Source organism: Mesocricetus auratus, unplaced genomic scaffold (genome assembly GCF_017639785.1).
Source record: "Mesocricetus auratus isolate SY011 unplaced genomic scaffold, BCM_Maur_2.0 Super-Scaffold_100081, whole genome shotgun sequence".
NCBI lineage: Eukaryota > Metazoa > Chordata > Mammalia > Rodentia > Cricetidae > Mesocricetus > Mesocricetus auratus.
In genome coordinates, this window is record NW_024429237.1 from 27,714 (window position 1) to 99,802 (window position 72,089).

Genomic DNA, 72,089 nt, shown 5'->3' on the forward strand with positions numbered 1-72,089 from the left:
GTGTAAGATAGTTAGTTATCAAGAAGTTCTGCATGTTGATTCTCACACAGTGTTGTGTCATTACTTTTCAAGGAGTTACGCATGAAGTTTCTCATAGAGTGTAATATAATTAGTTTTCTAGAACTTACGCATGTAGATTCTTACACAGTGTTGTATCATTAGCTTTCTAGAAGTTATGGTTATAGATTCTCAAACAGTTGTTGTTTCATTATGTTTCAAGAAGTAATAAGTATAGATTCTATCACAGTGTTGTATCGTTAGTTTTTAATGGGTTATGCATGTAGTTTCTCATAGAGTCTTATATTGTTAGTTTTCAATAAGTTAGGCATGTAGTTTGTCACACAGTGTTGGTATCTTTGGTTTTCAAGAAGTGAAGCGTATAGATTCTCACACATTGTTGTATCATTACTTTTCAAGGAGTTACGCAGGACGTTTCAAATTGAGTGTAATATAGTTAGTTTTCAAGAAGTTACACATGTAGATTCTGACACAGTTTTGTATAGTTAATTTTCAACAAGTTACTCTTATAAATTCTCAAACAGTGTTGTATCGTTAGTTTTCAAGAAGTTACACATATAGATTCTCTCACAGTGTTGTATCGTTAGTTTGTGAGGAGGTAGCTTGTAATTACTCATAGAGTTATATATTGTTAGTCATGTTTTTTGTCACACAATGTTGTATCATTTGTTTCCAAGGAGTTACGTGAGTAGATTCTCACACAGTGTTGTATCGCTAGTTTTTGAGGAGTTGGCATGTAGTTTCTCATAGAGTGATTGGTAGTCGTGTAGTTTGTCACACAGTGTTGTATCATTTTTTTCCAAGGAGTTACGCGTATCGATTTTCACACAATGTTGTATCGCTCCGTTTCAAGTAATTACCCATGTAGTTTCTCTTAGAGTTTTGCATCATTGTTTTACAGAAGGTACACATATAGTTTCTCACACAGTATTTTATCATTTGTTTTCAAGAAGGTTCGCATGTAGTTTCTCAAAGAGTGTTGTATAGTTGATTTTGAAGAAATGAAGTGTATAGATTCTTATACATTGTGGTATCATTATTTTTCAGTAAGTTACACATATAGATTCTCAAACACTGTTCTATCATTAATTTTCAAGAAGTTACACATGTAGACTCTCAACACTAATCCTAACCATAACCCTAACCCTAACCCTAACCCTAACCCTAATCTTAAACAATACCCTAACCCTAACCCTAACCCTAATCTTAAACAATACCCTAACCCTAACCCTAAACCTTACGCTAAATCTAACACTAACCCTAAACCTAAACCTAACCATTAGTTTTCAAGTAGTTATGCATGGAGTTTTGCAAAGAATTTTGGACAGTTAATTTTCAATAAATTATGCGTATTGGATTCTCGCACAGTGTTGTATCGTTACTTTTCAAGGAGCTACACATGAAGTTTCTCATAGAGTGTAATATAGTTAGGTTTTAAGAAGTTACACATGTTGACTCTAACAGTGCTGTATTGTTATTTTTAAAGAAGTTACGCTTATAGATTCTCAAACAGGGTTGTATCGTTTTCATGGAGCTATGCATGTAGTTTCTCATAGAATCTTATATTGTTAGTTTTAAAGAAGTTAGGCATGAAGTTTGTTACAAAGTGTTGTATTGATTGTTTTCAAGAAGTTACTTTTATAGATTCTCAGAGAGTGTTGTATCGTTAGGTTTCAGGTAAGTATGCATGTAATTTCTCTTAGATTGTGTTACGGTAGTTTTCAAGAAGTTTCGCATGTAGTTTCTCAAAAAGGGTTGTATCATTCGTTTTCAAGAAGTTAGGCATATAGATTCTCACCCAGTGATGTATTATAGGTTTCAAGTAATTACGCATGTAGTTTCTTTGAGAGTTTTGCATCACTTGTTTTCAAGATTGTACGCATACAGTTTCTCACACAGTTTTCTATCGTTTGTTTTCAAGAAGTTTACCATGTAGTTTCTTAATCTGTGTTGTATCATTGATTTTCAAGAAGTTAAGTGTATAGATACTTATACATTGTGGTATCATTAGTTTTCAGTATTCTATACATATAGATTTTAAAACAGTGTACTATTCGTTAATTTTCAAGAAGTTACACATGAAGATTCTCAACCATCACCTTAACCCAAACACTAACCCTATATAACCCTAACCCTAAACCCTAACTCTAACCCTAACCCTAACCCTAATCCTAAACCTAACCCTAATCCTAAACACAACCTTAACCCTAACCCTAACCTAACCCTAAACACAACCCTAACCCTAACCCTAAACACAACCCTAACCCTAACCCTAAACACAACCTTAACCCTAACCCTAACCTAACCCTAAACACAACCCTAACCCTAACCCTGACCCTAACCATAACCCTAACCCTAACCCTCACACTCACCCTAATCCTAACCCTAACGCTAAACCTTAGGTTTCAAGTAGTTACACATGGAGTTTCGCAAAGGGTTTTGTACAGTTAGTTTTCCATAAGGTATGCTTATAGATTCGTCTCACAGTGTTGTATAGTTAGGTTTCAAGTAATTACACATGTAGTTTCTCTTAGAGTTTTGTATCCTTCTGTTTTCAAGAAGTTACACATGTAGTTTCTCATAGAGTCTTATATTGTTTGTTTTCAAGAATTTAGGCATGTAGTTTGTCACACAGTGTTGTATCGTTGGTTTTCAAGAAATTTCGCATGTAGATTCTCACAGTGTTGTATCATTAGTTTTCAAGAAGTTTCGCTATGTAGTTGGTAACACAGAGTTGTATCGTTGGTTTTTCAAGAAGTTTCACATGTAATTTCTCACACAGTGTTGTATCGTTGTTTTCAAGAAGTTAAGTGTATAGTTTCTGCACAAAGTGTTGTATCATTACTTTTCAAGGAGGTACACATGAAGTTTCTCATAGGGTGTAAGATAGTTATCAAGATGTTACGCATGTAGATTCTTACACAGTGTTGTATCATTAGTTTTCTAGAAGTTATGGTTATAGATTCTCAAACAGTGTTGTTTCACTTAGGTTTCAACAAGTTACACGTATAGATTCTATCACAGTGTTGTATTGTTAGTTTTTAATGGGTTATGCATGCATGTAGTTTGTCACATAGTGTTGGTATCTTTGGTTTTCAAGAAGTGAAGCATATAGATTCTCACACATTGTTGTATCATTGCTTTTCAAGGAGTTACACTTAGGAAGTTTCAAATTGAGTGTAATATAGTTAGTTTTCAAGACGTTACACATGTAGATTCTGACAGTTTTGTATCGTTAATTTTCAACAAGTTACTCTATAGATTCTGAAACAGTGTTGTATCATTAGTTTGTGATGGAGGCTATGCATGTAGATTTCTCATAGAGTCTTATATTATTAGTTTTAAGAACTCAGGCATGTAGTTTGTCACACAGTGTTGTATCGATTTGTTTTCAAGAAGTTACGTGTGTAGATTCTCACACAGTGTTGTATCGTTATGCTTTTGAGGAGTTGGCATGTAGTTTCTCATAGAGTTTGATATATTGGTTTTCAGATGTTTCATGTAGTTTGTCACACAGTGTTGTATCATTTATTTCCATGAGTTACGCATATAGATTCTCACACAGTGTTGTATTGGTACATTTCAAATAATTGCCCATGTAGTTTCTCTTAGAGTTTTGTATCACTTGCATTCCAGAGATTGTACACATATAGTTTCTCACACAGTTCTGGTATCATTTGTTTTCAAGAAAGTTTGCCATGTAGTTTCTCAAATAGTATTGTATAGTTGATTTTCTAGATAGTGAAGTGTATAGATTCTTATACATTGTGGTATCATTATTTTTCAATAAGTTAAGCATATAGATTCTCAAACACTGTTCTATCATTAAATTCAAGAAGTTACACATGTAGACTCTCAACACTAACCCTAATCATAAACCTAACCCTAACCCTAAACCTTACTCTAAACCTAACACTAACCCTAACCCTAAACCTATCCGTTAGGTTTCAAGTAGTTATGCATGGAGTTTCGCAAAGAATTTTGTACAGTTAATTTTTAATAAATTATGCGTATTGGATTCTCACACAGTGTTGTATCGATACTTTTCAAGGAGCTACACATGAAGTTTCTCATAGAGTGTAACATAGTTAGGTTTCAAGAAGTTACACATGTAGAATCATACAGTGCTGTATTGTTATTTTTAAAGAAGTTACACATATAGATTCTAAAACAGTGTACTATTCGTTAATTTTTAAGAAGTTACACATGAAGATTCTCAAGTATCACCTTAATCCTAACCCTATATAACTCTAATCCTAAACCCTAAACCTAACCCTACGCATGCAGATTCTCAAAGACTGTTCTATCATTAATTTTCAAGAAGTTACACATGTACACTCTCCACACTAACCCTAACCATAACCCTAACCCTAACCCTAACCCTAATCTTAAACAATACCCTAACCCTAACCCTAACTCTAACCCTAATCTTAAACAATACCCTAACCCTAACCCTAAACCTTACACTAAACTAACCTAACCCTAACCCTAACCATTAGGTTTCAAGTAGTTATGCATGGAGTTTCGCAAAGAATTTTGTACAGTTAATTTTCAATAAATTATGTGTATTGGATTCTCACACAGTGTTGTATCGTTACTTTTCAAGGAGCTACACATGAAGTTTCTCATAGAATCTTATATTGTTAGTTTTAAAGAAGTTAGCCATGATTTGTCACAAAGTGTTGTATTGTTTTCAAGACGGTACTCTTATAGATTCTCAGAGAGTGTTGTATCGTTAGGTTTCAAGTAAGTACGCATGTAGATTTACTTAGATTATGTTATGGTAGTTTTCAAGAAGTTTCGCATTTAGTTTCTCAAAAAGGGTTGTATCATTGGTTTTCAAGAAGTTAGGCATATAGATTCTCAAACAGTGACGTATCGTTAGGTTTCAAGTAATTATGCATGTACTTTCTTTGAGAGTTTTGTATCCCTTGTTTTCAAGATTGTACGCATACAGTTTCTCACACAGTTTTGTGTTAAGGATTAGGGTTACATTTAGGATTAGGGTTAGGTTTAGGGTTAGGGTTAGAGTTAGGGTTAGGGTTAGGGTTAGTGTTAGCGTTATGGTTAGTGTTAGTGTTAGGGTTTGGGGTTAGGGTTATATAGGGTTAGGTTTCGGGTTAAGGTGATGGTTGAGAATCTTCATGTGTAACTTCTTGAAAATTAACCAATAGTACACTGGTTTAGAATCTATATGCATAAAATACTGAAAACTAAAGATACCACAATATATAAGAATCTATACACTTAACTTCTTGAAAATCAATGATACAACACAGGTTAAGAAACTACATGGTAAACGTCATGAAAACAAATGATATGTTAGGCAATTAGTGACTCACACAGTGTTGTATCATCAGTTTTAAAGAAGTTATGCATGTAGTTTCTCACACAGTTTTGTATCGTTAGTTTTCATTAAGTTAAGCACATAGATTCACATACAGTGCTGTATAGTTAGTTTTCATGAATTTAGTCACGTAGTTTCTCACACTGTGTTTTATGGTTAGTTTTGAAGTAGTTACCTATGTAGTTTCTCACACAGTGTTGTATCGTTATTTTTGAAGAATTTACGCAGTACTTTCTCACATAGTGTTGTATAGGTAGTTTTAAAAAAGTTACATATGTACTTTCTCACACACGGTTGTATGGTTAGTTTTCATGAAGTTAAGTACATATTTTCTCACACAGGGTTGTATCGTTAGTTTTCAGGAAGTTATGCAAGTAGATCCTCACACAGTGTTGTATTGTTAGTTTTAAAGAACTTACGCATGTAGCTTCTCACACAGTCTTGTATCCTAACGTTTCATGAATTTAGTCACATAGTTTCTCACAGTGTTGTATCGTTAGTTTTCAAGAAGTTAGGTAAGTAGTTTCTCATACAGTGTTGTATCGTTAGTTTTCACGAAGTTACGTATACAGTTTCTCACACAATGTTGTATCATTAGTTTAGAAGAAGTTAAACATGAAGTTTATCACACAGTGTTGTATCATTAGTTTTTAAGAAGTTATGCAAGTAGTTCCTCACACTGTGTTGTATCATTTATTTTAAAGAACTTACAAATGTAGTTTCTCACACAGTGTTCTATCATTAGTTTTCATTAGGTTAAGCATGTAGATTCTCATACAGTGTTGTATAGTTAGTTTTCATGAATTTAGTCACATAGTTGCTCAGAATGTGTTGTATCATTAGTTTGAAGAATTTACTCAAGTTTTCCTCACACAGTGTTGTATCATTAGTTTTCATGATGTTAAGCATGTACTTTCTCACACAGTATTGTATGGTTAGTTTTCTTGAATTAGGCACCTAGTTCCTCACATTGTGTGGTATAGTTAATTTTAAAGATGTTAGGTATGTAGTTTCTCACACAGTGTTGTATAGTTAGTTTTCATGAAGTTCTGCACGTAGTTTCACACACAGTGTTTTATCGTTAGATTTCAAGAAATAATGCAGGTAGATTCTCAAACAGTTTTGTATCGTTAGTTTTCATGAAGTTAAGCACGTAGATTCTCACACAATGTTGTATCGTTATTTTTGAAGAAGTTAAGCACTTAGTTTCACACACAGTGTGGTATCATTAGTTTTGAAGAAGTTAAGCACGTAGTTTCACACACAGTGTTGTATCGTAAGTTTTCATGAAGTTAAGCAGGTAGATTCTCAAACAGCTTTGTATCCTTAGTTTTCATGAAGTTAAGCACGTAGTTTCATATACCGTGTTTTATCGTTAGATTTCATGATGTTAAGCAGGTAGATTCTTAAACAGTTTGGTAAGGTTAGTTTTCATGAAGTGAAGCACGTAGTTTCTAACACAGTGTTGTATCATTACTTTTTATGAAGGTAAGCATGTAGTTTCTTACACAGTGTTGTATCAATAGTTTTCATGATGTTAAGCACTTAGTTTCTCAAACAGCGTTGTATCGTTAGTTTTCATGAAGTTAAGCACGCAAATTCTCATACAGTGTTGAATCGTTCGTTTTCATAAAGTTAAGCACATAGTTTCACAAACAGAGTTGTATCGTTATTTTTCATGAAGATGAGTATGTAGTTTCTCAAACAGTGTTGTATCAATAGTTTTCACTAAGTTAAGCATGTAGAATCTCACACATTGTAGTATCCTTAGTTTTCATGAAGTTAAGCAGGCAGATTCTCACACAGTGTTGTATCAATAGTTTTCATGAAGTTAAGTACTTAGTATCTCAATCAGTGTTGTATCTTTAGTTTTGAAGAAGATAAGCATGTAGCTTCACACACAGTGTTGTATCGTACGTTTTCATGAAGTTAAGCAGGTAGTTTCTCAAACAGCTTTGTATCCTTAGTTTTCATGAAGTTAAGCACATAGTTTTTCAATCAGTGTTGTATCGTTATTTTTATGAAGGTAAGCATGTAGATCTCGCACAGTGTTGTATCGTAAGTTTTCATGAAGTTAAGCACATATTTTCTCACACAGAGTTGTATTGTTAGATTTCAAGAAGTTAAGCATGTAGATTCTAACACAGTGTTGTATCGTTATTTTTTGTGAAGGTAAGCATGTAGTTTTTCACACAGATTTGTATCAATAGTTTTCATGAAATTAAGCACCTAGATTCTAATACAGTGTTATATCATAAGTTTTCATGATGTTAAGCACATAGTTTCACACACAGTGTTGTATCGTTACTTTTTGTGAAGGTAAGCATGTAGTTTCTCACACAGTGTTGTATCAATAGTTTTCATGAAGTTAAGTACGTAGCTTCTCATATAGTGTTATATAGTTAGATTTCATGAAGTTAAGCACATAGTTTCACACACAGTGTTGTATCGTTAGTTTTGAAGAAGTTAAGCATGTAGTTTCACACACAGTGTTGTATCTTTAGTTTTGAAGGGGTTAAACATGCAGATTCATGCACAGTGTTCTTTCGTTAGTTTTCAAGAACTAAGCACGTAGTTTCACACACAATGTTGTATCGTTAGTTTTGAAGTCGTTAAGCACGTAGTTTCCCATACTGTGTTGTATCGTTAGTTTTCATGAAGTTAAGTACGTAGTTTCTCATATAATGTTATATAGTTAGATTTTATGAAGTTAAGCACATAGTTTCACACAGTATCGTTAGTTTCCATAGAGTTAAGCATGTAGTTTCTAATACAGTGTTATATCATAATTCTCATGGAGTTAAGCACATAGTTTCACACACTGTGTTTTATCGTTAGTTTTCAAGAACTTCAGCAATTAATTTAACACACTGTGTTGTTTCGTTAGTTTTGAAGAAGTTAAGCACGGAGTTTCAAACACAGTGTTGTATTGTTAGTTTTGAAGAAGTTAAGCACTTAGTTTCACATAATGTGTTGTATCATTAGTTTCCATGAAGTTAAGCACGTATTTTCTTACACAATGTTGTATCGCTAGTTTTGAAGAAGTTAAGCACTTAGTTTCACATACTGTGTTGTATTGTTAGTTTTCATGAAGTTAAGTACGTAGTTTCTCATATAGTGTTATATAGTTAGATTTCATGAAGTTAAGCACATAATTTCACACACAGTGTTGTATAGTTAGTTTTGAAGAAGTTAAGCATGTAGATTCTAATAGTGTTATATGGTAAGTTCTCATGAAATTAAGCACATAGTTTCACACACTGTGTTTTATTGTTAGTTTTCAAGAACTTCAGCAATTAATTTCACACACTGTGTTGTTTTGTTAGTTTTGAAGAAGTTAACTAAGTAGTTTCACACACAGTGTTGTATCTTTAGTTTTGAAGAAGTTAAACACGAAGTTTCACACACAATGTTGTATTGTTAGTTTTGAAGAAGTTATGCACTTAGTTTCACATACAGTGTTGTATCGTTTTTTTCTATGAAGTTAAGCAGGTAGATTCTCAAATAGGTTTGTATCGTTAGGTTTCCTGAAGTTAAGCATTTAGCTTCACATACTGTGTTGTATCGTTAGTTTCCATGAAGTTAAGTCGGTAGATTCTCAAACAGGGGTGTGTCGTTATGTTTCATGAAGTTAAGGAAGTGGTTTCTCACACAGTGTTGTATCATTGGCTTTTAGGTAGTTACTCAACAAGATTCTCACACCGTGTTGTATTGTTAGGTTTCATGAAGTTAAGCACATAGTTTCATATACCGTGTTTTATCGTTAGATTTCATGAAGTTAAGCAGGTAGATTTTCACACAGTTTTGTATCGTTAGTTTTCATGAAGTTAAGCACGTAGATTCTAACACAGTGTTGTATCGTTACTTTTATGAAGGTAAGCATGTAGTTTCTCACACAGTGTTGTATCAATAGTTTTCATGAAGTTAAGTACGTAGTTTCTCATATAGTGTAATATAGTTAGATTTTATGAAGTTAAGCACATAGTTTCACACACAGTGTTGTATCGTTAGTTTTGAAGAAGTTAACCATGTAGTTTCACACACAGTGTTGTATCGTTAGTTTTGAAGAATTAAGCACCTAGATTCTAATACAGTGTTATATGGTAAGTTCTCATGAAGTTAAGACCATAGTATCACACACTGTGTTTTATCGTTAGTTTCCATGAAGTTAAGCACGTAGATTCTAATACAGTGTTATATCATAAGTTCTCATGAAGTTAAGCACATAGTTTCACACACTATGTTGTATTGTTAGTTTTCATGAAGTTAAGCATGTAGTTTCTCATATAATGTTATATAGTTAGATTTGATGAAGTTAAGCACATAGTTTCACACACTGTGTTGTATCGTTAATTTTCAAGAACTTTAGCAAGTAATTTAACACACTGTGTTGTATCGTTAGTTTTGAAGAAGTTAACTGAGTAGTTTCAAACACAGTGTTTTATTGTTAGTTTTGAAGAAGTTAAGCATTTAGTTTCACATACTGTGTTGTATCGTTAGTTTCCATGAAGTTAAGCAGGTAGATTCTCAAACAGGTTTGTAACATTAGGTGTCATTAAGTTAAGCAAGTAGTTTCTCACACAGTGTTGTATCATCTGTTTTCATGAAATTAAGCACGAAGTTTCATAAACCGTGTTTTATCATTAGATTTCATGAAGTTAAGCAGGTAGGTTTTCAATCAGTTTTGTATCGTTGGTTTTCATGAAGTTAAGCACGTAAATTCTAACACAATATTGTATCATTACTTTTAGTGAAGGTAAGCATGTAGTTTTTCACACAGTTTTTTATCAATAGTTTTCATGAAGATAAGCACCTAGTTTCTAATACAGTGTTATATCCTAAGTTTTCATGATGTTAAGCGCATAGTTTCACACACAGTCTTGTATTGTTAATTTTGAACAAGTTAAGCACGTAGTTTATAATACAGTGTTATATGGGATGTTCTCATGAAGTTAAGCACATAGTTTCACACACAGTGTTGTATCGTTAGTTTTGAAGAAGTTAAGCATGTAGTTTCACACACAGTGTTGTATTGTTAGTTTTGAAGATGTTAAGCACTTAGTTTCTCATACTGTGTAGTATCGTTAGTTTTCATGAAGTAAAGTACGTAGTTTCTCATATAGTGTTATGTAGTTAGATTTCATGAAGTTAAGCACATAGTTTCACACACAGTGTTGTATCGTTAGTTTTGAGGAAGTTAAGTACCTAATTTCTAATACAGTGTTATATCGTAAATTTTCATGATGTTCACTAAGCACATAGTTTGACATACAGTGTTGTATCGTTAGTTTTCATGAGTTTATGCACGTAGTTTCATATACCGTGTTTTATCGTTAGATTTCATGAAGTTAAGCAGGTAGATTTTCAAACAGTTTTGTTTTGTTTGTTTTCATGAAGTTAAACACGTAGATTCTAACACAGTGTTGTATCGTTGCTTTTTATGAAGGTAAGCATGCAGTTTCTCACACAGTATTGTATCAATAGTTTTCATGAAGTTAAGTACATAGTTTCTCATATAGTGTTATATAGTTAGATTTCATGAAGTTAAGCACATAGTTTCACACACAGTGTTGTATCGTTAATTTTGAAGAAGTTAAGCAGTTAGTTTCTAATACAGTGTTATATCGTAAGTTTTCATGAAGTTAAGCACTTAGTTTCACATACTGTGTTGCATCGTTAGTTACCATGAAGTTAAGCTTGTAGATTCTCAAACAGTTTTGTGTGGTTATGTTTCAGGTAGTTAAGCAAGTAGTTTCTCACACAGTGTTGTATCATTGGTTTTTAGGTAGTTACTCAACAAGTATCTCACACAGTGTTATATCGTTAATTTCGAAGAAGTTAAGGAAGTAGTTTCTAATACAGTGTTATATGGGATGTTCTCATGAAGTTAAGCATATAGTTTCACACACAGTGTTGTATCGTTAGTTTTGAAGAAGTTAAGCACGTAGTTTCTAATACAGTGTTATAAGGGAAGTTCTCATGAAGTTAAGCACATAGATTCACACACAGTGTAGTATTGTTAGATTTGAAGAAGTTAAGCACTAAGTTTCTAATGCAGTGTTATATGGTAAGTTCTCATTAAGTTAAGCACATGGTTTCACACACAGTGTTGTATCGTTAATTTTGAAGAAGTTAAGCACGTAGTTTTATATACTGAGGTGTATCGTTAATTTTCATGAAGTTAAGTATATAGTTTCTCATATAGTGTTATATAGTTATATTTCATGAAGTTAAGCACATACTTTCACACACAGTGTTGTATCGTTAGATTTGAAGAAGTTAAGCAGGTAGTTCCTAATAGAGTGTTATATGGGAAGTTCTCATGAAGTTAAGCACATACTTTCACACACAGTGTTGTATCGTTTGTTTTGAAGAGGTAATGCACGTAGTTTCTAATACAGTGTTATACGGGAAGTTCTCATGAAGTTAAGCACATAGATTCACACACAGTGTGGTATCGTTAGATTTGAAGAAGTTAAGCACTAAGTTTCTAATGCAGTGTTATATGGTAAGTTCTCATTAAGTTAAGCACATGGTTTCACACACAGTGTTGTATCGTTAATTTTGAAGAAGTTAAGCACGTAGTTTTATATACTGAGGTGTATCGTTAATTTTCATGAAGTTAAGTATATAGTTTCTCATATAGTGTTATATAGTTATATTTCATGAAGTTAAGCACATACTTTCACACACAGTGTTGTATCGTTAGATTTGAAGAAGTTAAGCAGGGAGTTCCTAATAGAGTGTTATATGGGAAGTTCTCATGAAGTTAAGCGCATACTTTCACACACAGTGTTGTATCGTTTGTTTTGAAGAGGTAATGCACGTAGTTTCTAATACAGTGTTATACGGGAAGTTCTCATGAAGTTAAGCACATAGATTCACACACAGTGTGGTATCGTTAGATTTGAAGAAGTTAAGCACTAAGTTTCTAATGCAGTGTTATATGGTAAGTTCTCATTAAGTTAAGCACATGGTTTCACACACAGTGTTGTATCGTTAATTTTGAAGAAGTTAAGCACGTAGTTTTATATACTGAGGTGTATCGTTAATTTTCATGAAGTTAAGTATATAGTTTCTCATATAGTGTTATATAGTTATATTTCATGAAGTTAAGCACATACTTTCACACACAGTGTTGTATCGTTAGATTTGAAGAAGTTAAGCACGTAGTTTCTAATAGAGTGTTATATGGGAAGTGCTCATGAAGTTAAGCGCATAGAATCACACACAGTGTTTTATCGTTAGTTTTGAAGAGGTAATGCACGTAGTTTCTAATAGAGTGTTATACGGGAAGTTCTCATGAAGTTAAGCACATAGTATCACACAAAGTATGGTAATGTTAGTTTCGTAGAAGTTAAGCACGTAGTTTCTAATACAGTGTTATATAGGAAGTTCTCATGAAGTTAAGCACATAGTTTCACACACATTCTTGTATCGTTAGTTTTGAAGTAGTTAAACACGTAGTTTCTAATACAGTGTTATAATGTAAGTTCTCATGAAGTTAAGCACATGGTTTCACACACAGTGTTGTATCGTTAGTTTTGAAGAAGTTAAGCATGTAGTTTCACACACAGTGTTGTATTGTTAGTTTCCATGAAGTTAAGCACGTACTTTCTCACACAAAATGTATCGTTAGTTTTGATCAAGTTAAGCACGTAGTTTTATATACTGTGTTGTATCATTAGTTAGCATGAAGTTAAGTATGTAGTTTCTCATAAAGTGTTATATAGTTAGATTTAATGAAGTTAAACACATAGTTTCACACAGTGTTGTATCCTCAGATTTGAAAAAGTTAAGCACGTAGTTTCTAATACAGTGTTATATGGGAAGTTCTCATGAAGTTAAGCACATAGTATCACACACAGTGTTGTATCGTTAGTTTTGAAGAGGTAATGCACGTACTTTCAAATACAGTGTTACATGGGAAGTTCTCATGAAGTTAACACATAGTTTCCCACACAGTGTTGTATCGTTGGTTTTGAAGAAGTTAAGCTTGTAGTTTCACATACTATGTTGTATAGTTAGTTTCCTTAAGTTAAGCACGTACTTTGTCACACAATGTTGTATTGTTAGTTTTGAAGAAGTTAAGCACGTAGTTTCTAATACAGTGTTATATGGGAAGTTCTCAAGAAGTTAAGCACATAGTTTCACACACCGTGTTGTATCGTTAGTTTTGAAGAGGTAAAGCACATAGTTTCTTATACAGTGTTATAAGGGAAGTTCTCATGAAGTTAAGCTCATAGTATAATTCAGTGTTGTATCGTTTGTGTTAAAGAGGTAATGCACATAGTTTCTAATACAGTGTTATACGGGAAGTTCTCATGAAGTTAAGCACATAGTTTCACACACAGTGTTGTATCGTTAGTTTTGATAGAAGTTAAGCACGTAGTTTCTAATACAGTGTTATATAGGTAAGTTCTCATGAAGTTAAGCACATAGTTTCACACACATTCTTGTATCGTTAGTTTTGAAGAAGTTAAGCATGTAGTTTCTAATACAGTGTTATAATGTCAGTTCTCATGAAGTTAAGCACATGGTTTCACACACAGTGTTGTATCGTTAATTTTGAAGAAGTTAAGCATGTAGTTTCACACACAGTGTTGTATTGTTAGTTTCCATGAAGTTAAGCACGTAGTTTCTCACACAATGTTGTATCGTTAGTTTTGAACAAGTTAAGCACGTAGTTTTATATATTGTGTTGTATCGTTAGTTTTCATGAAGTTAAGTATGTAGTTTCTCATATAGTATTATATAGTTAGATTTCATGAATTAAGCACATAGATTCACACACAGTGTTGTATCGTTAGTTTTGAAGAAGTTAAGCACGTAGTTTCTAATACAGTGTTATATGGGATAGTTCTCATGAAGTTAAGCACATAGTTTCACACACAGTGTGGTATCGTTAGATTTGAAGAAGTTAAGCACGTAGTTTCTAATACAGTGTTATATGGTAAGTTCTCATGAAGTTAAGCACATAGTTTCACACACAGTGTTGTATCGTTAGTTTTGAAGAAGTTAAGCACGTAGTTTTATATACTGTGTTGTATCGTTAGTTTTCATGAAGTTAAGTATGTAGTTTCTCATATAGTGTTATATAGTTAGATTTCATGAAGTTAAGCACATAGTTTCACACACAGTGTGGTATCGTTAGATTTGAAGAAGTTAAGCACGTAGTTTCTAATACAGTGTTATATGGTAAGTTCTCATGAAGTTAAGCGCATACTTTCACACACAGTGTTGTATCGTTTGTTTTGAAGAGGTAATGCACGTAGTTTCTAATACAGTGTTATATGGGAAGTTCTCATGAAGTTAAGCACATAGATTCACACACAGTGTGGTATCGTTAGATTTGAAGAAGTTAAGCACGTAAGTTTCTAATACAGTGTTATATGGTAAGTTCTCATGAAGTTAAGCACATAGTTTCACACACAGTGTTGTATCGTTAGTTTTGAAGAAGTTAAGCACGTAGTTTTATATACTGTGTTGTATCGTTAATTTTCATGAAGTTAAGTATATAGTTTCTCATATAGTGTTATATAGTTATATTTCATGAAGTTAAGCACATAGTTTCACACACAGTGTTGTATCGTTACATTTGAAGAAGTTAAGCACGTAGTTTCTAATACAGTGTTATATGGGAAGTTCTCATGAAGTTAAGCACATAGTATCACACACAGTGTTGTATCGTTAGTTTTGAAGAGGTTAATGCACGTAGTTTCTAATACAGTGTTATACTGGAAGTTCTCATGAAGTTAAGCACATAGTATCACACAAAGTATGGTAATCGTTAGTTTCGTAGAAGTTAAGCACGTAGTTTCTAATACAGTGTTATATAGGAAGTTCTCATGAAGTTAAGCACATAGTTTCACACACATTGTTGTATCGTTAGTTTTGAAGTAGTTAAACACGTAGTTTCTAATACAGTGTTATAATGTAAGTTCTCATGAAGTTAAGCACATGGTTTCACACACAGTGTTGTATCGTTAGTTTTGAAGAAGTTAAGCATGTAGTTTCTACACACAGTGTTGTATTGTTAGTTTTCATGAAGTTAAGCACGTAGTTTCTCACACAATGATGTATCGTTAGTTTTGATGAAGTTAAGCACGTAGTTTTATATACTGTGTTGTATCATTAGTTTGCATGAAGTTAAGTATGTAGTTTCTCATAAAGTGTTATATAGTTAGATTTCATGAAGTTAAGCACATAGTTTCACACAGTGTTGTATCCTCAGATTTGAAAAAGTTAAGCACGTAGTTTCTAATACAGTGTTATATGGGAAGTTCTCATGAAGTTAAGCACATAGTATCACACACAGTGTTGTATCGTTAGTTTTGAAGAGGTAATGCACGTAGTTTCAAATACAGTGTTATATGGGAAGTTCTCATGAAGTTAACACATAGTTTCACACACAGTGTTGTATCGTTGGTTTTGAAGAAGTTAAGCTTGTAGTTTCACATACTAGTGTTGTATAGTTAGTTTCCATGAAGTTAAGCACGTACTTTGTCACACAATGTTGTATTGTTAGTTTTGAAGAAGTTAAGCACGTAGTTTCTAATACAGTGTTATATGGGAAGTTCTCAAGAAGTTAAGCACATAGTTTCACACACCGTGTTGTATCGTTAGTTTTGAAGAGGTAAAGCACATAGTTTCTTATACAGTGTTATAAGGGAAGTTCTCATGAAGTTAAGCTCATAGTATAATTCAGTGTTGTATCGTTTGTGTTAAAGAGGTAATGCACGTAGTTTCTAATACAGTGTTATACGGGAAGTTCTCATGAAGTTAAGCACATTTTTTCACACACAGTGTTGTGTCGTTAGTTTTGAAGATGTTAAGCACGTAGTTTTATATACTGTGTTGTATCGTTAGTTTTCATGAAGTTAAGTATGTAGTTTGTCATATAGTGTTATATAGTTGGATTTCATGAAGTTAAGCACATAGTTTCACGCACAGAGTGGTAACGTTAGATTTGAAGAAGATAAGCACGTAGTTTCTAATACAGTGTTATCTGGGATGTTCTCATGAAGTTAAGCACATCGTTTCACACACAGTGTTGTATCGTTAGTTTTGACTAAGTTAAGAGTGTAGTTTCACACACAGTGTTGTATTGTAAGTTTCCATGAATTTAAGCACGTATATTCTCACACAATGTTGTATCGTTAGTTTTGAAGAAGTTAAGCACATAGTTTCTAATACAGTGTTATATGGGAAGTTCTCATGAAGTTAAGCACATAGTTTCACACACAGTGTTGTGTCGTTAGTTTTGAAGATGTTAAGCACGTAGTTTTATATACTGTGTTGTATCGTTAGTTTTCATGAAGTTAAGTATGTAGTTTCTCATATAGTGTTATATAGTTAGATTTCATGAAGTTAAGCACATAGTTTCACGCACAGTGGGGTATCGTTAGATTTGAAGAAGTTAAGCACGTGGTTCTAATACAATGTTATATGGTAAGTTCTCATGAAGTTAAGCACATAGTATCACACACAGTGTTGTATCGTTAGTTTTGAGATGTTAAGCACGTAGTTTTATATACTGTGTTGTATCGTTAGTTTTCCTGAAGTAAATTATGTAGTTTCTCATATAGTGTTATATAGTTAGATTTCATGAAGTTAAGCACATAGATTCACACAGAGTGTGGTATCGTTAGATTTGAAGAAGTTAAGCACGTAGTTTCTAATGCAGTGTTATATGGTAAGTTTTCATGAAGTTAAGCACATAGTATCACACACAGTGTTGGATCGTTAGTTTTGAAGAAGATAAGCACGTAGTTTCTAATACAGTGTTATCTGGTATGTTCTCATGAAGTTAAGCACATTGTTTCACACACAGTTTTGTATCGTTAGTTTTGACGAAGTTAAGCGAGTAGTATCACACACAGTGTTGTATTGTAAGTTTCCATGAAGTTAAGTACGTATATTCTCAGACAATGTTGTATCGTTAGATTTGAAGAAGTTAAGCACGTAGTTTCTAATACAATGTTAAATGGTAAGTTCTCATGAAGTTAAGCACATAGTTTCACACACAGTGTTGTATCGTTAGTTTTGAAGATGTTAAGCACGTAGTTTTATATACTGTGTTGTATCGTTAGTTTTCATGGAGTTAATTATGTAGTTTCTCATATAGTGTTATATAGTTAGATTTCATGAAGTTAAGCACATAGATTCACACAGAGTGTGGTATCGTTAGATTTGAAGAAGTTAAGCACGTAGTTTCTAATGCAGTGTTATATGGGAAGTTCTCATGAAGTTAAGCACATAGTTTCACACACAGTGTTGTATCGTTAGTTTTGAAGATGTTAAGCACGTAGTTTTATATACTGTGTTGTATCGTTAGTTTTCATGGAGTTAATTATGTAGTTTCTCATATAGTGTTATATAGTTAGATTTCATGAAGTTAAGCACATAGATTCACACACAGTGTGGTATCGTTAGATTTGAAGAAGTTAAGCACGTAGTTTCTAATACAGTGTTATATGGGAAGTTCTCATGAAGTTAAGCACATAGTATTCACACACAGTGTTGTATCGTTAGTTTTGAAGATGTTAAGCACGTAGTTTTATATACTGTGTTGTATCGTTAGTTTTGATGAAGTAAATTATGTAGTTTCTCATATAGTGTTATATAGTTAGATTTCATGAAGTTAAGCATATAGATTCACACACAGTGTTGTATCGTTAGATTTGAAGAAGTTAAGCACGTAGTTTCTAATGCAGTGTTATATGGTAAGTTTTCATGAAGTTAAGCACATAGTATCACACACAGTGTTGTATCGTTAGTTTTGAAGATGTTAAGCACGTAGTTTTATATACTGTGTTGTATCGTTAGTTTTGATGAAGTAAATTATGTAGTTTCTCATATAGTGTTATATAGTTAGATTTCATGAAGTTAAGCACATATATTCACACACAGTGTGGTATCCTTAGATTTGAAGAAGTTAAGCACGTAGTTCCTAATGCAGTGTTATATGGTAAGTTTTCATGAAGTTAAGCACATAGTATCACACACAGTGTTGTATCGTTAGTTTTGAGATGTTAAGCACGTAGTTTTATATACTGTGTTGTATCGTTAGTTTTCATGAAGTAAATTATGTAGTTTCTCATATAGTGTTATATAGTTAGATTTCATGAAGTTAAGCACATATGTTCACACACAGTGTGGTATCGTTAGATTTGAAGAAGTTAAGCACGTAGTTTCTAATACAGTGTTATATGGTAAGTTCTCATGAAGTTAAGCACATAGTTTCACACACAGTGTTGTATCGTTAGTTTTGAAGATGTTAAGCACGTAGTTTTATATACTGTGTTGTATCGTTAGTTTTCATGGAGTTAATTATGTAGTTTCTCATATAGTGTTATATAGTTAGATTTCATGAAGTTAAGCACATAGATTCACACACAGTGTGGTATCCTTAGATTTGAAGAAGTTAAGCACGTAGTTCCTAATGCAGTGTTATATGGTAAGTTTTCATGAAGTTAAGCACATAGTATCACACACAGTGTTGGATCGTTAGTTTTGAAGAAGATAAGCACGTAGTTTCTAATACAGTGTTATCTGGGATGTTCTCATGAAGTTAAGCACATATGATTCACACACAGTGTTGTGAAACTACGTGTAGCTTTAAACGTATACGATTACAACACTGTGTGTGAATCATATGTGCTTAACTTCATGAGAACATCCCAGATAACACTGTATTAGAAACTACGTGCTTATCTTCTTCAAAACTAACGATCCAACACTGTGTGTGATACTATGTGCTTAACTTCATGAAAACTTACCATATAACACTGCATTAGGAACTACGTGCTTAACTTCTTCAAATCTAAGGATACCACACTGTGTGTGAATCTATGTGCTTAACTTCATGAAATCTAACTATATAACACTATATGAGAAACTACATAATTAACTCCATGAAAACTAACGATACAACACAGTATATAAAACTACGTGCTTAACATCTTCAAAACTAACGATACAACACTGTGTGTGAAACTATGTGCTTAACTTCATGAGAACTTACCATATAACATTGTATTAGAAACTACGTGCTTAACTTCTTCAAATCTAACGATACCACACTGTGTGTGAAACTATGTGCTTAACTTCATGAAATCTAACTATATAACACTATATGAGAAACTACATAATTTACTTCATGAAAACTAACGATACAACACAGTATATAAAACTACGTGCTTAACATCTCAAAACTAACGATACAACACTGTGTGTGATACTATGTGCTTAACTTCATGAAAACTTACCATATAACACTGCATTAGGAACTACGTGCTTAACTTCTTCAAATCTAAGGATACCACACTGTGTGTGAATATATGTGCTTAACTTCATGAAATCTAACTATATAACACTATATGAGAAACTACATAATTTACTTCATCAAAACTAACGATACAACACAGTATATAAAACTACGTGCTTAACATCTTCAAAACTAACGATACAACACTGTGTGTGATACTATGTGCTTAACTTCATGAAAACTTACCATATAACACTGCATTAGAAACTACGTGCTTAACTTCTTCAAATCTAACGATACCACACTCTGTGTGAATCTATGTGCTTAACTTCATGAAATCTAACTATATAACACTATATGAGAAACTACATAATTTACTTCATCAAAACTAACGATACAACACAGTATATAAAACTACGTGCTTAACATCTTCAAAACTAACGATACAACACTGTGTGTGAATCTATGTGCTTAACTTCATGAGAACTTACCATATAACACTGTATTAGAAACTACGTGCTTAACTTCTTCAAATCTAACGATACCACACTGTGTGTGAATCTATGTGCTTAACTTCATGAAATCTAACTATATAACACTATATGAGAAACTACATAATTAACTCCATGAAAACTAACGATACAACACAGTATATAAAACTACGTGCTTAACATCTTCAAAACTAACGATACAACACTGTGTGTGAAACTATGTGCTTAACTTCATGAGAACTTCCCATATAACACTGTATTAGAAACTACGTGCTTAACTTCTTCAAATCTAACGATACCACACTCTGTGTGAATCTATGTGCTTAACTTCATGAAATCTAACTATATAACACTATATGAGAAACTACATAATTAACTCCATGAAAACTAACGATACAACACAGTATATAAAACTACGTGCTTAACATCTTCAAAACTAACGATACAACACTGTGTGTGAAACTATGTGCTTAACTTCATGAGAACTTACCATATAACACTGTATTAGAAACTACGTGCTTAACTTCTTCAAATCTAACGATACAACATTGTGTGAGAATATACGTGCTTAACTTCATGGAAACTTACAATACAACACTGTGTGTGAAACTACACGCTTAACTTCGTCAAAACTAACGATACAACACTGTGTGTGAAACAATGTGCTTAACTTCATGAGAACATACCAGATAACACTGTATTAGAAACTACGTGCTTATCTTCTTCAAAACTAACGATCCAACACTGTGTGTGATACTATGTGCTTAACTTCATGAAAACTTACCATATAACACTGCATTAGAAACTACGTGCTTAACTTCTTCAAATCTAACGATACCACACTCTGTGTGAATCTATGTGCTTAACTTCATGAAATCTAACTATATAACACTATATGAGAAACTACATAATTTACTTCAGGAAAACTAACGATACAACACAGTATATAAAACTACGTGCTTAACATCTCAAAACTAACGATACAACACTGTGTGTGATACTATGTGCTTAACTTCATGAGAACTTACCATATAACATTGTATTAGAAACCACGTGCTTAACTTCTTCAAATCTAACGATACCACACTGTGTGTGAAACTATGTGCTTAACTTCATGAAATCTAACTATATAACACTATATGAGAAACTACATACTTAACTTCATGAAAACTAACGATACAACACAGTATATAAAACTACGTGCTTAACATCTTCAAAACTAACGATACAACACTGTGTGTGAAACTATGTGCTTAACTTCATGAGAACTTCCCATATAACACTGTATTAGAAACTATGTGCTTAACTTCTTCAAAACTAACGATACAACATTGTGTGAGAATATACGTGCTTAAATTCATGGAAACTTACAATACAACACTGTGTGTGAAACTACACTCTTAACTTAGTCAAAACTAACGATACAACACTGTGTGTGAAACGATGTGCTTAACTTCATGAGAACATCCCAGATAACACTGTATTAGAAACTACGTGCTTATCTTCTTCAAATCTAACGTTACCACTCTGTGCGTGAAACTATGTGCTTAACTTCATGAAATCCAACTATATAACACTATATGACAAACTACATACTTAACTTCATGAAAACTAACGATACAACACAGTATATAAAACTACGTGCTTAACATCTTCAAAACTAACGACACAACACTGTGTGTGAAAATATGTGCTTAACTTCATGAGAACTTCCCATATAACACTGTATTAGAAACTACGTGCATTAACTTCTTTAACACAAACGATACAACACTGAATGTATACTATGAGCTTAACTTCATGAGAACTTACCATATAACACTGTATAAGAAACTATGTGCTTTACCTCTTCAAAACTAACGATACAACACTGTGTGTGAAACTATGTGCTTAACTTCATGAGAACTTCCCATATAACACTGTATTAGAAACTACGTGCTTAACTTCTTCAAAACTAACAATACAACATTGTGTGACAAAGTACGTGCTTAACTTCATGGAAACTAACTATACAACATAGTATGTGAAACTACAAGCTTAACTTCTTCAAAACTAACGATACAACACTGTGTGGGAAACTATGTGCTTAACTTCATGAGAACTTCCCATATAACACTGTATTTGAAACTACGTGCATTACCTCTTCAAAACTAACGATACAACACTGTGTGTGATACTATGTGCTTAACTTCATGAGAACTTACCATATAACACTGTATTAGAAACTACGTGCTTAACTTTTTCAAATCTAACGATACAACACTGTGTGAAACTATGTGCTTAACTTCATGAAATCTAACTATATAACACTTTATGAGAAACTACATACTTAACTTCATGCAAACTAACGATACAACACAGTATATAAAACTACGTGCTTAACTTCATCAAAACTAACGATACAACATTGTGTGAGAAACTATGTGCTTAACTTCATGAAAACTAACAATACAACACTGTATGTAGAAACTACATGCTTAACTTCTTCAAAACTAACGATACAACACTGTGTGTGAAACCATGTGCTTAACTTCATGAGAACTTACATTATAACACTGTATTAGAAACTACGTGCTTAACTACTTCAAAACTAACGATACAACACTGTGTGTGAAACTATGTGCTTAACTTCATGAGAACTTCCTATATAACACTGTATTAGAAACTACGTGCTTAACTTCTTCAAAACTAACGATTACCATACTTTGTGTGATACTATGTGCTTAACTTCATGAGAACTTACCATATAACACTCTATTAGAAACTACGTGCATTAACCTCTTCAAAACTAACGATACAACACTGTGTGTGATTCTATGTGCTTAACTTCATGAGAACTTCCCATATAACACTGCTATTAGAAACTACGTGCTTAACTTCTTCAAATCTAACGATACAACACTGTGTGTGAAAGTATGTGCTTAACTTCATGAAATATAACTATATAACACTATATGAGAAACTATATACTTAACTTCATGAAAATTAACGATACACCACAGTATATAAAACTACGTGCTTAACATCTTCAAAACTAACGATACAACACTGTGTGTGAAACTATGTGCTTAACTTCATGAGAACTTACCATATAACACTGTATTAGAAACTTACGTGCTTAACTTCTTCAAATCTAACGATACCACACTGTGTGTGAATCTATGTGCTTAACTTCATGAGAACTTCCCGTATAACACTGTATTAGAAACTACGTGCATTACCTCTTCAAAACAAACGATACAACACTGTGTGTGAAAGTATGTGCTTAACTTCATGAGAACTTACCATATAACACTGCTATTAGAAACTACGTGCTTAACTTCTTCAAATCTAACGATACCACACTGTGTGTGAAAGTATGTGCTTAACTTCATGAAATCTAACTAAATAACACTATATGAGAAACTACATACTTAACTTCATGAAAACTAACGATACAACACAGTATATAAAACTACGTGCTTAACTTCTTCAAAACTAACGATACAACACTGTGTGTGAAACTATGTGCTTAACTTCATGAGAACTTACCATATAACACTGTATTAGAAACTACGTGCTTAACTTCTTCAAATCTAACGATACCACACTGTGTGTGAATCTATGTGCTTAACTTCATGAGAACCTCCCATATAACACTGTATTAGAAACTACGTGCTTAACTTCTTCAAAACTAACGATACAACACTGTGTGTGAAACTATGTGCTTAACTTCATGAAATCTAACTATATAACACTATATGAGAAACTACATACTTAACTTCATGAAAACTAACGATACAACACAGTATATAAAACTACGTGCTTAACTTCTTCAAAACTAACGATACAACATTGTGTGAGAATATACGTGCTTAACTTCATGGAAACTTACAATACAACACTGTGTGTGAAACTACATGCTTAACTTCTTCAAAACTAACGATACAACACTGTGTGTGAAACCATGTGCTTAACTTCATGAGAACTATACCATATAACACTGTATTAGAAACTACATGCTTAACTTCTTCAAAACTAACGATACAACACTGTGTGTGAAACTATGTGCTTAACTTCATGAGAACTTACCTATATAACACTGTATTAGAAACTACGTGCTTAACTTCTACGAAACTAACGATACAACACTGTGTGTGAAACTATGTGCTTAACTTCATGAGAACTTCCCGTATAACACTGTATTAGAAACTACGTGCATTACCTCTTTAACACAAACGATACAACACTGAATTATACTATGAGCTTAACTTCATGAGAACTTCCCTTATAACACTGTATAAGAAACTATGTGCTTTACCTCTTCAAAACTAACGATACAACACGGTGTGTGAAACTATGTGCTTAACTTCTTGAGAACTTCCCATATAACACTGTATTAGAAACTACGTGCTTAACTTCTTCAAAACTAACAATACAACATTGTGTGACAAAGTACGTGCTTAACTTAAGGGAAACTAACTATACAACATAGTATGTGAAACTACAAGCTTAACTTCTTCAAAACCAACGATACAACACTGTGTGGGAAACTATGTGTTAACTTCATGAGAACTTCCCATGTAACACTGTATTTGAAAGTACGTGCATTACCTCTTCAAAACTAACGATACAACACTGTGTGTGATACTATGTGCTTAACTTCATGAGAACTTCCCATATAACACTGTATTAGAAACTACGTGCTTAACTTTTTCAAATCTGAGGATACAACACTGTGTGAAACTATGTGTTTAACTTCATTAAATCTAACTATATAACACTTTATGAGAAACTACATACTTAACTTCATGCTAACTAATGATACAACACAGTATATAAAACTACGTGCTTAACTTGATCAAAACTAACGATACATTTTGTGTGAGAAAGTACGTGCTTAACTTCATGGAAACTAACAATACAACACTGTGTGTGAAACTACATGCTTAACTTCTTCAAAACTAACGATACAACACTGTGTGTGAAACCATGTGCTTAACTTCATGAGAACTTACATTATAACACTGTATTAGAAACTACGTGTTTAACTACTTCAAAACTAACGATACAAGAATGTGTGTGAAACTATGTGCTTAACTTCATGAGAACTTCCTATATAACACTGTATTAGAAACTACGTGCTTAACTTCTACGAAACTAACATTACCATACTTTGTGTGATACTATGTGCTTAACTTCATGAGAACTTCCCGTATAACACTCTATTAGAAACTACGTGCATTACCTCTTCAAAACTAACGATAAAACACTGTGTGTGATTCTATGCGCTTAACTTCATGAGCACTTCCCATATAACACTCTATTAGAAACTACGTGCTTAACTTCTTCAAATCTAACGATACAACACTGTGTGTGAAAGTATGTGCTTAACTTCATGAAATATAACTATATAACACTATATGAGAAACTATATACTTAACTTCATGAAAATTAACGATACACCTCAGTATATAAAACTACGTGCTTAACTTCTTCAAAATTAACGATACAACACTGTGTGTGAAACCATGTGCTTAACTTAATGAGAACTTACCATATAACACTGCATTAGAAACTTAGTGCTTAACTTCTTCAAATCTAACGATACCACACTGTGTGTGAATCTATGTGCTTAACTTCATGAGAACTTCCCGTATAACACTGTATTAGAAACTACGTGCATTACCTCTTCAAAACAAACGATACAACACTGTGTGTGAAAGTATGCGCTTAACTTCATGAGAACTTCCCATATAACACTCTATTAGGAACTCCCTGCTTAACTTCTTCAAATCTAACGATACAACACTGTGTGTGAAAGTATGTGCTTAACTTCATGAAATATAACTATATAACACTATATGAGAAACTATATACTTAACTTCATGAAAATTAACGATACACCTCAGTATATAAAACTACGTGCTTAACTTCTTCAAAATTAACGATACAACACTGTGTGTGAAACCATGTGCTTAACTTAATGAGAACTTACCATATAACACTGCATTAGAAACTTAGTGCTTAACTTCTTCAAATCTAACGATACCACACTGTGTGTGAATCTATGTGCTTAACTTCATGAGAACTTCCCGTATAACACTGTATTAGAAACTACGTGCATTAACCTCTTCAAAACAAACGATACAACACTGTGTGTGAAAGTATGCGCTTAACTTCATGAGAACTTCCCATATAACACTCTATTAGGAACTCCCTGCTTAACTTCTTCAAATCTAACGATACAACACTGTGTGTGAAAGTATGTGCTTAACTTCATGAAATATAACTATATAACACTATATGAGAAACTATATACTTAACTTCATGAAAACTAACGATACAACCTCAGTATATAAAACTACGTGCTTAACTTCTTCAAAATTAACGATACAACACTGTGTGTGAAACCATGTGCTTAACTTAATGAGAACTTACCATATAACACTGCATTAGAAACTTAGTGCTTAACTTCTTCAAATCTAACAATACTACACTGTGTGTGAATCTATGTGCTTAACTTCATGAGAACTTCCCTTATAACACTGTATTAGAAACTACGTGCTTAACTTCTTCAAAACTAACGATACAACACTGTGTGTGAAACTATGTGCTTAACTTCATGAGAACATCCCATATAACACTGTATTAGAAACTACTTCCTTAACTTCTTCGAAATTAACGATATAACACTGTGTGAGATACTTGTTGAGTAACTACCTAAAAACCAATGATACAACACTGTGTGAGAAACTACTTGCTTAACTACCTGAAACATAACCACACAAAACTGTTTGAGAATCTACAAGCTTAACTTCATGGTAACTAACGATGCAACACAGTATGTGAAACTAAGTGCTTAACTTCATGAAAACTTACGATATAACACTGTATTAGAAACTAACTGCTTAACTTCTTCAAAATTAACGATACAACACTGTGTGTGAAACTATGTGCTTAACTTCATGAAATCTAACTATATAACACTATATGAGAAACTATGTACTTAACTTCATGAAAACTATTGATACAATACTGTGTGAGAAACTGCATGCTTACCTTCATAAAAAGCAACGATACAACACTGTGTTAGAATCTACGTGTTTAACTTCATGAAAACAAACAAAACAAAACTGTTTGAAAATCTACCTGCTTAACTTCATGAAATCTAACGATAAAACACGGTATATGAAACTACGTGCATAAACTCATGAAAACTAACGATACAACACTGTATGTCAAACTATGTGCTTAGTGAACATCATGAAAATTTACGATATAACACTGTATTAGAAATTAGGTACTTAACTTCCTCAAAACTAACGATACAACACTGTGTGTGAAACTATGTGCTTAACTTCATGAAATCTAACTACATAACACTATATGAGAAACTACGTACTTTACTTCATGAAAACTAACGATACTACACAGTATGAGAAACTAAGTGCTTAACATCTTCAAAACTAACAATACAACACTGTGTGTGAAACTACATGCTTAACTTCTTCAAAACTAACGATACAACACTGTGTGTGAAACTATGTGCTTAACTTCATGAGAACATCCCATATAACACTGTATTATAAACTACGTGCTTAACTTGTTCAAAATTAACAATACAAGACTGTGTGTGAAACTATGCGCTTAACATCATGAAAACTTAGGATATAACACTGTATTAGAAACTAGGTGCTTATCTTCATGAAAACTATTGATAAAAAACTGTGTGAAAAACTACATGCTTACCTTCACTAAAAGTAATGATACAATATTGTGTTAGAATTTACGTGCTTAACTTCATGAAAACCAACGATACAAAACTGATTGAAAACCTACCTGCTTAACTTCATGAAATCTAATGATAAAACACGGTTTATGAAACTTCGTGCTTAATTTCATGAAAACAGATGATACAACACTGTGTGAGAAACTACTTGCTTAACTTAATGACACCTAATGTTACAAACCTGTTTGAGAATCTACCTGCTTAACTTCATGGAAACTAACGATACAACACAGTATGTGAAACTAAATGCTTAACTTCTTCAAAACTAACAATAAAACACTGTGTTTGAAACTACTCAGTTAACTTCTTCAAAACTAACGATACAACACAGTGTGTTAAATTACTTGCTAAAGTTCTTGAAAATTAACGATACAACACAGTGTGTGAAACTATGTGCTTAACTTCATCAAATCTAACTATATAACATTATATGAGAAACTACATGCTTAACTTCATGAAAACTAACAATACAACATAGTGTGTGAAACTATGTGCTTAACTTCATGAGAACTTATGATATAACACTGTATTAGAATCTACGTGCTTAACTTCATGGAAACTAACGATAAAACACAGTGTGTGATACTATGGTCTTAACTTCATGAGAACTTACCATATAACACTGTATTAGAATCTAGGTGCTTAATTCTTCAAAACTAACGATACAACACTGTGTGTGAAACTACATGGTTAACTTCTTCAAAACTAACGATACAACACTGTGTGTGAAACTATGTGCTTAACTTCATAAAATCTAACTATATTACACTATATGAGAAACTACGTACTTAACTTCATGAAAACTATTGATACAACACTGTGTGAGAAACTACATGCTTACCTTCATAAAAGTAACGATACAACACTGTGTTAGAATCTACGTGCTTAACTTCATGAAAACTAACGATACAAAACTGTGTGAAAATCTACCTGCTTAACTTCATGAAATCTAACGATAAAACACGGTATATGAAACTATGTGCTTAACTTCATGAAACCTAACAATACAACACGGTGTGAGAATCTTGTTGAGTAACTACCTAAAAGCCAATGATACAACACTGTGTGAGAAACCACTTCCTTAACTTCATGAAACATAACGACACACCCCTGTTTGAGAATCTACCGACTTAACTTCATGGAAACTAACGATACAACACAGTATGTGAAGCTAAATGCTTAACTTCAGGAAACCTAACGATACAAACCTATTTGAGAATCTACCTGCTTAACTTCATAGAAAAAACGATACAACACTGTATGTGAAACTAAGTGCATAACTTCTTCAAAACTAACAATACAACATTGTGTGTGAAACTTCGTGTTTAACTTCTTCAAAACTAAAGATACAACACTGTGTGTGAAACTACTTAGTTAACTTCTTCAAAACTAACAAAACAACACAGTGTGTGAAATTAATTGCTGAAGTTCTTGAAAACTAACAATAAAACACAGTGTGTGAAACTATGTGCTTAATTTCATGAGAACTTACCATATAACACTATTAGAATCTACATGCTTAACTTCTTCAAAACTAACTATACAACACTGTGTGTGAAATTATGTGCTTAACTTCATGAAATCTAACTATATAACACTATATGAGAAACTACGTACTTAACTTCATGAAAACTAACAATACAACACAGTATGTGAAACTAAGTGCTTAACTTCTTCAAAACTAGCGATACAACATTGTGTAAGAAAATACGTGCTTAACTTCATGGAAACTAATGATACAACACATTATGTGAAACTAAGTGCTTAACTTCTTCAAAACTAACAATACAACACTGTGTTTGAAACTCCGTGCTTAACTTCTTCAAAACTAACGAAACAACACAGTGTGTTAAATTAATTGCTGAAGTTCTTGAAAACTAACGATAAAACACAGTGTGTGAAACTATGTGCTTAACTCCATGAGAATTATGATATAACACTGTATTAGAAACTACATGCTTAACTCTATGGAAACTAACGATACTGTGTGAAACTATGTGCTTAACTTCATAAAATCTAACTATATAACATTATATGAGAAACTACGTACTTAACTTCATGAAAACTAACGATACAACACAGTATGGGAAACTACGTGCTTAACGACTTCAAAACTAACGATACAACATTGTGTGTGAAACTACGTGCTTAGTTCTTGAAAACTAACGAAAGAACACTGTGCATGAATCTGCATGTTTAACCCCTTCAAAACTAAAGATACAACACTGTGTGTGAAACTACATGCTTAACTTCTTCAAAACTAACGATACAACACTGTGTGTGAAACTATGTGCTTAACTTCATGAAATCTAACTATATAACACTATATGAGAAGCTACGTACTTAACTTCATGAAAACTATTGATACAACACTGTGTGAGAAACTACATGCTTACCTTCACAAAAAGTAACGATACAACACTGTGTGTGAAACTATGTGCTTAACATCATGAAAACTTATGATATAACACTGTATTAGAATCTAGGTGCTTAATTTCATGAAAACTATTGATACAAATCTGTGTGAAAAACTACATGCTTACCTTCACAAAAAATAACGATACAACACTGTGTTAGAATCTACATGCTTAACTTCTTGAAATCTAACAATACAACTCTGTGTGAGAAAATATGTGCTTAACTTCATGAAAACTTACGATACAACACTGTGCGAGATCTACATGCTTACCTTCATAAAAATAACGATACAACACTGATTGAAAAACTATGTGCTTAACTTCATGAAAACTAAGGATACAAAGCTGTTTGAGAAACTACCTGCTTAACTTCATGAAAACGTACGATACAACACTGTGTGTGAAGCTACATGCTTATCTTCTTCAAAACTAAAGATACAACACTGATTGAGATACTAAGTACTTAACTTCATGAAAACTATTGATACAACACTGTGTGAGAATCTGCCTGCTTAACTTCATGAAAACTAAGGATACTACAATGTGTGAGATTCTACATGCTTAACTTAGTGAAAACTATTGATACAACACTGTTTGAGAAACTACATACTCATCTTCATGAAAAATAACGATACAACTCTGTTTGTGAAACTATGTGCTTAACTTTATGAAAACGAACGATTCAACACTGTATGAGAATTTGCGTGCTTAACTTCATGAAAACTAACGATACAACGCTGTTTGAGAAACTAAGTGCTTAACATCATGAAAACTATTGATACAACACTGTGTAAGAAACTACATGCTTACCTTCATAAAAAGTAATGATACAACACTGTGTTAGAAACTACGTGCTTCACTTCATGAAAACTAACCTTACCAAACTGTTTAAGAATCTACCTGCTTAACATCATGAAATCTAACGATAAAACACGGTATATGAAACTACGTGCTTAACTTCATGAAAACTAAGGATACAAAGCTGTTTGAGAATCTACCTGCTTAACTTCATGAAAACTTACGATACAACACTGTGTGTGAAACTACGTGCTTAACTTCTTCAAAACTAATGATACCACACTGTGTGTGAAACTAAGTGCTTAACTTCTTCAAAAATAACGATACAACATTGTGTGAGAATCTACGTGCTTAACTTCATGAAAACTAACGATACAAAACTGTTTGAGAATCTACCTGCATTATTTCTTGAAATCTAACGATAAAACACTGTGTGTGAAACTACGTGCAGAACTTCATGAAAACTAACTATACAACACTGTGTGAGAAACTACATACCTAACATCTTTAAAATTAACTATACCACACAATGTGAGGAACTAGGTGCCTAATTCAAGAAAACTAACCATACAATACTGTGTGAGAAAGTACATGCTTAACATCATGAAAACTAATGATACAACACTGTGTGAGGAAAACTTGAGTAAATTCTTCAAACTAATGATACAACACATTCTGAGCAACTATGTGACTAAATTCATGAAAACTAACTATACAACACTGTATGAGAATCTACATGCTTAACCTAATGAAAACTAATGATAGAACACTGTGTGAGAAACTACATTTGTAAGTTCTTTAAAATAAATGATACAACACAGTGTGAGGAACTACTTGCATAACTTCTTAAAAACTAATGATACAACACTGTGTGATAAACTTCGTGTTTAACTTCTTCTAAACTAATGATACAACATTGTGTGAGAAACTGTATACGTAACTTCGTGAAAACTAACGATACAACACTGTATGAGAAACTACTTACCTAACTTCTTGAAAACTAACGATACAACACTGTGAGAAACTATGTGACTAAATTCATGAAACGTTAGGATACAAGACTGTGTGAGAAGCTACATGCGTAAGTTCTTTAAAACTAACAATACAACACTGTGTGAGGATCTACTTGCATAACTTCCTGAAAACTAACGATACAACCCTGTGTGAGAAAATATGTACTTAACTTCATGAAAACTAACCATACAACCGTGTGTGAGAAAGTACATATGTAACTTTTTTAAAACTACCTATACAACACTATGTGAGAAAGTACTGCGTAAATTCTTCAAAAATAACGATACAACACTGTGTGAGAAACTACATAGGTAACTACTTCAAAACTAACCATAAAACACAGTGTGAGAAACTACGTGACTAAATTCATGAAAACTAACTATACAGCACTGTATGTGAATCTATGTGCTTAACTTAATGAAAACTAACGATACAAAACTGTGTGAGAAACTACATGCATAACTTCTTTAAAACTGATGATACAACACTGTGTGAGTCACTAATTGCCTAACATATCATTTGTTTTCATGACGTTTACCATGTAGTTTCTTAACCTGTGTTGTATCATTGATTTTCAAGAAGTTAAGTGTATAGATTCTTATATATTGTGGTATCTTTAGTTTTCAGTATTTTATGCATATAGATTCTAAACCAGTGTACTATTGGTTAATTTTCAAGAAGTTACACATGAAGATTCTCAACCATCACCTTAACCCGAAACCTAACCCTATATAACCCTAACCCCAAACCCTAACACTAACACTAACCATAACGCTAACACTAACCCTAACCCTAACCCTAACTCTAACCCTAACCCTAAACCTAACCCTAATCCTAAATGTAACCCTAATCCTTAACACAAAACTGTGTGAGAAACTGTATGCGTACAATCTTGAAAACAAGGGATACAAAACTCTCAAAGAAAGTACATGCATAATTACTTGAAACCTAACGATACGTCACTGTTTGAGAATCTATATGCCTAACTTCTTGAAAACCAATGATACAACCCTTTTTGAGAAACTAAATGCGAAACTTCTTGAAAACTACCATAACATAATCTAAGTAAATCTACATGCGTACTTACTTGAAACCTAACGATACAACACTCTCTGAGAATCTATAAGAGTACCGTCTTGAAAACAATACAACACTTTGTGACAAATCATGGCTAACTTCTTTAAAACTAACAATATAAGATTCTATGAGAAACTTCATGTGTAGCTCCTTGAAAAGTAACGATACAACACTGTGTGAGAATCCAATACACATAATTTATTGAAAATTAACTGTACAAAATTCTTTGCGAAACTCCATGCATAACTACTTGAAACCTAATGGTTAGGGTTAGGGTTAGGTTAGTTTAGTGTAAGGTTTAGGGTTAGGGTTAGGGTATTGTTTAAGATTAGGGTTAGAGTTAGGGTTAGGGTTAGGGTATTGTTTAAGATTAGGGTTAGGGTTAGGGTTAGGGTTATGGTTAGGGTTAGTGTGGAGAGTGTACATGTGTAACTTCTTGAAAATTAATGATAGAACAGTCTTTGAGAATCTGCATGCGTAGGGTTAGGTTTAGGGTTTAGGATTAGAGTTATATAGGGTTAGGATTAAGGTGATACTTGAGAATCTTCATGTGTAACTTCTTAAAAATTAACGAATAGTACACTGTTTTAGAATCTATATGTGTAACTTCTTTAAAAATAACAATACAGCACTGTATGATTCTACATGTGTAACTTCTTGAAACCTAACTATGTTACACTCTATGAGAAACTTCATGTGTAGCTCCTTGAAAAGTATCGATACAACACTGTGTGAGAATCCAATACGCATAATTTATTAAAAATTAACTGTACAAAATTCTTTGCGAAACTCCATGCATAACTACTTGAAACCTAACGGATAGGTTTAGGGTTAGGGTTAGTGTTAGGTTTAGAGTAAGGTTTAGGGTTAGGGTTAGGTTTATGATTAGGGTTAGTGTTGAGAGTCTACATGTGTAACTTCTTGAATTTAATGATAGAACAGTGTTTGAGAATCTATATGCTTAACTTATTGAAAAATAATGATACCACAATGTATAAGAATCTATACACTTCACTTCTAGAAAATCAACTATACAATACTATTTGAGAAACTACATGCAAACTTTCTTGAAAACAAATGATACCAAACTGTGTGAGAAACTATATGCGTAACTTCTGGAATGCAATGATACAAACTCTAAGAGAAACTACATGGGCAATTATTTGAAATGTACCAATACAACACTGGGTGAGAATCTATATGCGTAACTCCTTGGAAATAAATGATACAACACTGTGTGACAAACTACATGACTACCAATATATCACTCTATGAGAAACTACATGCCAACTCCTCAAAACATAACGATACAACAGTGTGTGAGAATCTACACACGTAACTCCTTGGAAACAAATGATACAACACTGTGTGAAAAACTACACGACTAACAATATATAACTCTATGAGAAATTACATGCTGCCTCCTCACAAACTAATGATACAACACTGTTTCAGAATCTATGAGTAACTTGTTGAAAATTAACGATACAAAACTGTCCGGATCTACAAGTGTAACGTCTTGAAAACTAACTATATTACACTCAATTTGAAACTTCCTGCGTAACTCCTTGAAAAGCAATGATACAACAATGTGTGAGAATCTATACGCTTCACTTCTTGAAAACCAAAGATACCAACACTATGTGACAAACTACATGCATAACCCATTAAAAACTAACAATACAACACTGTGATAGAATCTATACGTGTAACTTCTTGTAACCTAAGTAAAAAACACTGTTTGAGAATCTATAACCATAACTTCTAGAAAACTAATGATATAACACTGTGTAAGAATCTACATGTGTAACTTCTAGAAAACTAATTATATTACACTCTATGAGAAACTTCATGTGTAACTCCTTGAAAAGTAATGATACAACACTTTGTGAGAAACTATACACTTAACTTCTTGAAAACAACGATACAACACTGTGTGAGAAATTACATGTGAAACTTCTTAAAAACCAATGATACAACACTGTGTGACAAAATACATGCGAAACTTCTTGAAAACTAATGATACAACACTGTGAGAATCTACATGCGAAATTTCTTGAAAACCAACGATACAACACTGTGTGACAAACTACATGCCTAAATTCTTGAAAACAAACAATATAAGACTCTATGAGAAACTACATGTGTAACTTCTTGAAAACAAAGGATACAAAACTCTAAGAGAAACTACATGCGTAATTACTTGAATCCTATAGATACAACACTGGGAGAGAACCTATAAGCATACCTTATTGAAAACTAACTGTACAAAACTCTTTGCGAAACTCCATGTGTAACTACTTGAAACCTAAGGTTTAGCGTTAGGGTTAGGATTAGGGTGAGTGTGAGGGTTAGGGTTAGGGTTATGGTTAGGGTCAGGGTTAGGGTTAGGGTTGTGTTTAGGGTTAGGTTAGGGTTAGGGTTAAGGTTGTGTTTAGGGTTAGGGTTAGGGTTGTGTTTAGGGTTAGGGTTAGGGTTGTGTTTAGGGTTAGGTTAGGGTTAGGGTTAAGGTTGTGTTTAGGATTAGGGTTAGGTTTAGGATTAGGGTTAGGGTTAGGGTTAGAGTTAGGGTTTAGGGTTAGGGTTATATAGGGTTAGTGTTTGGGTTAAGGTGATGGTTGAGAATCTTCATGTGTAACTTCTTGAAAATTAACGAATAGTACACTGTTTTAAAATCTATATGTATAGAATACTGAAAACTAATGATACCACAATGTATAAGTATCTATACACTTAACTTCTTGAAAATCAATGATACAACACAGATTAAGAAACTACATGGTAAACTTCTTGAAAACAAACGATAGAAAACTGTGTGAGAAACTGTATGCGTACAATCTTGAAAACAAGTGATGCAAAACTCTCAAAGAAACTACATGCGTAATTACTTGAAACCTATAATACATCACTGGGTGAGAATCTATATGCCTAACTTCTTGAAAACGAATGATACAACCCTTTTTGAGAAACTACATGCGAAACTTCTTGAAAACTACCGTAACACAATCTAAGAGAAATTACATGCATACTTACCTGAAACCTAACGATACAACACTCTCTGAGAATCTATAAAAGTAACTTCTTGAAAACAATCAATACAACACTTTGTAACAAACTTCATGCCTAACTTCTTTAAAACTAACAATATAAGATTCTATGAGAAACTACATGCATAGCTCCATGAAAACGATACAACCCTGTTTGAGAATCTATAAGCGTAACTTCTTTAAAAATAACAATACAGCACTGTTAGAGTCAACATGTGTAACTTCTTAAAACCTAACTATATTACACTCTATGAGAAACTTCATGTGTAGCTCCTTGAAAAGTAACGATACAACACTGTGCGAGAATCCAATACGCATAATTTATTGAAAATTAACTGTCCAAAATTCTTTGCAAAACTCCATGCATAACTACTTGAAAACTAATGGTTAGGTTTAGGTTTAGGGTTAGTGTTAGATTTAGCGTAAGGTTTAGGGTTAGGGTTAGGGTATTGTTTAAGATTAGGGTTAGGGTTAGGGTTAGGGTATTGTTTAAGATTAGGGTTAGGGTTAGGGTTAGGGTTAGGGTTATGGTTAGGATTAGTGTTGAGAGTCTACATGTGTAACTTCTTGAAAATTAATGATAGAACAGTGTTTGAGAATCTATATGTGTAACTTACTGAAAAATAATGATACCACAATGTATAAGAATCTATACACTTCACTTCTTCAAAATCAACTATACAACACTCTTTGAGAAACTACATGCGAACCTTCTTGAAAACAAATGATAAAATACTGTGTGAGAAACTATATGTGTACCTTCTGTAAAACAATGATGCAAAACTCTAAGAGAAACTACATGGGTAATTACTTGAAACGGAGCGATACAACATTGTGTGAAAATCGATACGCGTAACTCCTTGGAAAAAAATGATACAACACTGTGTGACAAACTACACGACTACCAATCACTCTATGAGAAACTACATGCCAACTCCTCAAAAACTAGCGATACAACACTGTGTGAGAATCTACTCACGTAACTCCTTGGAAACAAATGATACAACATTGTGTGACAAAAAACATGACTAACAATATATAACTCTATGAGTAATTACAAGCTACCTCCTCACAAACTAACGATACAACACTGTGAGAGAATCTATATGTGTAACTTCTTGAAAACTAACGATACAACACTGTTTGAGAATTTATAAGAGTAACTTGTTGAAAATTAACTATACAAAACTGTGTCAGAATCTACATGTGTAACTTCTTGAAAACTAACTATATTACACTCAATTTGAAACGTCCTGCGTAACTCCTTGAAAAGTAATGATACAACAATGTGTGAGAATCTATACGCTTCACTTCTTGAAAACCAAAGATACCAACACTGTGTGACAAACTACATGCCTAACTTATTGAAAACTAACAATATAAGACTCTATGAGAAACTACATGCATAACCCATTAAAAACTAACGATACAACACTGTGATAGAATCTATACTTATTACTTCTTGAAACATAATGAAACAACAACTGTTTGAGAATCTATAACCATAACTTCTAGAAAGCTAATGATACAACACTGTGTAAGAATCTACATGCGTAAGTTCTAGAAAACTAATTATATTACACTCTATGAGAAACTTCATGCGTAACTCCTTGAAAAGTAATGACACAACACTGTGTGAGAATCAACATGCAGAACTTCTTGATAACTAACTATCTTACACCCTATGAGAAACTTCACGTGTAACTCCTTGAAAAGTAATGATACAAAACTTTGTGAGAAACTATACACTTAACTTCTTGAAAACAACGATACAACACTGTGAGAAATTACATGCAAAACTTCTTGAATGACCAACGATACAACACTGTGTGACAAACTACATGCGAAACTTCTTGAAAACTAATGATACAACACAGTGAGAATCTACATGCGAAATTTCTTGAAAACCAACGATACAACACTGTGTGACAAACTACATGCCTAAATTCTTGAAAAGAAACAGTATGAGAAATTACATGCGTAACTTCTTGAAAACAAAGGATACGAAACTCTAAGAGAAACTACATGTGTAATTACTTGAAACCTAACAAAACAACACTGTGAGGGAACCTATAAGCATACCTTATGGAAAACTAACTGTGCGAAACTCCATGTGTAACTCCTTGAAACCTAAGGTTAGGGTTAGGGTTAGGGTGAGTGTGAGGGTTAGGGTTAGGGTTATGCTTAGGCTTAGGGTTGTGTTTAGGGTTAGGGTTAGGATTAGGGTTATGGTTAGGGTTAGGGTTAGGGTTATGTTTAGGGTTAGGGTTATGGTTAGGTTTAATGTAAGGTTTAGGGTTAGGATTAGAGTTATGGTTATGGTTAGGGTTAGTGTTAGTGTTAGGGTTGTGTTTATCTTAGGGTTAGGGCTAGGGTTAGTGTTAGTGTTAGGGTTGTGTTTAGCGTTAGGGTTAGGGTTTGGGTTATTGTTAGGGTTAGGGTTAGGTTTAGGGTTGTGTTTAGGGTTAGGGTTAGGTTAGGGTAGGTTAGCGTTAGGTTTAGGGTAAGTGTTAGGGTTATGTTAGGGTTGTCTTTAGGTTTAGGGTTAGGATAAGAGTTAGGGTTAGGTTTGTGTTTAGGGTTAGGGTTATGGTTTGGGTTACTGTTAGGGTTAGGGTTAGGTTTGTGTTTAGGTTTAGTAGGGTTAGTGTTAGGGTTGTGTTAGGGTTAGGATTAGGGTTAGGGTTAGTGTTAGGGTTAGGATTAGGGTTAGGGTTAGGGTTAGTGTTAGGGTTAGGATTAGGGTTAGGGTTGTGTTTAGGTTCAGGTTTAGGGTAAGTGTTAGGATTAGTGTTAGGATTGTGTTTAGGGTTAGGATTAGGTTTAAGGTAGGTTAGGGTGAGGGATAGGGTTAGGATTATGGTTAGGGTTAGGGTTAGGGGTTAGGGTTAGGATTAGGGTTAGGTTTAGGGTTAGGATTAGGGTTAGGGTTTGGGTTGTGTTTAGGGTTAGAGATAGGGTTAGGGTTAGGCTTATGTGTAGGGTTAGGGTTATGTTTAGGGTTAGGGTTAGTTTATGGTTATGTTTAGGGTAAGGGTTGTGTTAAGGCTTAGGGTTATTGTTAGGTTTTATGTAAGGGTTATGGTTAGGGTTAGATTAGGGTTAGGGTTAGAGTCAGGGTTATGTTTTGGGATAGGGTTGTGTTAGGGTTAGGGTTAGTGTTAGGGTTAGGGTTGTGTTTAGGGTTAGGGTTAGTGTTAGGGTTAGGATTAGGGTTAGGTTTAGGGTTAGGATTATGGTTAGGGTTATTGTTGTGTTTATGGTTAGGGTTAGGGTTAGGGTTAGGATTTGGTGTTAGGGTTAGGGTTAGGGTCAGTGTTAGGGTTATGTTTAGGGTTAGTGTTGTGTTTATGGTTAGGGTTATTGTTAGGTTTAATGTAAGGGTTAGGGTTAGTGTTAGGGTAGTTTTAGCCTTTAGGTTAGGGTTAGGTTAGGGATAGAGTTAGGGTTGTGTTAGGGTTATGGTTAGGGTTAGGTTAGGGTTAGGGATAGGGTTTATGGTTAGTGTTGTGTTTATGGTTAGGGTTATTGTTAGGTTTAATGTAAGGGTTAGGGTTAGAGTTAGGGTAGGTTTAGCCTTTAGGTTAGGGTTAGGTTAGGGTTGGGGTTAGGGTTAGGGTTGTGTTTAGGGTTAGGGTTATGGTTAGGTTTAATGTAAGTGTTAGGGTTAGGTTTTGGGTAGGTTTAGAGTTTGGGTTAGGGTTAGGTAAGGGATACGAGTTAAGATTAGGGATAGGGTTAGGTTTAGAGTTATGGTTAGGGGTTAGAGGTTAGTGTTAGGGTAGGGTTAGGAATAGGGTTAGGTTTAGTGTTATGTATTAGGTGTTAGGATTAGGGTTAGGGTTAGGGGTAGAGTTAGGGGTAAGGTTTATGTTAGGGGTTAGGGTTAGGGTTAGGGTTAGTGTTAAGGTTAGGTTTAGGGTTAGGGTTATGTGTAGGGTTAGGGTTGTATTTAGGGTTAGGGTTAGGCTTAGGTTTAATGTAAGGGTTAGTGTAAGGGTTAGGGTTAGGAATAGGTTTAGGGTTAGGCTTTGGTGTTAGGTGCTATGATGGGGGAAGTCCTGTACATTTGTTAATAAAGCACTGCTGGCCAATAGGAATCTAGATAGGTGGGACTAGGAGTCCAGGAGGATTCTGGGAAGGAGAAACACAGAGAGTTCGAGATGTAACGCCATGGGGTAGGAGGCCCGGAAATTTCTCCAGTAAGGGACATACTTAGATTAACAATTATGGGGTAATTACTTAAGTCAGAGCTAGCCAGTAAGAAACAAGCAAGGCCAACAGCTTCATAATTAATATAGCCTATGGTGTGTTTATTTGGGGACTACAAAGTGGCAGAGCCCAGGCGACTGGCGGGTGATAAACCAAAGTGGCTAGCAAAGAAAAAGCTTCTCTTAACAGTGCTAGGATTAGGTTTAAGGTTAGGTTTAGGAAGGGGTAGGGTTAGGGTTAGGGTTTATGGTTAGGGTTAGGGTTAGGGTTAGGTTTAGGGTTATAGTTAGGGTTAGTGTTATGTTTAGGGCTAGAGATAGGGGTTAGGGTTAGGTTTAGTGTTAGTGATAGGGTTAGGGGTTTGGGGTTACTGTTATGGCTAGGGTTAGGAATAGGGTTAGGTGTTAGGGGTTAGGATTAGGGTTAGTGTTAGGGTTGTGTTTAGGGTTAGGTTTAATGTAAGTGTTAGGGTTAGGGTGAGGAATAGGGTTAGGTTTAGTGTTGGGTGTCAGTGGTTAGGATTAGGGTTACGGTGAGGGTTAGGATTAGGGGTAGGGTTAAGGATAGGGTTCGGGTTAAGGGATAGTTTTAGGGTTAGGTTTAGGGTTAGTGTTATGGTTTGGGTTAGGTTTAGGGTTAGGGTTATGTTTAGGGTTAGGGTTGTGTTTAGGGTTAGGGTTAGACTTAGGTTTAATATAAGGGTTTGGGTTAGGGGTGTCAGGGGTTAGGATTTGGGTTAGGGTTAGGGTTAGAGGTTAGCTGTTAGGGATAGCATTAAGGTTAAGGTTAGGGTTAGGGATAGTGTTTAGAGGTTAGGGTTAGGGTTGGGGTTAGAAGTTAGCGGTTAGGGATAGCTTAAGTTTAAGGTTAGGGTTAGGGATAGTGTTTAGGGGTCAGGGATACAGTTAGGTTTAGTGTTAGAGTTAGGGTTAGGCGTAGGGTATAGGGGTTAGGGTTAGGGTTAGGGTTTAGGGGATATGGTTAGTGTTAGGGTTAGGGTTAGGGTTAAGGTTAGGGGTTAGGGTTAAGGTTATGGTTAGGGTTAGGGTTTAGGGGATATGGTTAGGGTTAGGGTTAGGGTTAGGGGTTAGGGTTAAGGTTATGGTTAGGGTTAGGGTAGGTTTAGTGTTTGGGTTAGGGTTAGGGTTAGTGTTAGGCTTAGGTTTAGGGTTAGTGTTAGGTTTATGGTAACGGGATATGGGTTATGGTTAGTGCTAGGGTTAGGATTAGTGTTAGAGTTAGTGTTAGGGGTTAGAGTTAGGGTTAGAGGTAGGGGTAGGGGTAGGGTTAGGGTCAGGGATTAATGTTAGTATTAGGGTTAGGGGTTAGGGTTAGGTTTAGTGTTAGGATTATGTTTAGTGGTAGGGTTGTGTTTAGGTTTGGGGTTACAGTTAGGTTTAATGTAAGTGCTTAGGGTTAGTGTCAGGGTTAGTTTTGGCATTTGCTTTAGGGTTAGGTTTAGGGTTAGAGTAATGTTTAGGGTAAGGGTAAGGATACAACACTGTGTGAGAAACTATGTGTTTAACTTCTTCAAAACTAACGCTACAACAGTGTGTGGGAAACTATATACGTAACTTTATGAAAAGTAAAGTTACAACACTGTGTGAGAAACTACTTACCTAACATCATGAAAATTAACGATACAACACTGTGTGAGAAACTACGTTTTTAACTTCTTCAAAACTAACGATACAACACTGTGTGAGAAACTACATACCAAACTTCTTTAAAACTAACGATACCACACTGTGTGAGGAACTGCGTGCTTAACTTCAGGAAAACTAAGGATACAACACTCTGTGAGAAACTACATGTGTAAATTCTTTAGAACTAACCATACAACACTGTGTGAGAAACAACTTGCGTAACTTCTTGAAAACTAACGATACAAGACTGTGTGAGACACTTCTTGCTTAAATTCAGGAAAACTAACCATACAACACTGTGTGAAAAACTACGTGCTTACCTTCAGAAAACATAATGATCCAAACCTGTGTGAGAAACTACATAGGTAATTTCTATAAAACTAGCGATACAACACAGTGTGAGAAACTACGTGCCTATATTCATGAAAACTAACGATACAATATTGTGAGAGAAACTACGTGCTTATCTTCAAGAAAACTAACTATATAACACTGTGTAGGAAACTACTTGTGAAAACACTTCATAACTAATGATACAATACTGTGTGAGATCTACATGCGTAACTACTCCAAAACTAACAATTCAACATTGTGTGAGAAACTACATATGTAACTTCTTTAAAACTGACTACACAACACTGTGTAAGAAACTACATGCTTAACTTCATGAAAACTAACGATACAATACTGTGTGAGAATCTATGTGCTTATCTTCTAGAAAACTACCTCTACAACACGGTGTGAGAAACTACTTGCTTTAAAATTATCGATACAATACTATGTGATAATGACTAAGCATAACTACGTGAAAACAAACCATACAACACTGAATGAGAAACAACATACATAACTTCTTTAAAACTAATGGTACATGTCTGTATGAGAAACTACGTGATTAATTTCACGAAAACAAACAATACAACACTGTGTGACAAACTACATACGTAACTTCTTTAAAACTAACGATACAACAGAGTGTGAGAAACTACGTGCCTAAATTCATGAAAACTGACGATACAGAACTGTATGGGAAACTACATACGTAACTTCTTCAAAACTAACGATACAACACAGTGTGAGAAACTACATGCCTAAATTTATGAAAACTAACCATGCAACACTGTGTGAGAACCTACGTGCTGAACTTCATTAAAACTAAGGATACAACACTGTGTGAGATATACGTGCGTAACTTCCTTAAAACTAACGATAGAACACTGAATGAGATACTTCGGCTTAATTTCTATAAATCTAAGGATACAACATTGTGTGAGAAACTACATAAGTAACGTCTTTTAAACAAACGATACAACACAGTGTGAGAAATTACGTGCCTATATTCCTGAAAAATAATGGCACAACACTGTGTGAGAAACTACGTGCTTACCTTTGGAAAACCTACTGATCCAAGCCTGTGTGAGAAACTACATACGTAATTTCTATAAAACTAACGATAAAACACAGTGTGAGAAACTAGTGCCTAAATTCATGAAAACTAACGATACAAAACTGTTGGGAAACAACATAGGTAACATCTTCAAAACAAACGATACAACACTGTGTCCTTATGTACTTGTGCAACTACTTAAAACTAACGACACAACACAGTGTGAGAAACTATGTGCCTTAATTTATGACAACTAACCATGCAAGACAGTGGGAGAAATTACATGCTGAACTTCATGAAAACTAACAATACAATATTGTGAGAGAAACTACGTGCTTATCATCAAGAAAACTAACTATACAACACTGTGAGGGAAACTACTTGTGAAAACACTTCATTACTAATGATACAATACTGTGTGAGCCCTACGTGCGTAACTACTCCAAAACTAACAATACAACATTGTGTGAGAAACTACATACCTAACTTCTTTAAAACTAACGATACAACACAGTGTGAGAAACTATGTGCCTAAATTCATGAAAACTAATGATACAGAACTGTATGGGAAACTACATATGTAACTTCTTCAAAACTAACGATACAACACTGTGTGAGAAACTACATGCCTAAACTTATGAAAACTAACCATACAACACTGTGTGAGAACCTATGTGCTGAACTTCATTAAAACTAAGGATACAACATTGTGTGAGATATACGTGCGTAACTTCCTTAAAACTAACGATAGATCACGGTATGAGATACTACGTGCTTAATTTCTATAAATCTAAGGATACAACACAGTGTGAGAAACTACGTGCCTAAATTTCTGAAAAATAACGATACAACACTGTGTGAGAAACTACATGCTTACCTTCGGAAAACCTAATGATCCAAGCCTGTGTGAGAAACTACATATGTAATTTCTGTAAAACTAACGATACAACACAGTGTGAGAAACTACGTGCCTAAATTCATGAAAACTAACGATGCAAAACTGTATGGGAAACTACATACGTAACATTTTCAAAACAAACGATACAACACTGTGTATATAATTGTGTAACTACTTCAAAACTAACGATACAACACAGTGTAAGAAACTATGTGCCTAAATTTATGAAAACTAACCATGCAAGACTTTGGAGAAATTACATGCTGAACTTCATGAAAACTAACGATAAAACTCTGTGTGAGATCTACCTGAGTAACTTCTTTAAAACTGACAGCACAGGCAGAGTCCTTTTGTCCAAGATGGCGGCGCCGGGGGCGCTGCCTCCTGGGCTGCAGCCTCTGCCTCTGTGAGGGGCCTGCGGGCTGCACGCCCACCGCCAGCGCCATGAAGAGGCAGAACGAGCGAGACTCCAGCCCGAGCGGGCGTGGCTCGTCATTGTCCACAAAGCGGCCGCGGGAGCACGAACGGGAGGCAGAGGCAGGCGGGTGGCGAGCAGCGCACAAGGCCTCGGGCGGCACCAAGCACCCAGTTCCAGCGCGGACGCGTGACAAGCCCCGCGGCAGTGGCGGCGGCGGGACTCGCGAAGGTCGCGCTGCCCGGGATGCGAATCACCGGGCGAGCACCGGGCGCTCCTCGGGCGCGCCCGGAGGCGGAGGACGCACCGGCAAGGCCTCGGGGGACCCCGGTGCCGGCGGTGCGTTGCCCCGCGCATCTCCACTCCCGCCGCCCCCGCCGCCCCCCGGGGCGGAACCTGCGGGTCCCGGCTCCACGGCGGCTCCGGAATACAAGAAGCTCCTCATCAGCAGCCTGAGCCCGCGCTGCCGGCTGAGCACCTGGAGGACCGGCTCTTCCACCAGTTCAAGCGCTTCGGGGAGATCAGCCTGCGCCTCTCGCACACCCCGGAGCTGGGCCGCGTGGCCTACGTGAACTTCCGGCACCCACAGGACGCGCTCGAGGCCCGGCAGCATGCCCTGGCCGGGCAGCTGTTGCTGTACGACCGGCCGCTCAAGGTGGAGCTGGTCTACCTGCGCGGCGGCGGCGGCGGGAGCAGCAGGGTCAGTAGCAGCAGCAGCGCCGCCACCTCCACGCCGCCCCCAGGGCCTCCCACGCCCGCCGATCCGCTGGGCTACTTGCCGCCGCACGGGGGCTACCAGTACAAGCACCGCTCGCTGTCGCCTGTGGCCGCCCCGCCCCTGAGGAAGCCCCGCGCCCGGCATGCCTTCGCCCTAGACGCTGCGGCCTCCGCGGCCGTGGGACTGTCCCGGGAGCGGGCCTTGGACTACTACGGGTTGTACGAAGACCGTGGGCGCCCCTACGGCTACCCGGCTGTGTGCAAGGAGGACCTGATGCCGGAGGATGACCAGAGAGCCACTCAAAACCTCTTCATCGGGAACCTGGACCACAGTGTGTCTGAGGTGGAGCTCCGAAGGGCCTTCGAGAAGTACGGTATCATCGAGGAGGTGGTCATCAAGAGGCCTGCCCGTGGCCAGGGGGGTGCCTGTAGGGAAAAGGGACCAGTCAAAGAAACACACCCTGAGCAGAGCCAAAGAAACACACTTTGGCCCTGCAACCAGAACCAAAGAAATGTACCCTGACCCTAAAACCAGTGCCAAAGGAACACACTTTGTCCCTGGAATCAGAGTCAGTGAAAGAAATGTACCCTGGCCCTAAAATTGGAGGCAAAAGGCTAAAAAGGACCAGAGAAAGAAACACACTTTGGCCCTGAAACCAGAGCCAAATCTGACCCTAATCCTGTGTAAAAAAGTAACCAATCCCGGAGCAGAGCTCTAGCCAATCTGAGCTCAGCACTGAAATCGGACCAATCCCTACTCTGGAAAAACTTCCCCAATCCCTATATAAACCCTGTGTATGTTCAGCTTGGCTGGTCCAGCTGCCTTCCAATAAATCCCTTTGGATGAGCTTCGGGTGAAGATCTTCTTTTGTGGCGGCGACAGAGCAGAGGCGACCCTGGGCAGAGCAGAGCAGAGCAAGCAGAGGCGACCCTGGGCAGAGCAGAGCAGAGCAGAGCGAGCAGCGCTGTAACACTTGCCCGGGAAACCTTCCTTGGCAGAGCAGAGTTGTTACACTCTGCTCCCGGCTCCCTGCTCTCCGCTCTCCAGGAGCAGAGCTGAACTGTAGCAACTTCGCCCGAGAAACCTCCTGCGGAGCAAAACTGCTACACTAGGCAAACATCCCCAGCTGGAAGACCCTGTCCTGCCGGAGTGGAGCTGATAAACCGGAGAAGCCTTTCTCTGAGGCAAGGCTGTAAGCTGCCAAGCTTACTGCAACCTGTGGTGGTCCTTGGCTCCCGAGCTCCAGGATACCTTTCTACCTGAGCTGTGTAACACTCAGTATCCTTGGCTCCCGAGCTCCAGGATACCTTTCCACCTGAGCTGTGTAACACTGAGTATTCTGTGACTCCCGAGTGCCAAAATACCTGACCCACTCCTGTTCCATCCTGTCCTGACCCATCCCGACGAAACGCTTACAGTGCCTATGCTTTCCTCAAGTTTCAGAACCTGGACATGGCACACAGGGCCAAGGTGGCCATGTCCAGACGCGTGATTGGCAGAAACCCCATAAAGATAGGCTACGGCAAAGCTAACCCCACCACCTGCCTCTGGGTGGGTGGTCTGGGACCTAACACCTCTCTGGCAGCCTTGGCCAGGGAATTTGATCGCTTTGGGAGCATTCGGACCATCGATCACGTAAAGGGAGACAGCTTTGCCTACATCCAGTACGAGAGCCTGGACGCAGCCCAAGCCGCCTGTGATAAAATGAGGGGCTTTCCCTTGGGCGGTCCAGATCGCAGGCTCAGGGTGGATTTCGCCAAAGCAGAGGAGACTCGCTATCCCCAGCAGTACCAGCCCTCACCTCTCCCTGTGCATTATGAGCTGCTCGCTGACGGCTATACCCGGCATCGAAACCTGGATGCTGACCTCAGGGTGCAGGATAGGACCCCTCCACACCTTCTGTATTCGGACCGAGACCAGACCTTTTTGGAAGGGGACTGGACCAGCCTAAGTAAAAGTTCTGACCACAGAAACAGCCTGGAGGGCTATAGCCGCTCAGTGCGCAGCCGGAATGGTGAGCGCTGGGGAGGAGATGGGGACCGGAGTATAGCCAAACCCTGGGAGGAGAGACGCAAGCGCAGGAGCCTTTCCAGTGACTGAGGAAGGACAGCTCACTCCCCGTATGAGGAACGCAGCAGGACCAAGGGTGGGGGTCAGCAGTCTGAGTGAGGCTCCGACCGCACCCCTGACCGTAGTCGAAAGGAGAACCACTCCAGTGAAGGGACCAAGGAGTCAGGCAGCAACTCCCTTAGTAACAGCAGGCATGGTGTGGAGGAGAGGAGCCACCATCACCACCACCACGAGGCTCCAGACTCTTCCCATGGGAAAAAAACGAGAGAGAGTGAACGCAATCATCGGACCATTGAGGCAGAGCCCAAGACTCTTGAAGAGCCAAAACACGAGACCAAAAAGCTAAAGACTCTTTCAGAGTATGCTCAGACACTGCAGCTAGGTTGGAATGGGCTTCTAGTTTTGAAAAACAGCTGCTTTCCAACATCTATGCACATCCTAGAAGGGGACCACGGAGTTATCAGCGGTCTCCTCAAAGACCACACTTCTGGCAGCAAGCTGACCCAGCTAAAGATTGCCCAGCGCCTTCTACTGGACCAGCCCAAGCTGGATGAGGTCACCCGTCGCATTAAGCAGGGGAGCCCCAACGGCTATGCAGTGCTCCTAGCCATCCAGTCAACTCCCAGTGGGCCTGGCACTGAGGGGGTGCCCACGGTGGAGCCAGGCCTACAGAGGCGGCTTCTCAGGAACCTGGTCTCCTACTTGAAACAGAAGCAGGCTGCGGGGGTGATCAGCCTGCCCGTGGGTGGCTCGAAGGGCAGAGACAGCACGGGCATGCTCTATGCCTTCCCACCCTGCGACTTTTCACAGCAGTACCTCCAGTCAGCACTGAGGACATTGGGCAAGCTAGAGGAAGAGCACATGGTGATAGTTATAGTGAGAGACACCGCCTAGCCCACACCTGTTCTTTCCAGCTGTGTCACAGAAGCAGTTACTTTAAAAATCTGCTCCCTCCTCTACCTACCTTACGCCTTGGTTTGAATTCTCTGCTGGTTGTTCTGGTTCATTTGGTGGCATCCTGTCCACTGCTAAAACTGAGTTCTTAGGTCTGGGGCTTTTTGTTTGTTTTTAACAAGAAGAAACTCCTGTTATGTTTCCTGTGTGTGAGATACTGCCTGCTGTATTTTTCTTTTGACTAACTGAATGGAGAGTTGTCAGGAAAGCCTTTGTCAGGATGCATTAAAAAAAAACTGACAGCACAACACTGTGCGAGAAAATACGTGCTTAACTTCATGAAAAATAACGATACAATATTGTGAGAGAAACTACATGCTTATCATCAAGAAAACTAACTATACAACACTGTGTAGGAAACTACTTGTGAAAACACTTCATAACTAATGACACAATACTGTGTGAGGTCTACGTGCGTAACTACCCCAAAACTAACAATACAACATTGTGTGAGAAACTACATATGTAACTTCTTTAAAACTGAATATACAACACTGTGTAAGAAACTACATGATTAACTTCATGAAAACTAATGATACAATACTGTGTGAGAATCTACGTGCTTATCTTCAACAAAACTAACTCTACAACATGGTGTGAGAAACTACTTGCCTAACTGCTTTAAAATTATCGATACAACACTATGTGATAATGACTAAGCATAACTACGTGAAAACTGACGATACAACATTGAGTGAGATACAACATACATAACTTCTTTAACAATAATGGTACAACTCTGTATGAGACACTATGTGATTAATTTCACGAAAACAAGCAATACAAAACTGTGTGACAAACTACATATGTAACTTCTGTAAAACTAGCGATACAACACAGTGTGAGAAACTACATGCCTAAATTTATTAAAACTAACCATGCAACACTGTGTGAGAACCTACGTACTGAACTTCATTAAAATTAACGATACAACACTGTGTGAGATATAGGTGTGTAACTTCCTTAAAACTAACGATAGAACACTGTATGAGATACTTCGTGTTTAATTTCTATAAATCTAAGGATACAACACTGTGTGAGAAACTACATACATAACTTCTTGTAAACAAACGATACAACACAGGGTGAGGAACTACGTGCCTAAATTCCTGAAAAATAACGGTACTACACTGTGTGAGAAACTATGTGCTTACCTTCCGAAAAACTACTGATCCAAACCTGTGAGAGAAACTACATACGTAATTTCGATAAAACTAATGATACAATACAGTGTGAGAAACTACGTGCCTAAATTCATGAAAACTAACGATGCAAAACTGTTGGGAAACTACATACATAACATCTTCAAAACAAACGATACAACACTGTGTGAGTATGTAATTGTGTAACTACTTCGAAACTAACGATACAACACAGTGTGAGAAACTATGTACCTAAATTTATGAAAACTAACTATGCAAGACTGTGGGAGAAATTACATGATGAACTTCATGAAAACTAACGATACAACACTGTGTGAGATCTACCTGTTTAACTTGTTTAAAACTGACAGCACAACACTGTGCGAGAAAATATGTGCTTAACTTCATGAAAACTAACAATACAATATTGTGAGAGAAACTACGTGCTTATCATCAAGAAAACTAGCTATACAACACTGTGTAGGAAACTACTTGCGAAAACACTTCAAAACTAATGGTTCAACACTGTGTGAGAAACTACTTGCTTACCTTAGGAAAACATAACGATACAAACCTGTGTGAGAAACTACATATGTAATTTGTTTAAAACTAAAGACACAACACAGTGTGAGAACTATGTGCCTAAATTCATGAAAATAAACGATACAAAACTGTGTGAGAAACTACGTGCTTAACAACATGAAAACTAACGATACCAAACTGTATGGGAAACTACAAACGTAGCTTCTTCAAACAAACGATACAACACTGAGTGAGATATAAGTGCGTACCTTCCTTAAAACTAACGATAGAACACTGTATGAGATACTACGTGCTTAATTTCTATAAATCTAAGGATACAACACTGTGTGAGAAACTACGTGCTTACCTTCAGAAAACATAATGATCCAAGCCTGTGTGAGAAACTACATACGTAATTTCTATAAAACTAATAATACAACACAGTGTGAGAAACTACGTGCCTATATTCATGAAAACTAACTATATAATATTGTTAGAGAAGCTACGTGCTTATCATATAGAAAACTAACTATACAACACTGTGTAGGAAACTACTTGTGAAAACACTTCATAACTAATGACACAATACTGTGTGAGGTCTACATGCGTAACTACTCCAAAACTAACAATACAACATTGTGTGAGAAACTACATATGTAACTTCTTTAAAACTGAATATACAACACTGTGTAAGAAACTACATGCTTAACTTCATGAAAACTAACGATACAATACTGTGTGAGAATCTACGTGCTTATCTTCAACAAAACTAACTCTACAACACTGTGAGAAACTACTTGCGTAACTGCTTTAAAATTATCGATACAACACTATATGATAATGACTAAGCATAACTACGTGAAAACTGACGATACGACACTGAGTGAGATACAACATACATAACTTCTTTAAAACTAATGATACATCTCTATGAGAAACTACGTGATTAATTTCACGAAAACAAACAATAAAACACTGTGTGACAAACTACATACGTAACTTCTTTAAAACTAATGATACAACACAGTGTGGGAAACTACGTGCCTAACTTTATGAAAACTAACCATGCAACACTGTGTGAGAACCTACGTGCTGAACTTCATTAAAATTAACGATAGAACACTGTGTGAGATATAGGTGCGTAACTTCCTTAAAACTAACGATAGAACACTGTATGAGATACTTCGTGATAATTTCTATAAATCTAAGGATACAACACTGTGTGAGAAACTACATACGTAGCCTCTTGTAAACAAACGATACAACACTGTGTGAGAAACTACGTGCCTAAATTCATGAAAACTAACGATACAAAACTATTGGGAACCTCATATGTAACATCTTCAAAACAAATGATACAACACTGTGTGAGTATGTACTTGTGTAACTACTTCAAAACTAACGATACAACACAGTGTGAGAAACTATGTGCCTAAATTTATGACAACTAACCATGCAAGACAGTGGGAGAAATTACATGCTGAACTTCATGAAAACTAACAATACAATATTGTGAGAGAAACTACGTGCTTATCATCAAGAAAACTAACTATACAACACAGTGTAGGAAACTACTTTGGAAAACACTTCATTACTAATGATACAATATTGTGTGAGCTCTACGTGCATAACTACTCCAAAACTAACAATACAACATTGTGTGAGAAACTACATACCTAAACTTCTTTTAAACTAACAATACAACACAGCGTGAGAAACTACGTACCTAAATTCATGAAAACTAACGATACAGACCACTATGGGAAAATACATACGTAACTTCTTCAAACCTAACGGTACAACACTGTGTGAGAAACTACATGCCTAAATTTATGACAACTAACCAAGCAACACTGTGTGAGAATCTACGTGCTGAACTTCATTAAACTAAGGATACAACACTGTGTGTCATATACGTGCGTAACTTCCTTAAAACTAACAATAGATCACGGTATGAGAATCTTAGTGCTTAATTTCTATAAATCTAAGGATACAACACTGTGTGAGAAACTACATACGTAACTTCTTTTAAACAAACGATACAACACAGTGTGAGAAACTACGTGTCTAAATTCCTGAAAAATAATGATACAACACTGTGTGACAAACTACGTGCTTACCTTCGGAAAACCTAATGATCCAAGCCTGTGTGAGAAACTACATATGTAATTTCTGTAAAACTAACGATACAACACAGTGTGAGAAACTACGTGCCTAAATTCATGAAAACTAACGATACAAAACTGTGTGAGAAACTACGTGCTTATCATCAAGAAAACTAACTATACAACACTGTGTGAGAAACTACTTGCTTAACTTCGGAAAACCTAACGATACAAACCTGTGTGAGAAACTACATATGTAATTTCTTTAAAACTAAAGACAAAACACAGTGTAAGAAACTATGTGCCTAAATTCATGAAAACTAACGATACAACACTCTGCGAGAAACTACGTGCTTAACAACATGAAAACTAATGATACCAAACTGTATGGGAAACTACAAACGTAACTTCTTGAAAACAAATGATACAACACTGAGTTGGATATAAGTGCGTAACTTCCTTAAAACTAACAATAGAACACTGTATGAGATACTACGTGCTTAATTTCTATAAATCTAAGGATACAACACTGTGTGAGAAACTACGTGCTTACCTTCAGAAAACATAATGATTCAAGCCTGTGTGAGAAACTACATGCGTAATATCTATAAAACTAACGATACAACATAGTGTGAGAAACTACGTGCCTAAATTCATGAAAACTAACAATACAATATTGTGAGAGAAACTACGTGCTTAGCATCAAGAAAAATAACTATACAACACTGTGTAGGAACCTACTTGTGAAAACACTTCATAACTAATGATACAATACTGTGTGAGGTCTACGTGCGTAACTACTCCAAAACTTACAATACAACATTGTGTGAGAAACTACATATGTAACTTCTTTAAAACTGACTACACAACACTGTGTAACAAACTGCATGCTTAAATTCATGAAAACTAACGATACAATAATGTGTGAGAATCTACATGCTTATCTTCAACAAAACTATCTCTACAACATGGTATGAGAAACTGCTTGCGTAACTGCTTTAAAATTATCGATACAACACTCTGTGATAATGACTAAGCATAACTACGTGAAAACTAATGATACAACACTGAGTGAGAAACAACATACATAACTTCTTTAAAATTAATGATACATCTCTGTATGAGAAACTGCGTGATTAATTTCACGAAACCAAACAATACAAAACTGTGTGACAAACTACATACGTAACTTCTTTAAACCTAACGATACAACACAGTGTGAGAAACTACGTGCCTAAATTTATGAAAACTAACCATGCAACACTGTGTGAGAACCTACATGCTGAACTTCATTAAAACTAACGATACAACACTGTGTGAGATATACGTGCGTAACTTCCTTAAAACTACCGATAGAACACTGTATGAGATACTACGTGCTTAATTTCTATAAATCTAAGGATACAACACTGTGTGAGAAACTATATACCTAACTTCTTGTAAACAAACGATACAACACAGGGTGAGGAACTACGTGCCTAAATTCCTGAAAAATAACGATACAACACTGTGTGAGAAACTACATGCTTACCATCGGAAAACCTAATGATCCAAGCCTGTGTGAGAAACTATATATGTAATTTCTATAAAACTAACGATACAAAACAGTGTGAGAAACTACGTGCCTAAATTCATGAAAACTAATGATACAATACTGTATGGGAACTACATACATAACATCTTCAAAACAAACGATACAACACTGTGTGAGTATGTAATTGTGTAACTACTTCAAAACTAACGATACAACACAGTGTAAGAAACTATGTGCCTCTCCTTGCATCTGTTACCAAGCCTGAGTGTTGTTACTTATTGAAAACTAACGGTAAAACACTGTGTGAGAATCTATATGGATAAGTTATTGAAAACTAACGATAATACACTGTGTGAGAATCTACCCGTGTAACTTATTTTTTTTAAGGTATACTTCCCATAACATCTATTTTTTTTAATTTTAAATAGCTTGTTTTACATGTCAATCCCAGTTCCCTCTCCCTCCCCTCCTCCCGCACTCCCCTTCCACGCTCCCTCCCACCCTATTGCCAAATCCTTCCACATAGGGGATGTCTAGAGTCTATCATTTTACTCTTGGTAGGGTCAAGGCACTCCCCTAAGAGTCCAGGCTGAGACAGCATCTCTCTTTGTGCTATAGGCACATGAAGACAGATTGTATACCAGGGATAGACACTGATCCACAGCTCAGAGCCCCATAGGTTGTCCAGGCCTTCTCACTGACACTCACATTTGGGGGTCCAGATCAGTCCCATTCTGGCCTCCCCACTGTCGGTCTGGGGTCCAAGAGCACTCCCCTGTTCAGATCAGCTGTCTCTGCTGGTTTTGCCAGCCCATTCTTTGCCAATTTGCTCATCATTCCTCTCTCTCTGTCACTGGGTTCCTTGGGTTCAGTTCAGTGCTTAGTTGTGTGTTTGCCTCTGCTTCCATCAGTCCCAGGATGAAGGCTCCCGGATAGTTATAGACATCAAGTTCATTATCAGGAATGGGCATTCGAGGTGGTCCTTCCACTATTGCTTAGCTTGCCAATTGATGTTATACCTTTAGATCACTCGAGGTCACTCTGGTGCCTGATCTGTCTTCGATCCTATGATTCCCTCTTCCCCTATTCTACCCCCACCCCCTCAACTTCCTGTTCCCCCATGACCAACTCCCTTCCTCTTTACCCCCTCTATTCTTCCCAGGTCCCACTACCCCCCTCGCCCTGTTCCCCATCCATTCAGAGGATCTTGTCTCCATCCTCTTCTCTTGGGTACTATGCATATATGCATATCTTTTAGGTTCTTTCCTGTTTCCCAGACTCTCTATCTGTGGAAGTGCAGACTGGCACTATCCTGATCCATATCTAAAATCCATATATGAATGAGTACATACCATGTTTGTCTTTTTGCGACTGGGTTACCTCACTCAGGATGGTTTCTTCCAGTGCTATCCATTTCCCTGCGAATTTCAAGATTCCATTATTTTTTTCTGCTGAGTAATACTCCATTGTATAAATGTACTACAATTTCTCTATCCCCTCTTCATTTGAGGGGCATCTAGGTTGCTTCCAGGTTCTGGCTATTACAAATAATGCTGCTATGAACATAGTGTAGCAGATGCCCTTGTTGTATGAACTTACCTCATTTGGATATATGCCTAAGAGTGGAATTGCTGGGTCTAGTGGTAGATTAATTCCCATTTTCCTGAGGAATCTCCATACTGATTTCCAAAGTGGCTGAACCAGTTGGCACTCCCACCAGCAGTGGAGGAGTGTTCCTCTCTCTCCACATCCTCTCCAGCATAAATTGTCTTCGGTGTTTTTGATTTTAGCCATTCTGACAGGAGTAAGATGGTATCTCAGAGTTGTTTTGATTTGCATTTCCCTGATGGCTAAGGATGTTGAGCACTTTCTTAAGTGTCTCTTGGCCATTTTAGCCTCCTCTACTGATAATTCTCTATTTAGCTCTGTACCCCACCTTTTAATTGGATCCTTTGGTGTTTTGGAGACTTGTTTCTTGAGTTCTTTGTAAATTTTGGAGATTAGCCCTCTGTCAGATGTGGGGTTAGTGAATATCTTTTCCCATTCTGTGGCCTGCCTTTTTGTCTTTTTGACTGTGTCCTTTGCCTTACAGAAGCTTTTTAGTTTCAGAAGGTCCCATTTGTTAATTGTCGATCTCAGTGCCTGTGCCACTGGTGTTATGTTTAGGAAGTGGTCTCCTGTACCAACTCGTTGAAGAGTATCTCCCACTTTCTCTTCTAAAAGTTTCAGTGCCTGGATTTATGTTGAGATCTTTGATCCATTTGGACTTAAGTTTTGTACAAGGTGATAAACATGGATCTTCTGCATACCAATACCCAGTTATGCCAGCACCATTTGTTGAAGATGCTTTCTTTTTTCCATTGTACAGTTTTAGCTTCTTTGTGAAAAATCAAGTGTTCATAGGTATGTGGGTTAAAATTAGGGCTTTCAATTCGGTTCCATTGGTCTACCTGCCTATTTTTGTGCCAATACCAAGCTTTTTCCGGACAAAGCTCTATAATAGTTTGAAGTCAGGTATGGTGATGCCTCCTGAAGTTCCTTTATTGTATAGGGATGTTGTGGCTAACCTGGGCCTTTTGTTTTTCCATATAAAGTTGATTAATGTTCTTTCCAGGTCCTTGAAGAATTGTGATGGAATTTTGATAGGGATTGCATTGAATCTATAGAGTGCTTTTGGCAAGATTGCCATTTTTATGTCTTAAAAGACATATATCTTTAAAGACACAAAGTTCTTGATATACAGGTCTTTAACTTCCTTGGTTAACATTATCCCCAGATATTTGATGCTGTTTTTGGCTATTGTAAAGGGTGATGTTTCTCTGATTTCTTTCTCAGTCACTTCATCATCTGTATATAATAGGGCCACTGATTTTTTGAGTTTACCTTGCATCCTGCCACATTGCTGAAGGTGTTTATCAGCTCTAGGAGTAACCTTGCGGAGTTTTTTGGGTCACTTATGTAAACTATCATATCATCTGCAAATAGTGAAAGTTTGACTTCTTCTTTTCCTATTTGTATCCCCTTGATCTCCTTTTGTTGTCTTATTGCTGTAGCTAGAACTTCAAGTACAATATTGAAGAGATATGGATAGAGTGGACAGCCTTGTCTTGTTCCTGATTTTAGAGGAATTGCTTTGAGTTTCTGTCCATTTAGTTTGATGTTAGCTGTTGGTTTACTGTATATTGCTTTTATTATATTCAGGTACGTTCCTATTATCCCTGATCTCTCTAGGACCTTTATCATGAAGGGGTGCTGGATTTTGTCAAAGGCTTTTTCAGCATCTAGTGAGATGATCATGTGGTTTTTCTTTCGCAGATTGTTAATATGGTGGATTACATTGATAGATTTTCTAATGTTGAACCATCCCTGCATTCCCGGGATGAAGCCTACATGATCATGGTGGATGATTTTTCTGATGTGTTCTTGAATCCGGTTTGCGAGTATTTTATTGAGTATTTTTGCATCAATGTTCATGAGGGAAATTGGTCTATAGTTCTCTTTCTTAGTTGTGTCTTTGTGTGGCTTGGGTATCAAGGTAATTGGAGCCTCGTAAAAAGAGTTTGACAGTGAACCTCCTGCTTCTATTGTGTGGAATACTTTGAGGAGTATTGGAATTAGCTCTTCTTTGAATTTCTGGTAGAATTCTGCACTGAAGCCATCTGGGCCTGGGCTTTTTTGGGGGAGACTTTTGATGACTGCTTCTATTTCATTAGGGGTTATAGGTCTGTTTAGATTGTTTTTCTGTTCGTGATTTAGTTTTGGCAAGTGATATCTATGCAGGAAATTGTCCATTTCCTTTAAATTTTCAAATTTTGTGGAGTACAGATTTTCAAAGTATGCCCTGATGATTCTCTGGATTTCCTCAGAGTCTGTTATGTCCCCTTTTTCATTTCTGATTTTGTTAATTAGCATGCTCTCCCTCTGTCTTTTGGTTAGTTTGGACAGAGGTTTATCTATTTTGTTGATTTTCTCAATGAACCATCTCTTTGTTTCATTGATTCTTCTCGGTGTTTTTCTGGTTTCTACTTGATTGATTTCAGCCCTCAATTTGATTATTTCCTGGCATCTGCTCCTCCTGGTGGAGTTTGTTCTTTTTGTTCTAGAACATTCAGCTGTGCTATTAATTCTCTAGTATGACTGTTCTCCAGTTTTTTCATGTGGGCACTTAGTGCTATAAACTTTCCTCTCAGCTCTGCTTTCAAAGTGTCCCATAAGTTTGTGTATGTTGTGTCTTCATTCTCACTGAAACCGAGGAAGTCTTTAATTTCTTTTTTTATTTGTTCCTTTACCCAGGGATGGTGCAATTGTGCATTGTTCAATCTCCATGAGTTTGTAGGGTTTCTGCGATTTTGTTATTGCTGAATTCTAATGTTAATGCATGGTGGTCTGATAAGATGCAGGGGGTTATTCCAATTTTTTTGTATCTGTGGAGATTTGCTATGTTTCCTATTATGTGGTCAATTTTAGAGAAGGTTCCATGTGGTGCCGAGAAGAAGGTATATCCCTTTGTATTTGGGTGGAATGTTCTATAGATGTCTGTTAAACCCAGTTGGGTAATAACTTCTATTAGTTCTTTTGTTTCTTTGTTAAGTTTCTGTCTGGAGGTCCTGTCTAGCGGTGAGAGAGGAATGTTGAAGTCTCCCACTATTAGTGTGTGAGATTTTATGTGCATTTTGAGCTTTAGTAATGTTTCTTTCACAAATGTAGGTGCCTTTGTATTTGGGGCGTAGATGTTTAAAATTGAGACTTCGTCTTGATGTATTTTTTCCTTTGATGAATATGAAGTGTCCTTCTTCATCTCTTTTGATTGATTTTAATTTGAAGTCTAATTTGTTAGATATTAGGATTGCTACACCCGCTTGTTTCTTGGGACCGTTTGATTGGAAGATCTTTTCCCAACCCTTTACTCTGAGATAACGTCTGTCTTTGATGTTGAGATGTGTTTCTTGTATGCAGCAGAAGGAAGGGTTCTGTCTTCGTATCCATTCTGCTAGTCTGTGTCTTTTTATAGGCAAGTTGAGGCCGTTGACATTGAGGGATATTAATGACCATTGATTGGTGATCCTTGCTTGTGCTTGATTTATTGTTAGTGAAGTTATTTTGTGTAGTTTCTCCTCCCTTTTTCTTTTGGTGTTTTGTAAAGTGTGATTATATATTGCCCGTGTCTTTGTGAATGTAGTTATCTTCCTTGGCTCTAGGCTTTCCTTCTAGCATTTTCTGTAGAGCTGGATTCATGGATACATATTGTTTAAATCTGGCTTTGTCATGGAATATTTTGTTTTCTCCATCTATGGTAATTGAGAGCTTTGCTGGATATAGTAGTCTGGGCTGGCATCCTTGTTCCCTTAGCGTTTGTAGGACATCTGACCAGGATCTTCTAGCTTTCATCGTTTCCATTGAGAAGTCAGGTGTAATTCGGATAGGTCTGCCTTTGTATGTTACTTGGCCTTTTTCTTTAGCTGCTCTTAATATTTTCTCTTTACTCTGTAGGTTTGATGTTTTGATTATTATATGGCGAGGTGACTTCTTTTTCTGGTCGAGCCTATTTGGTGTTCTGTAAGATTCTTGTACTTTCATAGGCATATCTTTCTTTAGGTTAGGGAAGTTTTCTTCTATGATTTTGTTGAATATGTTTTCTGTACCTTTAAGTTGAATTTCTTCACCTTCTTCTATACCTATTATTCTCAGGTTTGGCTTCTTCACGGTGTCCCATATTTCCTGGATATTTTGTGTTAAGGATTTGTTGGTTTTGAGATTTTCTTTGGTTGACGACTCTATATCCTCTAATGAGTCTTCAACACCTGAGATTCTCTTTTCTATCTCTTGTATTCTATTGGTGATACTTGCATCTGTAGTTCCTGATCGTTTACCCAGCTTTTCTATTTCCAGCATCCCTTCATTCTGTGTTTTCTTTATCGTTTCTATTTCAGCTTTCAATCCTTCAACTGTTTGAGTTGTTTCCTTAATTTTTTTGGTTGTTTTTTCTTGGTGCTCTTTAGATTCTTTGAGAGATTTGTTTATTTCTTGAATTTCCCCCCCATTTCATGGATTTTTTGTTTGTTTTTTCTTCTATTTTTAAGGGATTTCCTCGTTTCTTCTTTGAGGGTCTCCATCATCTTCATGAAATAATTTTTAAGGTCTGTCTCCTCTTCTTCATCTATGTAGTGCTTTTCGGGTCTTGCTGGTGTTGGATCCCTGGATTCTGGTGGGGTCCTGTTGGTGTTTCTATTGCTGAGTGATCTCTTATTCTGTCTTCTTCTAATCTCTTCTTCCAGTGGGTGCTGGTGGGGTCTTTCCGTCTCCACTGGTCTCCTTCCTTCCTGTAGCTGAAGCTGGGGATGCTGACACGGAGTTTGGGTCCTAGTAGGGCTGATGTCTTTCCTGAAGCTGGACTCGCTGGGGTTGGGGTCTTGGAAGGGCTGATGTCTTTCCTGAAGCTGGACTCACTGGGGTTGGGGTCTTGGAAGGGCTGATGTCTTTCCTGTGTGGGCGGGTCTTCTGGATGCCAGCAGCAGCCCGGAAGATCAAGGGGAAGGGTGATGGGCAGGGGTTCCTGCCGGAGACCCTATCTCACCTGAAGCTGGACTCGCTGGAGTTGGGGTCTTGGAGGGGCTGATGTCTTTCCTGTGTGGGCGGGTCTTCTGGATGCTGGGAGCAGCCCGGAAGATCAAGTGGGATGGGTGATGGGCAGGGGGTCCTGCCGCAGACCCAATCTCACCTGAAGCTGGACTCGCTGGGGTTGGGGTCTTGGAGGGGCTGATGTCTTTCCTCCATACGTAACTTCTTGAAAACTAACGACATAATACTCTATGTGAAATTACATGCATATCTTCTTGAAAACTAATATCTTGACACAGTTTGAGAATCTACATGTATAAGGTATTGAAAACTAATGGTATGACACTCTGTGAGACTCTACATGGGTAACTTATTCAAAACTAACGATACAACACTGTTTGAGAAATAGCATCTTGAACACTAACGTGAAAACAGTGTTTGGGAATCTATATAAGTAACTTCTTGAACACTAATGTTAAAACACTGATTGGGAATCTGTGTGCGTAACTTCTTGAAAACAAATGATACAAGACATGGTGAGAAACTACATGCATAACTTCTTGAAATCTAACTACGCAACTCTCTATGAGAAATTCCATGAATATCTTCTTGAAAACTAACAACACAACACAGTTTGAGAATGTAAACGTGGAACTTATTGAAAACTTACAATACAACACTATGTGAGAAACGACATGTGTAACTTCTTGAAAACTAATGATACAACACTGTTTGAGAATCTATGTGTGGGAATCTATATGCTTAACTTCTTGAAAACAAATGATACAACACGTGGTGAGAAACTTCTTGAAAGCTAACGATACAATACTTCTTGTGAATCTATATGCGTAACTCATTCACAACTAACATGACAACACTGTTTAATCAACTACATTCATAACCTCTTGACACCTGACAAAGCTGCCTGTAAACCTATATGCGTAAATTTTGAAAACAAAATATACAACACTGTATGAGAAACTACATGTGTATCTTCTTGAAAATGAAATTACACTGTGTGAGAAACTACATTACATGTGCAACTTAGTGAATACCAATGATGCAACACTGTTTGAGAATGTATATGGGTAACTTATGGAAAACTACCGATACAACACTATTTGAGAATCTACATGTCTAGCTTATTTAAAACAAACAAAACATCACTGTTTGAGAAAATACATGTGTACCAACTTGAAAACTAATGATACAACACTGTTTGAGAAACTACATGCGTAACCTCTTGAAAACTAACGTTAAAACACTGTGTGGGAATCTATATGCGCAACTTCGTGAAAACAAATGATACAACACATTGTGAGAAACTACATGCGGGACTTCTTGAAAACTAAAGATACAATGCTGCTTGTCAATTGACAAGTGTAACTTATTCAAAATTAACGATACAACAATAATTGAGAAATTACATGGGTAACTTCTTGAAACCTGACGATACTAAGCTGCATGTCAACCTATATGCGTAAATATTGGAAAACCAAATATACAACACTGTATGAAAAACTACATGTGTATCTTCATGAAAACTAATGATATTGCACTGTGTGAGAAACTACATGGGAAACGTATTGAAAAATAACGATACAACACTGTTTGACAATGTACATGTGTAACATATTGAAAATAAGGAAAAAACACTATATTAGAATCTACATACGTAACTTCTTGAAAACTAACGACACAATACTCTATGTGAAATTACATGCATATCTCCTTGAAAACTAACTTCTTGACACAGTTTGAGAATCTACACGTGTAAGGTATTGAAAACTAACGGTACGACACTCTGTGAGAATCTACATGGGTAACTTATTAAAAACTAACAATACAACGCTGTTTGAGAAAATACATGCATAACGTCTTGAACACTAACGTGAAAACAGTGTTTAGGAATCTCTATGTGTAATGTCTTGAACACTAACGTTAAAACACTGATTGGAAATCTGTGTGTAACTTCTTGAAAACAAATGATACAAGACATAGTGAGAAACTACATGCATAACTTCTTGAAATCTAACTATGCAACCCTCTATGAGAAATTCCATGAATATCTTCTTGAAAATAACAATGCAACACAGTTTAAGAATCTATACGTGTAACTTATTGAAAACTAACGGTACACACAGTGTGAGAATCTACCCGTGAAACTTATTGAAAACTAACGATACCGAACTGTTAGAGAAACTACACGTGTAACTTATTGAAAACTTACGAGACAACACTATGTGAGAAACTACAACCATAACTTCTTGAAAACTAACAATGTAAGACACTATGACAAACGACGTGCATATCTTCTGGAAAACTATCGACACAACACAGTTTGAGAATCTACATGTGTAACTTAGGAAAACTAACCGTACAACACTCTGTGAGAATCTACATGGGCAACTTATTCAAAACTAACGATACAACACTGTGTGAGAAACTGTACCCAGAACATCATGAAAACTAACGATACATGTGTGTGTGAGAAACTACATGTGGAACTTATTGAAAACTATTGATACCACATTGAGTGAGAAAATATAAGTGTAACTTCTTGAAAACAAATGATACAACACTTTATGAAAACCTACATTTGTAAAACTCCTGAAATCTAACGATATAACCCTGTGAGAGTATATATACACGTACCTTCTTGGAACTAATGATACAACACTCTGTGAGAATCTGTACACATAATTTCTTGAAAACTAATGATCCAACACTGTGAAGAACTACATGCAGAAATTCTTGAAAACTAACTATACAACACTCTATGAGAGCCTACGTGTGCAACCTCTTGAAAACTAATGAAAGAAATCGGTGTGAGAAACTGCATGTGTAACTTCTTGACAAAAAACGATACCACGCTGTGTGAGAATCTATATGCATAACTTCTTGAAAACTCAGGATACAACACTATGTAAGAAACTATATGTGTAACTTCTTGAAAACAAACGATACAACACTATGTGAGAAACTATAATACTTATCTTCTTGAAAACTAACGATATAACACTGTGTGAGAAACTGCTTTGGTAACTTCTTGAAGACTAATGCTACAACACTGTGGGATAATCTACACGTGTAACATTCAGAACTATTGATACCACACTGAGTGAGAAATTATACACGGAACTTCTTGAAAACAAACGAAACAACACTGTGTGAGAAGCTACATGCGTAACTACTTGAAAACTAACTATACAACACTATATGAGAACCTACATGTGTAACTACTTGAAAAATAACTATACAACACTATATGAGAACCTACATGCCTAACTTCTTGCAAACTGATAATACAACACTGTGTGAGAAACTGTAATGCATATCTTCTTGAAAACTAACGATACAACACAGTGTGAGAATCTATAAGCGTAACTCATTGAAAACAAATGAAACAACACTGTGTGAGAAACTACATGTGTAACTTCTTTAAAACTAACTAAACAACACTATATGAGAAACTTCATGAATAACTTCTTGAAAACTAACTATACAACTCTCTTTTAGAAACTACAGGAACTCATTGAAAACTAACGATACAACTCTGTGTGAGAATCTATACGATAACTTCTTGAACACTAACAATACAACACGGTGTGAGCATCTGTACAAGTAACTTACTGAAAACTATTGATACAACACTGTGTGAGAAAATATACATGTAAATTCTTGAAAACAAACAATGCAACACTTTTTGAGAACCTATATTGGTAACTGCTTTAAAACTAACGATACAACCCTGTATGAGAATGTATATGTGTACCTTCTTGAAACTAAGGATACAACACTCTGTGAGAATCTGTACACATAATTTCTTGAAAACTAATGATCCAACACTGTGTGAGGAACTACATGCATAACTTCTTGAAAACTAACTATACAACATTCCTTGAGAACCTTCGTGGGTAACTTCTTGAAAACTAACGAAAGAAATCGGTGTGAGAATTTACATGCATAACATCTTGAAAACTAACTATACAACGCTTTGTGAGAAAGTACATTCGTAACTTCTTGAAAACAAATGATACAATACTGAGTGAAAAACTACATGCCTAACTTCTTGAAAGTTAATGATACAGCATTGTAACTTCTTGAAAACTAACATACAACACTATGTGAGAAACTACATGTGTAACTCATTGAAAACAAATGAAACAACACTGTGTGAGAAACTACATGTGTAACTTCTTTAAAACTAACTATACAACACTATATGAGAACCTACATGTGTAACATCTCGATAACTATGCAACTCTCTTTTAGAAACTACAGGTGTAACTCATTGAAAACTAACGATACAACACTGTGTGAGAAGTTATACATGTAACTTATTGAAAACTAATGATACAACACTGTGTGAGAAACTATACCCAGAACATATTGAAAACTAATGATACAACTCTGTATGAGAAACTACATGCGTAACTCATTGAAAACAAACAAAACAACACTGTGTGAGAAACTACATGCCTGTCTTCTTGTAAACTAACGATACAACACTGTGTAACTTATTGAAAACTATCGATACCACACTGTGTGTGACATTCCTTCACTATGAGAAGTAGACTGAAACAGGAAACCATACCACAAAAAGCAACAGTAGAACACAATCAGATCTCAATGGCCTGGAGTTGCTAAAATTTGACCCAGTAAATCCCCACCATCTCTTAACAACTGAGCGTGTCCTAACACCAACCACTTCTGATGAATGGGACACTGATATAATTATGGTAACACCTGATTCTACAGACATTCCTTCATTTTCTGAAGAGTCCCATGTTACATCTAACACTACTGGAGGGGCCTTAGCACCATCCACAATTAAGGAAAGTGTTCTGGCTGACACTTCCTTTATGGAGGTGGCTGGAAAACAATTTTGATATAACGCTGCTTATATTGGGCCCTTTCATTTCAATCAAGAAACAGTAAGACTATCCATTCCTGCAGAATGGAAATACACATATACTCCCTCCCAGGAGGAAAGTATCACTCATTCCCATCACACAAAATAAGGAACAGGGGAGATTGAAACAGGAAATTACAACACAAGGAAAATTCAATAGATCACAACAAGTTCAAAATAGACTAGATTGGCTAAAATGTGACACTCAAACTCCCATCACTATCTCAGGAGCAGGGGGAGGACTAATACAAACCATGTCTGAGAATGGGACACTGATATTATTATGGGGACATCTGAGTCTCCAGAAAATCCTTCATTCTCAGAAGACACCAAGGTTAATTACACTGTAGCTAGAGGAGACTTTGCAACATCCACAGTTGAGGGAAGATTTCTGTGTGATGCACCGCCAGCAGAGGGGTCTCTGCACCGAATTCCATCCCTGACACTGTAGGGCCTTTGGCATTCAATCAAATGCCCACAACACTCTCCAGACCTGCAGATTGTAAGTTCACACATATTCCCTCACCTTCTGCCTCTATCAAAGAGGGCCCCATGACATCCTCTTCCATGAAAAGAGGAATGCAACAGGTAGACACAGCACAAGGAAGCCTCAGTAGGACACACCCTGATGACAATTGCTCAGGCAGAAATCCTGTGTCCCACAAACTCCCACCTCTGCTTTAACAGCTGAGAGAGTCCCAATGTCCAATACAAAACTTGAATGCGACTTTGACATTGTTCTTGATACATCTGGGTCTCTAGACCTACAATTAATCTCAGGACATGCTCAGGTTACTTCCATCTCTACTGTCAAAACCCAAAACAGTCCACAACTCAGAGAAGTGTTCCTGATAAACCCTCAACTTCAGAGGTGTCTGTGGATGCATTTGCCCTTGCAGTCCACTCAAGAAACTGTAGCACTTTCCATTCCTGCAAACTGGACGTACACACATATGCCCTCCCCTAAAGAAGATATCTCTCAGTCTGCCTCTTATAAGTTGGGTTTCAGATGTACCAACTCTAGGAGAGAGAGATTGTAACGGAAAACAACAACACATATAAGATTCAATGCATCACATCCTGATACAATTGCTCAATGAAGAATTTCTATGACCTATAATTTTTCACATCTTCCTTAACAGATGAGGGAAGCCAAACAGCCAGTACAAAGATGAATATGATATTGCATTATTCTTGATTCATCTGGATCTCTAGATTTGGCATTTCTTTGTGAACAGACACAGATTGTTTCCATGTATAGTAGCATTGTCCAAACACAGTCCAAACCTGAGTGTTAACCTCTGCATGATCCATCCTGTTTAGAGGGTCTGGGGATCCATCTTATTCTGGCCCTAGATCTTTTCTGCCATTGCATGTCACTCAAGGGTCTATAACACTATCTGTTTCTACAGACTGGATATACACACATATGCCCTTCCCAGAGGAAGAGGTCATTCATTCTGCCTCTTACAAAGTGGATTCCAGATGGGCCTATTCTAGGAAAGGCAGATTAAAACAGTGAAAACAAACACAAGGCAGCCTCAATTATCACATGCTGGTGACACTTCCTCAGGCAAAAATCCAATTACCCACACATTCCCACTTTTGCCTTAACATTTGAGGGAGGTCCAACATCCAATAGAAAAAATCAATGGGATATTGACAATCCTCTTAGTATATCTGGGTCGGTGGACCTTCCATTAATCTCTGAACAGACACAGGATACTTACTTCTGTACTAGCAATCCCCAAATACAGTCCACAACTGAGGAGCTGCTCTGCATCATCTGTCATCATTAGAGGGGTCTATGGAACCATCTTGTTTTGGCGTTGGAACTTGTCTAACATTGCAGTTCACTCAAGGGCATATAACACTATCCATTCCTATAGATTGGACATACACATACATGCCCTCTCTGGAGGAAGACTTCACTCATTTTCCTTCTTACAAAATGGGACCCATGTGTTCCACCTCTAGGAGAACCAGACTATAACAGGAAACCACAGCACAAGGAAACATCAGGAGCTCATAAAATGATAACAATGGCCTACACTTGCAAACATCTGATTCACAAACTCTCTGCCTGCCTTAGGAGTTGAGGGTGACCTAACACCAACCACATCTGATGAATAGTACACTAATATGATTAAGGGGACAGCTGAATCTCCAGACATTCCTTCATCCTCAGAAGATGATCAGGTTACTTACAGTTCTGCTTGAGGGAACTATGCATCATCCAGATTTGAAGAAGGAGTTCAGGGTGATGCTAACAGTGCAGAGGGGGATGTGGATCAATTTTGTTCTATACCTGATATTTTACAGTCTTTGCCATTCAGTCAAGGGTCTACAACACTGTCCATTCCTGTAGATTGGAAGTTCACACATATGCCCTCTCAGGTGGAAGAGCTGACACGTTCTCCCTCTTTCAAAGATGACCCCATGCAATTATCTTCTATGAAAAGAAGAATTCAACAGACAACCAAAACACAAGGACACCTCAATTAATCATATCATGATGTCAGTTCCTCAGGGCAGAATTCCTATGACACACAACCTCCAACTTCATACTTAACAATTGATTGAGGCACGATATCCAATACAAAAGATGAAAGGGGCTTTGACATTGTTTTTGGTACATCTTTGTCTCTATACCTTCCATTACTCTCAGAACAGACACAGGTTACTTCTCTCTCTACTAACAATGTCCAAAGGGTGCTGCTCAGAATGATCTGTCATCTTCAGAGGGGTTTTTGGATCCATCTTGCTCTGTCCCTGTATCTTTTCTACCATTGCAGTTCACTCAAGCACCTATAGCACTATCCATTCCTGCAGACTGGAAACATGTGCCCTCACAAGAGGAATAGATCATGGTTTCTCCCTCTTACAAATTGAGACCCATTCCATCCACCTGCAGAAGAAGCAGATGGACACAGGAATCCATTGCCCATGCAAGCCTCAGTAGAATGCAAACAAATAACTATGGCCTCGATTTGCAAACCTGTGATCCACAAACTCACTGAGCTTCCTTAAGAGCTGAAAGATGCCTAACCACTAACACAACTGATTAATGGGACTTTGATTTTATCATGGTGATGTCTGAGTGTCTACATATTTCTTTATCCTCAGAAGATGTCCAAGTTACTTCCAGTGCTTCTGGAGGAGACTTTTAGTTATCCTCATGTGATTGGAGAAGTTCTTACTGATGCCTTCCCTGCACAGGGGACTGTGGACTGAATTTTCTTTGTCCCCGATTCTTCTCAGCCTTTGCAGTTCATTCAAGGACATATAACACTATCCATTACTGCAGACTGGACATATACACATATTCCCTCCTCAAGGAAGTGATCACTATTCTCCCTCTTTCAAAGTTGTGTGAAGCTATTCCTCCTCCAGGACAACCTGATTGTAACATGTAGCCATAGTACAAGGAAGCCTCAGTAGATTATATCCAGATCACAATGTATAGAAAAGTAAAACTATGACCCACAAACTCTCTACCCTGACTTGACAGGTGAGAGATGCTTAACATCTAACACAACTGTGTAATGGTTCTTTTGATATTACCATGGGGAAATCTGAGTTTCTAGTCATTCTTTCATCTTCAGAAGAGGCCCTGGTTACTTCCATTTCTGCATTTGCATCAACCAAAAATGAGATAGGAATTCTGGCTTACGCTTCACCTGCAGAGTGTTGCTGTGGAACAATTTTGCTCTGTTCCTGGTTCTTTGGGGCCATTACAGTTCACTCAAAAGCCAATAACACTATCCCTACCTGCAGAATGGACATTCACACATATGACTCCCCATCCTTTGTGGAAGATATTTCTTGTTCTCCATCTTACAAAATGTGACAGGTTCTTTCCTTCTCTTTAGGAACAAACTGAAAGAGGGAACCACAAAATTTTGCCTCACTATCTCATCACCAGATCACCCTATCTTAGCATGAAAACATAGGACCCACAAACTTCCAGCTATACTTTAACAGCTGAGTGAGGCATAACACTTAACACCTCTGAATAATGGGACTTTGACATTACTTTGCGTACATCTGGGTCTTTACAATTCCCTTCATTCTCAGAACAGGAAAGGGTTAATTGTAACCAAGTTTGGAGATCCTACCACAATGCATGAGTTAGAAATATGTTCATCATAATGCCTTAATTCCAGAGAGGCTGTGAACCGATTTTGCTCATTCTCTGTTTCTTTTGTGCCTTTGAAGTACACTCTAGGGCCTAAAACACTATCCATACCACTAGAGTGGACATTCTTCACATATACCTTCCCAAGTGGAAGACCTGATATTTTCTCCATCTTACAAAAGAGGCCTCTAGCATTACATCTCTATGAAGAACAGATTGAAACAGGCAACCACAGAGCTAGGAAGCCTCAGTCCCTCACCCCCAGATGACAATATATTAAGTCAGAAAAATTATGAACCACACACTTCTTGCATGGCCTTAAGAGTTGAGGGAGGCATTACACCTAACACAGGTTATAGATGGAGCTTGATGCTTCCATGAGGATATCTGCACCTGTAGACTTTCGTTCATCCTCAGAAGAGGCTCATGTTACTTCCAATTATATTGAAGGGACCTTAGCAACATCCATAAATGAGGGTGGATTTCTGGCTGGTTCCTCACCTGTAGAGGGTACTGTGAAACTTTTGATTCTCACCCTGGTACTAAATGACCTTTGATTTTCCTTCATGGGCCTATAGCACTAACCACACCTGCAGAATGGACATTCACATATATTCCCTCCCAGGACAAAGATTTAATATGTTCTTCCTCTAAAATAGGGTGTCCCTTGTTTCCTACAACTATGAGAAAGAGAGTGAAACAGTAACTATAGCAAAAGGAAGCCTCCGTAGTTCAACACCAGGTCTTCATTGCATAGGGCAGACAACTCATGACCTAGAATGTCCCAGCTCTACCTTAAGAGAAGAGGGAATTTTAACACCTTTTCTATCTGAGAAATTTGACTTTGACATTGCTGTGGGTACCTTAACATCTATAGGCTTTTCTTCATTCTCAGAAGAGGAAAACAATACTTCTACCTATTTTGTTGTGGCCGTACCACCATCCTAAATCTTGTTTATCATTCTTGATGGTACCTGTGATGGAGAGGGGCATTTGATCACATTTTGTCTTGACCCTGGTTCTTTTAGCCCCTTGTAGTTCACTCAAGGGCTATGGATTCTGTCCATACCTGCTGAATAGATATTCACATATTTGCTCTCCAAAGTGGAAGAACTGACATTTTCTCCCTCTAACAAACATGCCCTATGGATTGCTCTTCCATGAGAGGCAGACAGAAAAGGGAAACCCAAGCAAAGAAATCCTCAGTAGATCATCACCAGAACACAATGCCTTTGCCCAGAGAACTATGTCCCACAATTTTCCAGGTCTGCCTTAACAGCTTGGGGAGGACTAAAACTTAACATATTTAATGGATGGCACTTTGACATGACTCTGGGAACTTCCAGGACTGTGAACTTTCCTTCACTTTCAGAACAAGCACAGGTTAATTTCTGCTATACTTTAGGGAACCCAGAAGCATCCACAAGTGAGGGTAGTGTTCTTCATGATTCCTCCAAAGCAAAGTGGGCTGTGGACCAAGTTGGTCTGCCCCTTGTTCTTTGGGGCCTTGCAATTCAATCAGGGGCATACTACACTGTCTGTACCAGCAAACTTGGCAATCACAAATATGCCCTCCAGTGTCAAAGTGCTGACACATTCCTCTTACAAATGGACCACATGTTTTTCTACTCTATGAGAAGCAGATGGAAACAGGCCAGGACAGCAAAAGAAAAGCTCAGTAGATCCCCACCAGATCATAATGGCCTTTTCCAGAAAACCTATCAACCACAAACTCTCAGCTCTACCTTAAGAGTTGAGGGAGGAGTAACATCTTACATATATAAAAAATGTTACTATGACATTACTCTGTGTATCTTTGCATCTTTAGACCTTCCTTCATTGTCATAACTGTCAAAGGTTACTTTTATCTATGTTGGAAGGGACCTAGCATCATCCATATGTGATGATACCTCACATACATATTTCTCTACACATGGTTCTTTTGTGCCTTTAAAATTAGCTTCATTTCCTATAACACTGTTCATAATGGTAGATTGAACATTCACACATATGTCTTCTTATGTTAAAGAGCCTGCACATATTCCCCTTACGAAGTAATACCCTTGAGTTCCTCTTCTACAAGAGGAGGAGGAACCACACCACAAGTAAGCCTCAGTATATATCTATCAGACCACCTTGACTTACCTCAGAAAATCTATGATCCACAAGCTCACAAACTCAGCTGCCAGTGGCCTAGTGGCCAACACATGTGATGAATGGGATGTTGACATTACTGTAGTGACATCAGGATTTGTAGATATTCCATCATTCTCAGAAAAGACACAGCTTACTCCCAGCTTTACAGGAGTTACCTTAACACAGTCCACAAGTGAGAGAAGAGTTTGGAATGATAACTCAACATCAGAGCAATATGTTAAATCATTTTTCTCTGGACCTGTCTTTTTGGTCCTTTCCAGTTCACCCAAGTTTCAATATCATTGTCCATACCTGCAGACTGGACACTCATACAGATATTCTCCTTTAGTTTGAAGAGCTGACACTTTTGCCCTCTTACAAAATGGTCTCAGTGAATTCCTCCTTTATGAGAATCATACATAAATTAGAAACCACAACAGAAGGAAGCTTCAGTAAATCATCATCAGATTACCATGGCCTAGGCTAGAAA

General features: G+C 36.7%; 1 protein-coding gene across 1 annotated transcript; it reads left to right on the forward strand.

Moving 5' to 3' along the window:
• The first annotated feature begins 44,836 nt into the window (after positions 1–44,836).
• On the forward strand, positions 44,837–48,691 carry LOC121136394 (putative RNA-binding protein 15B). The gene is given in 3 exon segments (XM_040736762.1): positions 44,837–45,260; positions 45,263–45,946; positions 46,943–48,691. Coding segments are annotated over 3 exon segments (2,655 nt in total). The 3' UTR covers positions 48,490–48,691.
• Positions 48,692–72,089: the final 23,398 nt, after the last annotated feature.